At 37.8% G+C, this 72089-nt stretch overlaps 1 protein-coding gene across 1 annotated transcript; it reads right to left on the reverse strand.

The window, feature by feature from the left end:
• Positions 1–13438: 13438 nt before the first annotated feature.
• Positions 13439–38484, reverse strand: LOC122811639 (inhibin beta B chain-like). Its single transcript, XM_044083620.1, has 2 exons — positions 37924–38484; positions 13439–15702 (listed from the first exon to the last, which is right to left on the reverse strand). The coding sequence occupies exons 1-2, from the start codon at positions 38282–38284 to the stop codon at positions 14957–14959; spliced, it is 1107 nt and encodes a 368-aa protein (XP_043939555.1). The 5' UTR covers positions 38285–38484; the 3' UTR covers positions 13439–14956.
• Positions 38485–72089: the final 33605 nt, after the last annotated feature.

A 72089-nucleotide genomic window follows, 5' to 3' on the forward strand; every position in this document is an offset into this window, starting at 1 on the left:
AGTCAGTTAAATTACTGAGAAATTAGTGGCCGTGTTTTTAGGCCCCTTTTTTCTCCTTATCTGTAGTATCATATTTAGTGTGTTAGTATTAAATTACAACCCTTCTTTTTCACAGGGCACATAGTTATCTTCTACTAATATTTAAAATAGAGGTTAGTGGCCATGTTTTAAGGCCTTTTTTGTCTTACCTATACTATTACATTGTGTGTGTGTCTGATATCTGTTGAATTACAGCCCTTCTTTTATTTACAGGGCAGATAGTTTCTCTTAGCTAAAAAGTTATATTAATAGCTAATTTTCTCAGAGGCTTTTTTTTCTCAAGGCTTTACTATTTGTTTGTGTGCATATTACTGTTAGAGCCCTCTTTTTTTACAGGGCATTGTTGCTGTGATTTACTGCAGTTAGTATTTGCCTTTGTACCTTTGAAAGTATGCCTCGGTGGAAGAAGGAAAAGGCCAAGTTTGGCTTCAAAAAATGCCCAAGATGTGGGCAAAAGATGTCTATAACTGATGGACATACTAAATGTGTCTTACTGTTTGGGTGAGGTACACCTACAAGAAAGCTGTGCTATATGCCATTCCTTTGGCTCCAGAGTGTTGCATGAGAGGAAAAGAAAACTCATGGATAAGGGTCTGTTGAAATCCTCTTTCCAAGAGTCACTGGATAAGTCAGACAAGCACTCCAGAAAACCTTAGGAACTGACAAAGAGTGCATCTACTTAGAAATCAGCTTCTAGTAAAGCTTCGGCATTGATTCCAAGGCCTTCAGAACTGACTGTCATTATGGTTAGGAGCTGGTCCTCGACCTTGGAGCCGGTATCTCCTACATTAAAGTCTCCCATATTACAATTGGTGGCTTTGTCACATTCTTCACGGGCCTCAAGTAGACTGTCTGATTTGGATGTGGACATGTGGACTGCGTGGTGAAGAAGCTTCTACAGATACTGGCGCTGGCAAAAATTTTATCGGCACTGAACCTGGGGGCTTCAGAGTCTACCTTAGTTCCTCCAACATCTTCTGTTCCTCCTCTGATCTGCATGGAAGATTTGGAGCCAGAGAGCACGGAACTGATGATCATGGATCCCTCGTGACAGACACCTACTCTAGGTTTTTCGGCCCCAACTGCCCTGATGTCTTCAGCACCGACCGAGGGATGTCTGGGCTGACATTCACCAGTTGGGCCTGGGGAGGATAGTAGGACCGACTTGTCGGTGCTGAATTTATCTCGGGGCTTGGGCTCAAGTGAGTTCATCCCCGACCTTTGGTCATTGGAGTCAGCGCAGACAGTTTCCATTGAACCTTCAGATCGGAGGGATTCTTTTCATCAGGACTGAGGGGCCTTTGAGGCTATGAGAAGGGCTTTGTCCACCCCGATGACCACTCCATCAGTTCGAGCAGTTCCTTCCCCAAAAGCACTGGTGTCTGCCTCTTCATCACACACTCCATTGAAGCATAGAGATCCTGAGCCTCAGGAAGCCACATTGGGTGAGCCATGTTCTTCCGAGACCACTCCAGAAGTTCCCACTGAAGAAGTGCCTAGGAAGAGACTTTGCAGGAGGAAGCATCTGGACTCCCCACAGGAGTCGGTCACTTCTGATACTGACTTGGATGAGTCAGAAGGGTCCCCATGGCCCCCCTCAGAAGATATCTCCTTTGCAGATATCTTAGAAATTCTTAAACAGAGGGGTGGCTGGAAATCCCTTAACCCTTCTGATGATGAGTCAGTCCTCCTGAAGGCTTTTGGGTCTCAACCCACCACCTCTTGGGTGTCTCCACCCTTTGATGAGTTGCTTGAATTACTCACTCAAAGGGTATGGGAGTCCCCAGACACCACAGAGCCTGTCCCCAGGAGGCCTAACAAATGTATAACTAGCCCTCAAGATAGACTGTATCTTATTAAAGGAGTACCTGTTGATGCTATGGTGGTGGCAGCAGCCACCAAGAAGGAATTATCAGAGACTTCTTCATCGGTTCATCCTCCTAATAGAGAATCCAGGATTATGGACAGATACAGGAAGTGTATATTTAGTTCAGCGGCCTTTGTCCTTCGACTGCTGAACTACCTGACACATTTTACTAGATTACAAAGGGATCTCCTGAAGGAGCTAGGAGACACCCTGCAGGGTTCAGTAGCTGTGGATGTTTCGGACAAGGTAACTTCCCAGCTCTCCACTCTTAATTCGATAGTGAACTCGTCCATGTGTCTGTTATCATATGCAGCTGATGGTATGAGCAGAGCAGTGGGTAAAGGAATCGCTCTCAGGAGACATTCCTGGATGCGCTTATGTTCCTTTGTGGAACCCATTAAGTCTTCCTTCATTAACACCCCCTTTGATGGTTCGTCCCTTTTCGGACCAAAGGTAAAGGAAACACTTACCAGGTGTGAAAAAGATGGAAAGATCTTGTCTGCTGGCGGAGTATGTTTTTTTACCCCGATTAGACCTTTCCCAAAGGGAGGGGAGGTGGAAAGATATGGTTCCGTAAATCTCAAGGATGTTTCCAGAACACTCATGGTGAAACTCCCTCTAGAGGCAGAGGAAGGGGTAATAATGGACGACGTCACCCACGTGGCAGAGGGGGTCCACAGAACCAGGGTGACAGAGATCAGTTCTTTGGCAAGCCCTATCAGTGCTCCTGAAAGGAGGCCCATCTGTTCATCTCTGGAGGCAGTTAGGGAACACCTATCTTTGTACCTAGATGCCTGGCTAAAAATAACAAAAGACAGCTGGGTACAAAGCATAATATCCAGAGGATACTCAATTCCCTTTGCCACTCCACCCCCTCTAGTACAGAAAATCCCAGACGTCCCACCCAGTCACAGGGACCAAGCAGCTTTAGAGGTCCAAAGGTCGCTGGAGAAAAGAGTCATCCAGCCAGTCCCAGCAGACCAGAGAGGATCCAGAACTTACTCAAGGTTCTTTTTAGTTCCAAAGAAAACAGGGGACTAGAAACCTATTCTGGACCTAAGCAGACTAAACAAGTCAGTAAAAAAGACGAAGCTCTGGATGGTCACACTTCAGTCAATACTCCCCTTTCTGGGGAAAGATAATTGGATGTGCTCTATAGATCTTCAGGATGCATACTACCACATAAAGATGGACAGGCTATCCAGGGATCATCTACGCTTCCAGCTGGGAGCCAGCCATTATCAATTTCACGCAATGCCCTTTGGTCTCACTACAGCCCCCAGAGTGTTCACCAAATGTATGGCAGTAGTCACTGCTCACCTGAGCTGTTTGGGATTCCAGGTATTTCCTTATCTAGACAACTGGCTCCTCACTGCCACCACCAAGCATCAATTTATTCAGGCAAGGGACACAAACTTAAATCTCTGCAATCAATTGGGGATTACCATCAACTCAGAAAAATCTGCCTTTTCACCATCGCAACAGACTGTCTTTATGGGAGCAGAACTAGGCACAGTTTCAGTGACATTAAGTCTGCCTCTAGAATGAGTTTGTCTCTTACGAAAACAAATATTAGACCTGCTTCCAAGGAAAAAAGTCCCAGTCTCAATGGTACTCAAATTGCTAGGATCGATGGCGGCAGCGATCATTGCCATTCCCCTTGCTCGACTGCACATGCAAGTTCTACAATGGCTCCTATTCTCTCAATGGTCCTTTCAGGAACTTCCAATGTCACATCAAATCATCATAACTAATACATGCAAGAAGGACCTTCAATGGTGGCTGGCATCTCAACAGGTAACTCGGGGCCATCCATTCGTTCTACCCAGTCCCATAGCCACAGTGACCACACACGCTTCCTTAATAAGGTGGGGGAGCATTATCAGGGGAAGAACAGCCCAAAGCACATGGAAGAAACATGAGGCTCATCTGCATATAAATGCTCTGGAGATGAGAGTGGTACTTGTAGTGTTGCAGTCTTTTCAAGACTGTCTACCTCCGGGAGCAATTGCAATTCAGACAGACAACATGTCAGTGGTCTGGTATGTAAACAAACAAAGAGGAACCAAGTCTTACCCCCTGTGTCGAGAGGCCATGAGAGTATGGCAGTGGGCAATGTCCACCCAGCCCTTTGTGATAGCAACACACACCTTGGGGAAATCCAGTGTGATAGCAGGCAAGCTAAGGGCAGTTCTTCTGCCTCATGAGTGGTCCCTAAAAAAACAAGTAGCGGAACAGATATTCTGCAGGTGGGGCCAGCCTTGCTGCAATCTCTTTGCCACCTCAACAAACATGAAATGCAGCAGCTACTTTGCCCTGATTTCCCCGCTGGGGGATGCCCCAAGGTAGGCACTGGTGCACAATTGACCCTGGGTCTCCTTTATGCCTTCCCCCCTTCTCTCTGATCCCCAAAGTGTTACAGAAAGCAAAATATCTGGGAAGGACCATGATCTTAATAGCCCCTTAGTGGCCTCTGCAAATTTAGTTTCCCTTCCTTCAGCCTCATCTCTTGGAAGAACCCTGGATCCTGGACCCATTTCCGGATCTGTTGACCCATTCATCAGGGGCTCTTCATCCTTCTCTTCATACCTTCAAACTGACAGCTTGGCTGCTCCAATTTCCACAATAGCCAGGATTTACAACCTCTCAGCTAAGTCCAACATATAACATCCTCTCATAAATCATCCACCAGAAAGTTATATCTTAGCAAGTGGAAGAGATTTTCTTTATGGACATCTCAGAATGATGTTGATACTTATCTAGCCCTGATCCCATCTATATTGAAATTTCTGACTAAACTTTTCAACGAAGGAGCTGCTGTAGCAACCACCAGAGTTCAATTAGCAGCAATCACAAACTTTCATCTTGGCTTCCAAGGCTCCAGTGTCATGTCACATCAACTTGCTAAAGCCTTTCTTAAAGGTACCATTCATTTAAGGCCACCAATCAGAGCGCCATCCATGCCATGGAATCTAAATTTTGTTCTCTCCAGAATTATGTTACCTCCTTTCGAACCAGCCTTGTCCTATCTTTTGAAATTCCTTTCATGGATGATTATATTTTTGATAGCCATTACTTCTGCTCAGAGGATTTCTGAGTTACAGGCCTTAGCCTTCAAACCTCCTTATCTGATTTTCCATAATGACAGAGTTTCGCTCAGAATTAATCCATCCTTTTTACCTAAAGTTTGATCAGAGACAAATCTTAACCAAGCCATTGAGTTGCCCATTTTCTTTCCTAAATACACAAATAGGATGGAACACATGCTTCACAAACTTGATGTTCATAGACAAATCTGATTTTATCTAGCTAGAAAGAAACAATTCAGATCAATGGATCAGCTCTTTGTTTCTTTTTCGGAGTCAAAAAAGGGTGCCTCAGTCACAAAAGTAACCTTGTCAAGATGGCTATCAGATTGCATTTCCTTCATTTATAGTTCAGAGAATGCTCCCTTACATCAGAAAATAAAGGCCCACTTTACTAGAGCTGTTTCAACCTCATTAGCCTTTTCTGCAAGATTACCATTAGATTCTATTTGTGCAGCAGCTACCTGGTCAAGACCTCATACCTTTATCACTCAGTACAAAGTAGACAAGGCCTCCAGATGGGACCTCCTTTGGTTCCACAGTTCTGAGGAATATTCTCCCGTGAGCCACCTGAGAAAGATGGTGCTTGGGACGCTACCCATCAGTAAGAATGAATGTCGAGATAGAACAACTTCACATAAAGAAGTTATGTGCTCACCGTGATGTTCCATGTGAGTTGTTCCTCTTACCTTCATTCTTACATCCCACCCTCCAAGCCCCATCCAGTCTACTTGAGGTCCATCACCTTTCTTATATAGTGCATTGTCTCTTATCCAGCTCTCAGAGTGGCGTTTTAATACTACTAGGTAGTCAGGTGGCAGCAAACAAGATCTGAGGGAAGATCAAGGTGCATCATGGGATATGGAGTTGGCCTCGAGCTAGTTGAAGACCTCGAGCTTTTGCAGTTAGCCGAGTCAGAGCCAAGGATCGGCTCCGAACCCATCAGTAAGAATGAAGGAGAGATGAACAATTCACATGGAACGTTATGGTAAGTACATAACTTCTTTTTTTCTTCTATTGCATAAGTCAGTATTCATTGTTTACAGTGTGTGTGTATGACCATGTTGATACTTCTTCCAGGACTATGGCCACTGCTGCTATTTTGAGGAGGTTCGTGTGGCTATTCTCAGAACCTCCCAGATGATAATAAAAAGGAAATTTTAAATGCTGTTTAGGACAGGTATTTAATGTTTGGCCCTTCTGCTGCAGATTTGTTTGCCTGAATTTATTGAGACTGTTTATTCTATTTTTGCCAAAATTGAATGAGGAGATAGAAAATCTTCTAGACAATTTGGAAAAAGAGATCTGAAAAAATCTTAGCTTTTCTTTGAATAAGTTTGTCCCTTTCATCACACTTTTGATTACCCTGAGTCAGACCTAGTGAACTACTCCTTTCTGAAGAAATTTTAGGATGAGTAGATAACATGCTTAGTTTTCTGTTTATTTTTGACAGGAAAAGCATGTTCAGCAAAGGTAGCAGCTGCTTCCTGAGGGATGGACATAGCATTCTGACACAATAGAGAGTCCTTCCCTGTCACCTATCTCGGGATCGACAAGAGTAGTTTTCCCTTTCCTACTGAGGGGACTCCAACAGCCACTGAGGCCATGGCTAACTCCTGGTCCATAGTAGCTGTAGGTGCTACACCTGAGGAATCTGGTGGTCTGAGGTACAACAAATGGCCACAGCTGAGGTAAATTGCTAGTCTGCTCTGGTGGCAAAGGCTGTTTGATCAACTTATTCTTTTTGTGTATGGAAGAATGACCAACCGTGTGACCGGTAATCTGATCGGTGGCCAAGCCGAAAATTATGCCTCTTTCCCAGGGAAGATATGCAAGAATTGTCAGTAAAACTACCAGTTCACAAAATTTATTTTTTAAAGAAAAATCACAGTAAAAAGTACACTGTTGCACTGTCAGCCCCACAAAGGAAAAATAACAAAATTTCTCCACAGAAAATAAGTTTTCATTTAGTGTACATTACTTTTAAAGTGACAGGTAGTTCCCGCGCGCATCATGGGATATAGGTTGCCCGAGGCTGGTAAAGGTTTTTAAATGGAGCACTTTTTTTCTGTGTTACCATTTTAAGAAAGTCCATTAAAACACAACACTCTTAGTTTTAAAATAACTTTCCAAAAGAGGAAAGTAATAAAACATCAATAAAACAAAGGAAACTTATCTGCGCAGCAAAGGAAAGCACAAGCCGGCCATTGTGCCTCAAAAGCCTCAGAAGAGCGTACTCTTCAGCAGCAGTAAAGCCCTGAAGGACTTCATGCCCAGACTTGTTTTTTAGCCAGCTTAGCTCAGGCTGCTTGACAGTTTGGGCACATGGCAAGGTATAACCCATACTGCAGCAGGGATCAATATGTTAAACATGCTTGATTCCTTCCCTAGGTCTAGATCAAGCATTGCTAGGACCATTCTCCAGTGGACTCTGGACTTTTTTTTATTTTTTTCTTCCATCTCCCAAATGTAATTAACTAAGGTAATTTACCCATATAGTTAAGATTACTGTAGCAGTAATCAGTATGATGAACAGTACAGTTGTGCAAGTAAAAATAACCATAAAAGCAAATATTTGAATGATCATTGCTGCAAGAGCTGCTGTCTCTCTTCATCCTCGTTTTTTGGTTTTTTTTATGCCAAGGTGTAGACCTTTATTTTTTGTTGTTCCTAGCATTGTCCTTTCATAGCTAAGTCTCCCTCTCTATTCTGGCAAGAAAGCTCTGAAGGGCTTTGTGCCCAAACTTGTATTTTAGTCAGCTGAGCTCAAGCTGCTTGAAAGTTTGGGTGCATAGAAGGTGCCCTGAAGCTTTGGAAGCTGGCCAGCTATTATATCCTTGGTGAGATATAAGCAATATAGCTAAGGCTACTACAGTAGTTATCATTCAAATATCTGCTGTTATGGTAAGGTTTATTTACACAACTGTACTTTTCTCTTGGGTAGCAAACTTTTCCAGGTGTTGTCTCCTTCAGGGGCTAAGCCAGTATATTTACGCATGATGGGAAAGCATGTTAGCGAGTATAATGCCCATACCTGTGGTCACAGCCTCTCCCACTTATGCATTTGTTTCTAGCTGCAGTTATTTTTATGCAGAGCCCCTGCTTCCATTTCTGTACTGTAGCCATGGCCACAGCCCCACCTTTATGCACCTGTTTATCCGCTGCAGTTACTACTATGCATAGCAGCCTCTCTGCATTGACATACTGTAGCCAGGCTTGAACATATGACCAAAAAAAAACATATGCCTGGTGGAATGTTGTTTACAAAGTCCCCATTGTACATGGTTGTTTCTCAAAAAGTCTGAGGCAGATAGTGCAGTGCCATGGGTTTCCAGTTAACCATACACTACTTCTGCCATCCTGTTACTGGGGTTTGTTCTTGTTGAGGTACTTCACTAGATAGGACTCCTCCTTTAACTCTGTGAAGCTCCAAGTCTACAGAATCTTTAATAAAATTCCTATATTGCACAGCTATACTGTAATGAGTGGTGTGCAAAGTAGCACCAGTGCCTTATATCATGCTAACAAGAGCCTATTAGCATGAAAGTTATGATGCTACTTAGTACCACTGTCTGTGAATCCCTGCTGTAGTGCACAGTGTTGCCCAAAAACCCAGCTGTGCATGTCACAATGACCATAAAGCATGTGACTAGTGTGGTTGTGCATTCAACTTATGTACACCTATAACACCATGTTACAGCACTATAGTCATTCTCAACATTAAGGTGCAATACTAGTGACATATAGTTTTGGCAATGTGAAGTACTACATTGCATGACACATGATCAACAGACATGCATCCATGTGTATGTAGGTTTACCATTGTGCTTCTCAAGGAGGTATGAGTGACTTGCTATAGCTGTTTCAGTCACTGTGGAAAGCAGAGATGTAGCACTGTGTGCTGTGGAGAGGCGAACTTTCCTGTTCATACTGCACATGAACTTTAAGGAGTACCAGCAGAGTCAGTAAGATGACCCATTGCAGAAAGTTGATGCCTGACATGAACTAGTCGGAATGGTGAGTCTCCAGTGGCTTTCAGGTCTGACTTCAACAGAGGAATGATGGTCAGTAAACAAGGGTAGTAGAATGATCCATAAGGGCTGATTTTAGCCATACCCAGTAGATGCAAAAAAACTTGAAAGTTATAGAGACAAATCAAAGAACATTAGGGTAAATTTAACCCACACAGTATGTTTTGCAACTATCATACTGTGCTGACTTTAGAGACAATCATTTACAATCCAAGAAAATCAGTTTAGTCATACAGATTTAAAAGAGAGAGATTATTCCTTAAAATCAAAATCAGACATTCTCTTAAATCTTACACCACCAGGAGAACGGGCAACTGGGGATCATTTACATATAAGGATGAGGTAGAAGGGGAAAGTCAGTGAGCCAGAGATTTGAGCCTGAGAAAACTGTGAAAAAAATAAAGATAAAGACTAAAAGGAGGACTGTATGACTGCAGGTGTCTTGAAGCAATGAGAGGCAGCTCTCTTTCTAAGGTAGGCAGTTTATGCTAGGGTTCACTGTGTGTGTGTGAGGTACAGATGTCTTCTGAGAGTCAGCCCCATAGCGTAGGTCCAAGAAAGGAGAAGGCATGGTGTAGATGAGAGTATTACATTACTAGCATAGAAATGAAGACTGTATGGAGTGCTCTTAACTGCTATTCTGTGCCGGGGAGGAAGGTGTCTTTGATAAGTGGCTAGTATATTAAAGAGTGAAGGCGAAGATCAGTGCATTTTGGCAACCATTTTGGCATATATATAGTGATCTACATCAGTCTTCTGTTTTAGGTAATAGGAAGATGAAATTGCAAATTTAGTTAGACGTTGATTGTAGGTCTTTTAGGTTTTTACAGGATGTATATGTGAGTGCAGGTAGAATGTTTTATAACTGGGGTCATAAAATAGGGTCTATATTAGAACATCGAAGTTTCACAACTTCGAATGTCCTAATATCGACCCCTATTCAGCGAACGCTGAAAATAGCGAAGCTACAGAACACCAAATTTCTTCCTAGGGAAGGAATTCAGTTGGCCGTTCCTGTGGCTTTGCTATTTTCAGCACTGTGGTGGAAAGTTACGGGTCAGGATAAGGTAAGTGTGCGGTTGTGTGGAAGTGAGAGTTACAGCGGGGGTTAGGTGAGTTAGGGTTAAGGCGCGGGTGAGGTGAGTGTGTGATAGTGACGGACCTTAGGGTTAGGGTTTGGGTTAAGGTAAGTGGATAGCTAATGGTGTATGTACAGTTTAGTGTAGGGTTAGATGTAGCATTTTAGGTGTATGTGTGTGGATTGTTGTTTGTTTGGTGTGCTTGTGTTGTGTGTGTGTGTGTGTGTGTGTGTGTGTGTGTGTGTGTGTGTGTGTGTGTGTGTGTGTGTGTGTGTGTGTGTGTCAGAACAGCAAATTTTTTTCCCTGGGAAAAAATTTGCTGTTCCGCATGTTTGATATTGTCAGTGTTCACTGAATAGGGGGTCGATATTAGAACATTCGACATTTTAAAAATTCGATGTTCTAATATAGACCCCATAAAATAATATTTTGCCTCTGCTAGTGGGGTACTGTAATATTCTGCTTAATGCTTTTGATGTGCAAGGATGCATTTATGCACACACGTACTCACCCACACATTCTCACACATGAACATACATACATGCACTTTCAGTAATGGCTACTGTGATACTCTGCTTAATGTTGCTGATGAACATGGATAAGCGTGACACACACAAATGCTCTTATACAGATGCATATATATATATATACATGTACATGTTTGTGTATGTGTGTGTCTGTGTATTGCCTAGTGGCAGAGGAGAGATTGCCTACTGTGGGACCATGGTAATTACTAGTATTTTTGGGACACCTCTTGTGAACCCAAGGGACTATTCACTCTAAATATAAATGTACATGTAAGATGCATACTGTACTCAATACTTGTTGCTGTCTTTAGGCCCAACATATTGTCTTTCTTTCTTCTTGCTGCTCTGCACAGAAACTGCCTTCTTTCATGCCTTCCCACCTACCGAAAGCACTGCCTCACATCTTTAAATGAATGCTTTACTACAACACAGCTTGTTGGGGTAGAAAGACTTTCCCCAGCATTCTTGAGCATGGAATAATTTTAGTAGTGGTATTATCACACAACCCTTTTGCTTGGCATCTTATCATTACTCCCCTGTACAGCTCTAGTGAGAAACAGGATAAGTTTTATTGCTGCATTTTTCTGTGGAGGCACCCTTTTAATTGCCTTGGTTCATATGTGATGCTGTTGCAGTGTTCATGCTCTCATTTTCTGCCTTGACTCTTATTTTTCCCATTCAGGAGATTGTTCTCCTTCCACCATCTGTTTGGACAATGGTATGAATAGTTTATCTCTAGATCATACCCTACTGTTGTATTCAGTTAAACATTCATCTTGGCAGCATGGTCTTGATTTTAGCATTTGATCAGAGAGATTTGCACATAAAAAGTATCACTCAGATGGGTGAGAACACAGATACAAAATACCTACACAGTTTATTCATACAGTGTTGTGTGCCTGTACTGTAAAGCACAGTACCATATCAGACTGTTCTGTAGAGAACCATGGTCAACAAATTCATTTATAAAAAAACACTATTGTACAGAGTGAAGAATTGCAATAGCAGCCCTTCTTTGAAGCTGCCCAGATTTTATTTCAATGGTGGTAATACTTTTAAAGCATGAAATAACAGTTGTAATTTTCAAAACCGTAATTCTCAAATTATTCACGGCTGCATGCCCTTGTCTCTCAGTACACTGCTACTTTAAGAAATGTTTTGGAATGGTAGTTTTTGTATTACACTTTGTAATTGGGATGCTTGCCTCTGTTAACCTCCATTTGCTTCTATTTAGTGGATAGAAAAGGGAAACTTAGGTGACATTAGTGATCTTGTATGAAAGGTAAGAGAAAAGTCAAAAGTAAATAAAATTTGTTATCAGTATGAATCCAACAGCAGTAAAAACAGAATCTTCACATGCATGCAGACTCTTTAAGACAATGGTGTGCATTCAGAAGGGAGGCACACATCTGTATCTCTGATATTATTTGACTATTTCAAAAAAGAAAAAACAATGTGCAATTCACATGAGATAAAAAAATATATACTCAAATGCCAGGTTTAAACGAACATATAAATATTAAATGTTTTTTGATGGCACAAAGGTTATAACAACATGTTATAGCAATATTTAAAATGTTCATTCAATGAATTTTTGTAATTTAGAAAAAGTGCACTGCAGTTTTAAATGGTTGATGTACAAGTTCAATGAGCTATGTAATAAAGTCATGTGACTTTTTTTAGTTTATAAATTAAGTAATGTCGGAGAGTGATTTTATTCTGAAGAAGTTCTGTGAAATAAAAGGAATGAAAGTGCTAAAAATCCTCAATCTTTATCTTATCAGAAGTGGCCATTTACTTTGATCATGTGGATAGCAGCATGTTTATTCTTTTGGCTATTTCATAAAATAGTAATTGTTTACAATGATAATCCATGAAGAATTATATGAAAAAGGTCTACTTTTCTGTTAGACAATTTTTATTTGTATGAAGTAGTCCTTGTTACAGCTGAGAGGTCAGCGAGCACTATACCAGACTCTTGTGATGCTGTTATAGGTTATATAGGAGCAGATGCGTTAATATCCCAAAATAATGTAGCTGCAGTGAATATGAACATGTCAGTGTCTTTCTGATACAGATTAAAATTTTTAATATCTTCTGATTCTGAAATGCTGGTGTGATCGCTTGAACAATGTGATTTAAACTGTAGTACATGGTGCTTACTGTCCTTTGATATATATCTGAGAACTAGATAAGCTAAGAGAGAGAGAGAGAGTTTGAGATAACAAGTATTTGGTTTCATTAGACACTAGCAGTGCCATTAGGGGCTACTTCACATGAAATATGCGCAAATTATAAATTACTTTATTTTATTTGTGTTTGTTTAATGGGGTAGTGCACTGATCTCAGTAGGCCAGTTACAAGCTCAATTCATTTGGAATGGCCTTAATTATCCATATAGGGCAGTCATGAATTCTTCAAAGCCTGTATAATGCATAGACTGTACTGTTTGGAGTACCTAAGCTTACAGCCTTATACTTGTACATTATTTCATATGGGGAGTAAGATTAGCATGGCCTCTTCTTGAGTTACTCTGAAACTCACAGAGGATTCTGTTAACAAGGTACAAAACTAACTTTTAGTTGACATGTTTCCAGAAAAGTCCAAGTACATATTGCATGCACTTCTTAACATGCAACTTAGAAACTAAAAGTCACAGGCTGAACCGCAATCACATTCCAGTGCTGTCTATGACCTCCAGCCATTTATTTTATCTCTGGTATGCTCCAGGTTAATTTAATACAAAACAATGCAATAAACAAGATTTGAAGTGGACAGGGAAAAAAGACAGTTACCTCAAATATGTGTAAATAAAATTATAAAACCCCAGAAGTGATAGATCTTTATCATAGTTAGCTTTGTATCTAAGTTATATGCAGATGTCATTTCATGTAGCCTTTGGACAAGTAGTAATGCCACAGTTAAAGGGAAATTATATTGTAAAACCAAGCTTTCATGAAAAGACATATTTAGCCATTTCAGTTTTAGGGAACAGCTGCTACTTTTAAAAATACTAAGCTGGATTTGGCATGGCTACTTCTTGACTGTGAACTACTGCAGTTAAGATAATCATCATATTTACTTAGTTATTTATGTATAGCTATGTTACATTAATATTCCTGAAGAAAAAGTATTGTCTTTATTTATGTAGACCCTGAAGGAGAAAAATGCTTTTAACAGAATATAGATATGGTTCAAACTGTGACAAGACCAAGTTGAATTCATATGTATCTACATTGATAACTCATAAAATAAATTATGAACTTGTTAGCAATTCATATACATTCAAAAAAAAAAAAAACGGTTGCTAAAAGCAAACTCAGTCCCACAGGGGATGTTCCTCCAGATGTACCATTTACCAGTATTATGTAGGATCATTAAGTAATGTAAATACAATTATTTCTAATAAAGTCTAGAATGTGCTGAATACCAAAGGGGACAACTGAAACAGCAGTAGGCAAGTTAAGAAATAATGGATTGAAAATGCATGGCAAAGACAGATTAAATTGTGCTCCATTTCTTATAACTTACTTGGTCTAAATGTGCACATACTACATTTGTCTTCAGTCTCTTGTTTTTGTTTACAGAGCAGCACTATTTGCAAAGCTGTATTTGGCTAAAAGAAATTTAGATAGTCTGACTAGTTTAGCCTGCCCCCTTCTGGCATGTTATAGTGTCAACATTAAGGTGGGTTTTGCAGACTAGTCCAAACCGTCAAGACATACCTCGCATTCAGTTTAGTTCAATCAGAGCACTTTCAAGAGCTTCATAAAAAAGAAAACAGGCTTCTTAGCACAAAGAGACATGAACAGCACATAAGGCTCAGTTTCAGTAACCTGAAATGCAGTCTTATGTTAGAATGTCAGCAGGCCATAGTGAAGAATGCTGGAGTACTTCTATTAGAAGCAGGGGATTTCAAAACCTTGTTTTACATTTGGTGGAAGGCATTTTGCTATTTGGATTGTATTTTTTATTTTATTTATGTAAGTGGACTAGTAAGGGATCTTTACCAGCCAAAGTGTTTTTTGTCTGTGAACATACTTGAACTGTATATTTATTTGTGCTGTGGCTATTCTTTCTTCCAGTGCTTCCAGAATGTTACCCAGTCAGTATCCTCCTATATCTATGATCCATAGTGTTGTAGATGTCTGTGAAATGAAGGAGAGTAAAACTGCCTGAGACTGTGGATAGCAGCATGAAGTAATCCCTGAAGCAGACACATTTCTGCCACTGATTTTACATGTGACAGGGTCTTAATTTCGACCCAGGTTGTTTTTTATGTCTCTTAATTTCCCAAAACTGGCACATGCTATTTCTTCACTGATTTTTAGGTGCACCCACATGACTCCACAATCATGTCTGGGATATCAGTTTTAACTATGTTACTCTGCTTATCAAAGTACAGCATGGAGAGAGAGCGACTAACAGTAGGGACACAACAGGAGTTTCCACCTGCTTGGAGTCTGTTTGCTTTAATAAGATTGCGTACTGCACTGTGGAAGGATGAGGCTACTCCAGGTGCTGCTGCCAGATGCACAGGACAAAGGCCTGTGCAGTAGTTCATATGGTAGCCCTCAGGTTTAATGATCCAGTCATTCCAGCCAATGTCTTTGAAGTTCACATAGAAGTCCCTCTTGCAGCACAAATTGGAGTTTGGATCACACTCAGTGTTTCTCTTGTGGATTTTATGTCTTCTATCACTGATGTGAGCATAGGCAACTAGAAAAGGCTGATTAGATTCATTGTCTCTGAAGAGCATCTGAAGATTTTGACAGCCATCACATTCCATTTGCATTGTGAGATTCTTACCCCTCATTTTGAAAAAATCTTGTACCACATTTGTCATAGGAAAGGTATGCCAGCCATCCAAATGGATGATGAAATGCTTTTCACCAATTAGAGTCTGGTTAGACTGGCCATGAAATGGTAGGAATACCTTGATATTGATCCTACAGTGTCTGTTTTCTGGACATTTGAAATAATACCAAAGGACTGCCTGTTGAATATGGACATTCTGTCCTTCTTCTTTGGTAAACTGGAAATGAAGGTCAGCTTTGGAGGAGTCTACATCTCCTGTAGAGGAAATAAAACAGAAGTTAGTCATTTCAGAATTGATTTAAATGGACACATTTTAAATGCAAGCTGAATTACAATTGGTATATATTTAAACTTAGGACTTATAATAGTGACTATGTCCATAGAGTACTTTCTCTCTGGTAGTGCTGATGCTTCTTGGATATAAGCTTACCATACCTGCCTCATATTTTTATCAGGATTTGTTCTCTGCATCCTGTTTCAAATAACAATTTGCTATAATAGCCACAGTTGTTTAGTTCCTTGTATTCTTGTATGGAGAAAAAACATTTGACTTCCTTTAGCCTTACCTTTCCGTTAGTGGTATCCTGGCTATAATATAAGCAACAAAACAACGTGGCTGGATCTGTAGCACGGATAATGGCCTTTTGTGGACAGGCTGGAACATGTAGTACAATCAAGTACTACAGTTCAGAAGAACTGGTAGTCCTAGCAGTCTCTACAGGATCTTATTGTTGGTTAAAAGAATGTCTGTTCAGTATAGACATTTCGTGAAATAGAGAAAGTGATTGCAGGTAAAGGCTTCTAGATGCATTCACTCTGCTTGTTTTTCCTACTAAATGAAAAAGCTACAGACATAGTTTAAAATGTTTTCAGCAGCACTGACATATTTTGAGGAAACCTTAGACCACCACCACAGAGTATGGCTTAGGTTGCTATAATGAAACTTAGATTCAATAACAGTTCAGAATCCATGAGTAGTAAGCAGTGAGAAACACTGCTGTGATCTGTATATTCCTCAGTGGTAGTAGCCATGAGTGATGCTGTCTAATACAAAGGGGCAGCATATTTTAAGGGGAATAATCAACATTTTACTGTTTAGCTACAACTAAGGTGGAGGAAAATATGATATATACACGCAACATGCCAGAATTTCACAGGAGGCATACCTCCAGAGTTTTGTTTTCGATATCAGATACATATATATATATATGTATATATGTGTGTGTGTGTGTGTGTGTGTGTATAGATATATATATATATATATATATATATATATATATATCTAGCTATATATATATATATATATATATATATATCTATATATCTAGCTATATATATCTATATATCTAGCTATATATATATATCTAGCTATATATATATATATATATATATATATATCTATATATATAGCTATATATATATATATATATATATATATATATATATATATATATATATATATATATATATATATATATATATATTTGGGTTTACCATCACTTTGACGAAGTGCAGGATATTGAGATGCACATATTTGAATTGCAGTTTGCAAATGTACATAAAACCGAATCAAAAACGATAGACTCCAGAACCATGAATGCTAGTGTGCATTTGCTGTTGTGAAGTCTGTGTTTTGCATGGAGATTGCACGACAGTGGGGATCTGGAAATGTACCCATTTCCTCACTATAGTGCAATCTTGGAGTTTGTATATTTAATTAGCAGGGGGGTTTCCCCCCTGCAAAACATTAATTGGGCATGTCTGGCTGGTAAGGTACGCTGGGTGATGTTGACTGTGTCGAAAATGGACTTGTCGACATTACTGGTTTCATCTTTTTGCCTTTCCAATGTTTGTAATTTCAAGTTTATTTGTCAATTAAGTCATTACTCGATGGAATGCCTTTCAAGGTTTTGATAGTAAACCATATATTTGTGGGTGCAGATTACAGCAAGCTAATATGGAATCTTGGCTCACTAAGATTCAGCATAACTAAAGACATTAGTTGTAAAAGGTGAGAGCATGAGAAAAATGTCAGTAGCTTCACAAAAGCAAGGGCATGCTATGCAACATTTCTTCACTGGGGTCCATTACATGCTGTATTAGACCATTTAATCAAGCTCTACTTCTGTTTAAATGCAACAGAATTCAGATGATGACTGTTTTCTGTGATGTAGAAAAAAAATGATTGCACACTTCCCTAGCAGAGTTATGTCTTCCATATGTCTTTCACATATATAAGTAATTCCCTAGTTGTTGCAACTTGGGGAAAATAGAATTTCATAGCCAAAATCAGTGTGCAGCTAACCATTTACAGCCATGTAATGTAAGTTATTAAAATGTTTAGAGTACAGGTATATTCTTTGGAATTATACTGCTGTAGAGTTCCATGATGTTGATGTATATCAGGCTGCCCATGGTTTGAATCTAAGGCCTATAATGTATTTCTGTATTTTTTTTTTTGTTTTTTTTGTTCTTAAACAGCAATAATACCTACAGTCTGAGTTGTACTCCCATCTCTGCTTCATCCTGTTTCCTGCAATAAAGTGATTATTTAGGTTAAAAAAAAGATGTGAAGCCAGTGCTTCTCATCTCAAGCACTTCCTGTAACATGTCTATCTCCACAGCAATATTCTTTCACCTCTGGAGCCCTTATCTACTATGCCTTTAGGCATTTCTAGAAATGAGTTCATTAATTTTCTTAACTCAGACTCCTCCTGTAACATCTTTATCTCCACAGCAATATTCTGTCATCTCTGGAGCCCTTCTCTATGTGTGGCTTGAGCAGTTCTAGAAATGACTTTATTAACTCCCTATATTGGTGCCACCTTAACTAATTAAAAGTATTTAAACAAGACAGGTTCAATCTATTTTGGTATCCCCCCAAAAATCCCACCAAGATCAGTGATAATTAGTCTACTGATTGGTTGTATCTCAATGCACATAAGTTGTTGTTCTCGTCTTTTTCTCTGATATACATTTCAATAAAAATTCTTCTTAGACTTTTTACAAAGACATCTTGAAAAAAAATATTTCTTATATCTGATTTGTCTGTTATATTTCGGGTCTATATTATAAACTCAAAGGTATAGAATCTCGACTACCCTATCATCGACACATATGTGTCGAAAGTCCAATTGAGCGAACGGCCACATCATCAGTTTATTTCCAAGGGAAAGAAATCGTTAGGCCAACTATGCATGACACAATATAACAAACACTATGAAGTGGGGTCTTCGTCCCCCCACACCCCCCTAACTAAATATACTAACTCCGAGATCGCACAACAGTGGGGAAAAGGGCAGATTTAAATCAACGATCAACCGGTTTCTTTCCTATTAATGAAATCGATGATGTGGCCATTCATTCAAGTCCACATTCGACACATATGTGTCGATGATAGGGTAGTCGAGAATCTGTACCTTTGAGTTTATAATATAGACCCTTATATTTGATGGTGCTGCAATTCACAGCTTACAGTCTGGATACCGCCTTAAATGCTTTTTGTTATTTTAGTTACATAGACCCCCACCAGTGCATCCTTTACTCATCAGTAATGCTCTACGACTATTTTTTGACATCTCATTAACCCTTTTATCCGTATGTTCTAATTAGGTTGCCTTCATTGCTGCAGTATTTCCATTGTGTCAGTCATTCATATTCATAACTAAGCTCACTCAGCCGAATTACTTTTAGACTTTCACTACAACAACCTTACAATGATGCCCCATGACCAGCATTCATATATATCACTTTTTCTTTCTAAAAACATATCTTCTTTTCTTCATCTTTCTTTCTTTTCCATCAATATTCACATTTCCAAATGTATTATTTAGTCTTCTTATTGAAAATATATCATTTTCAGTTTTCTTTTTTTCTTAAGGAAACCCTGGGAAAGTGTTTCATTAATATGTATATGTATAGGGATATAAAAATTGAACATCAAGCCAGTGATGTATGGATTCACCATATTAGTCAACTTTTCGTCTTTCTGACAGGCATTTTGCCAGCCACAAATGATCGAGAAAATACTTGATCAACTTACCAGTATTAGATTGTTGCTGTAGGAGGGAAGAGATTTGCTCTTTCCTGACTGTTGTGCAATATCAGAGGTGTTATATATAAGTAGAAGGGGGTGTGGGGGGCACAGCACCTCCTCATTGTTGGTCTGGATGGGGGGGGCACATTATCCCCCTGCAAAAATGAGTCTGTCATACTTTGGTATTTAAGGATTATGTCCCAGAGTATGCACAGTGTCCTGTTGATCTTTTAAGATCAGTGAGTTTTTGTTATTGATATAAGTCAATCCCATGATCGTTAAATCAACTTATTTATACTAATATATAATGCTAGTTTCTCCAGCTGCTGTGCCATATGGGAGTTTACCTAATTTGAGTTGTCATTATTATTCTTGAGAGATCATTTCTAGATTTGATTATTAGTTTAAACCTCAGAGCTAGATCTTATTGAAAGCTTGTAATTTTAAATAATTTCCCTGTTAATAATGGGAAGCCAGTAAACTTTTTATAATAAATTACAATGGTATGTTCTTACATTGGCAAGTAAGGCAAATTTATGTTAAAAAGAAAAAATACACACAGACACACACACACACACACACACACACACACACACACACACACACACACACACACACACACACACACACACACACACACACACACAAACTCATGTTTGGAAAATTATTTACCAGGTGTATGTATTAATAAGTTTATGTTCATGTGAAACATATTCACTTATAGTGGACAGCAAAAGAGCGTGGAACCTTGCATGCAGTGTTGCATATAAAGTAATCATCAAAAAGAACTACTAACGTTGCCATCATTTTTGATGCCCAAAGTAGGACATTTTTAATGAAAACATGAAATTGTACAGGAAAAAAATGTCCATAACTTGTGCAATAGACTGTTCTTCACTTTTTTTGCTAAAAATTAAAGCTCACTTTTAGAGAATTTGAGTTATTGCTGTTTCTTATCATGCTAAGATGTCTCGGACACACAAAAAAATTATTTAATGCAACTGTTAGAGAAAATTTCAAAATACATTTTCCTCTCAAATATGAGGAAATTTGTCATTTTTCATGTTTTCTGGATGCACTTTTTCTAACCCTAACCCTGTCCTTGCCACTGACCCTCTCCCAACACTTTACCCTATAAAAACATTTCCATAGCATAACCACCTAGATAAGACACTCAAACACATACACTGCAATAAATCTATCACCTTACCTAGCCATTACCCTAAACCTAACCCATAACACTCTCATAGATATTTACCTTTCAGATAAACACAGAGCAAACTTTAATCCCCCATCTTAGCCCTTACTCTACCATAACCTCAAAATAATTGCACATGTACTTGCTTCCTACATTAAACCCAAAAATGTACCTCCTCAATTGTATTTCCTCTTTTAAACATGACAAACACAATTAAACATCCACTTGATGTAATGCATGTACACTGCACTCTGTTGAGAAAATGACTAGTTGAAAGAATGTCAGCAATTAATATATGTACACGTGTATGTGTTTATTTTTCCCCTATTTCTATGGGGCCAAGGTGTAATGTCAACTGTTGCCATATCTTTTGATTCACAGACACTCTTCTACCTTCTTTGACAGTCATGCCTGACTATTACAGGTTTTTTCTGACACAATCCACCCATTTGCTGCACATCTTTCTGTCCTGTTTCCTTCTTCTATCTCCCAAATTATATTTGCCAAATTATCTTTTGTTTTCCTGCACATGTGACCAAACCATTGTAATCTGCCCTTCTACACCTTTTCTGCAACTGTAGTTACTTTGGCTTCTATTGTAATGTTCTTATTTTTGTGTCTGTCCCATAATTTGCAACCCGTTACTTAACTCAGGCACTTTATCCTCATCACTTCATGCTTCCTCAACTGCTGTGTTTTCATTGCCCTGGCTTCTGTGCAATGCAGAAGCACTGGTCGCACATTGTATTGTACACTTCACTCTTGCTTCTTTGGTATTCTTCTGTCATACACTACCTCTGACACTTTGCACCAGCTGGTTGCACAAAACCAAAATTAAAACAGAATTATAGTACAATATAGTGAAATAAAATGACTGTACAGTGACAGTTTCAGCTGAAGAGAGGTCATTATGACGTGGTTACACAAATACAATTATATAAGAAAGAATAAAATGGTAAATTTCAAGGTTCAGTAAAATGAAACATATTCATATTTACATATATACAGAGTTTATCACTGCAGTGGTTAGCCATTTTCAACTATGAGTTCAAGCAAAGTGATACTGTGGTAATCTCCGTCATCGTCTTTGAAATATGTGTATTTATTCTGTTTGAGTATGTATGCATTTAGCTTTTCTTTGAATTCAAAGAATACAAAACTACTCCAAGGCTCTTTGTCAGGGAATACTGGAAAAAAACAAACTCCAGGAAAATAGCATCACAAAACTGATTAAGTCCTTTACAGATGCAAGCGGATAATAAATATATATATGGGTCTACTTCATTTGCCCTAACTTCCAATTGACCGACACCCATTTGCCAGACACCAAATGACAGAAATTTCATTTGACCGACACTTCATTTGACCGACAAGTATTATTGGCAAGTAAATGGGATATGCCCCCTTCCCCACTGTAGTGCGACCCTGGAGTTAGAATATATAGTTGGGGGTGTGGGGGTGAAGCCCCCCACTTAATTTCATATTATATTGTTTAGTTTTGCTTTAATATTCCTTAGTAAAACAAAAGTAAGTGGGGGGGCTTCGTCTCCCACACCCCCCCAACTATATATTCTAACTCTACGGTCGCACTACAGTGGGGAAGGGGGCATATTTGAAATGCTTGGGCCTGCTTTGTCAGATCACTAAAGTAATTTTTATATTCAGAAGGAAAATATGTATTTGTTGCTAAGTTAGATGACCTATTTATACAGAAAAGCTGATTTAGGAAAAATGAGATGGTTAAATTAGGATTTGTTTCTGCAAAAAGAGTCCCAGATGATGCTGTTTAGTAGGCTATAAAGTTCCAGTGTTAAACCTGAGATCACCATTGCAGTAGTTTAAGCTATTTGGGTTATATCCTGCCATGCAAATGACTGACCAACCATGCTTATGGATCTGCTACTGTACATCTCCAGATAAATGGGACTGGTATCTTTAGTTTGCCATATCGTCAAACCATTTTTCAGAATCTTATGCCCCACAAACCATTCTTCACCAATATTTGAAGAGTTTTATAAGCATCTCCCAGCTATATATATTGTTTTGTGACACTGCTCACCCCTACCTCTATACTTCTAATTAAACCCTCATGATAACCATATATATAATTGTCTCTGAACCTGCTTTATAGTCCGTCCACCTCTTAACCTCAGTATCAACATTTTCTGCCTTACCTCATCCCTCCCTTCATCTCCATTTCTTTGAATTTCTAAGCACTAATCACATTATCTTTTATCTAACAAACCCAGTAATACTCCTCTTGAAATGCTCAGTGTGCATAAGTACCTTTTCTACTCTAAAAGTTGCATCTCTCGAGAATTGTTAGAATGCAATCTAATTAGCAAATGTATGTGCAATTTTTTATGTTTATTACTGAATGTCTGTTTAAAAATGCTTGTAATAAGTTGGAGCTTCTCGCCCTGGACCTCCGCTGTTGGACAAACCAAGTAACTGAAGGAAAAACAAAATAAATAAATAAATAAAATTATCAAAGCTAAAGGGTACCTTCCACTTGCTCTAACTGCCAGGAGCTTGTGACGAGCCCCATATAAAAGCAGAGTCCATATGCATCAGAACTTTCTTAATGTTGAAGTCCAATCCTTCTGTGCACTTCATGAAACTAACAGCCAGCTATTAGCCTTTTTGCTGGACAGATAAGTCCTTATCAGAGGAAAACCTCCCACTATTTTATTTTACTGAGGAAAACTGGTGTATTTTTTCTGTGGAATTAGGACTGTCATTCTGTAACAGGGGATTTTATTACTGTGAATGCTTGTGGAAAAATGTTTAAATCCATTCTTTGGACTTTTTCTAATACTATGGTATAGAATTTGTTTAAAGGACAGGACTTGCTATTTTTTAACCTCAAAACCACATTTTTTCTGGCACTGAATTTACCAACTCTTACAGGCTCCACTAGCTGTCTTTGAGGCTTCTGTTGCTGGACCTATGGAGCATTTACTGGTCCCCTCGGTTCTTTCGTTCCCCATCCACAGGAAGAAGAAGAGGGAAGATGTCAGGGAGTCTTTAGGTGTCAGGTCAGCTCCAGTTTTCTCTCTGCCACTGATGGGTGATTGTTGTGGCCGTATTTGGTTCCTTGGACCACTCATCGTATTACCTGAATTCCTTTGGCACAGTACCTACAGCCACTAAAGACCAGGGGATTGACGTATCCTCTGTGGCTTTAGGGTTGCTGTCCATCTTACCCTCTTTTCAGACTTACTGTGATAGACTTGGGGTTAGCAACGCATCTCATTTTGAATCTGCAAGCTTCATATGTTCCATCAGATCAAATCATAGAAGCAGACAAGCTAAACAGGACCAGGGCAGATCCTCATGAATGAAAACAAGGTCTTTAAGGACTTTCCAGTTGTGGGGAATACTTCAAGCAGACCTGTTTGTCTTCTGTCAAAACAGACAGTTAAATAAATTCTGCTCCTGGATTCCTTGTAAACAGGCCTGGGAGATAGATGCTTTCTCATGCCCATGGATAGCAATGTTCCTTTATGCTTTTGTATTCTTTCCACCAATATCCATCATTCTTCTAGAGGTTCAGAAGGACTTCCCAAAGATAGTGACAATGACACTTTTTGGTCCAGGCAGCAGTGGTTCTCCCTCCTTTTGAAAATGGCCAAAGCAACTACCTCAAGCTTTCCCATAGACTAGATTTACACATAAAAAAGGGTTTGTTTGATATACCCCAACCTGAAAACTCTGCAGTTGACTACCTGGATGATAGAATTTTAATATCTTTTAGGCACCTTTTTTCCTGAGGAAGTACAGCAAGTACTGAAGGAGGCAAAAATGTTATTAAAAATAGTATATGTCTATATGGAAATATGTTCTAGTTAGTGTCATTCCAAAGACCAGGACCCTTTTAATGCCTATCTGTCCCTGGTGCTTGATTATTTATGTGAGTTATTGCCCTCTGGCCTTTCTTTCTCTTGTATCAAGATCCATCTGTCTGCAATTTCTGCTTGTCTACACTTGAATCCCCCTGTCTTCCTATTCCCAAGTCAAGCAGTTTTTAAAAGAGGTTTTACATATCCGTCCACCTAAAACAAATAGGTGGATTCTCCTTGGGATGTGAATTTTATGCTTGAGAAGCTCACTCTTTTTCCATTTGAAACCGTGAATCAGGCTAATTTGAAGTTCTTAACATGGAAGACTGTTTTACTCATTGCTCTAACTTTTGCTTTAAGAGCATCAGAGTTAATAGCTCTTATGATGAATCATCCTTACCTTATTTTCCACAATGATTGTGTTTAAGATCTAATGCTTTTTTATGTCTAAAGTGGTTACCTTCAGTCAGTCTTTTATTCTCTCTGTATTTTTTCCATACCCAAAAATCAAGAGAGATAAAAACATATATTCAGCTACTACCTAGACAAAACTCATTCCTTCAGGAAAGCCAATCAGCTGTTTTGTCTTCTGTGAAGGTAAGGGAAAAGTGCAATCAGTGTCAAAGCAGACTGTTTCAAGATGCTTGTCTCATGCTGTTTTCTTTTTGCTATTCTTGCTTTAACAAGCTACTTCCAGGCAGGATTAGGGCCCAATACACCAGGGTTTTGGTTTCTTCTGTAGCTTTCTGGGCAGGGGTGGACTCTAGAAATATTCTAAAGGGAGCAACTTTGGCCTCTATATGTATCTTTACACAGCACTATACATTTGATTCCCTTTCCAGGTCTGGAACAGGCTTTGCTACAGCAATTCTTCAGGGTTTTCTGGATTCTTAGTTGACCCCCTCCTCCCTTTTTAGTTTCTAAGCTCTGGTAATCTGCCTGAACAGTTTAGGATACTGCAGCAGTGTCCTAATTTACTCTGGTTTTTATGTTTCCTAACATTTCCTAATATTTTTCCTTTCAGGACTATTGCTTCACTTCTTGGGACAAGCAAGCTCTGAAGCTTTTGGTGATGTTTTTTTTTTTTTTTTTAAGATGGAGCTCTGCTTGAGCTTCTGGCCTTTAGAGCATGTGGTAGGTTCCCTTAATCTTTGATAAGCTGCCCAGTCGATCATATCTTTGGCAGGATATAACCTGAATAGCTTAGACTACTGCAACAGTGATCTATTAAATCTGTGCTTACACAGCTGAAGTTTTCCTTGGATTCTGGTATATGTCTGCCTAGAACTATTTTTTTTTACTGGGGGGGGGGTGTCCAGTGTGATACCACAGGATATTGGCCTCTTAGAGAGCTAGTCAAGGTAATGATAGTGAGATAACTTTGTAGTGTGAGATAGATGATGCAATCAATAACTGAGTTATTTGACCAGAAATCTGACCTAGCTGCATTTTTACTATCTGCTCAAACCCCATTAACTGGAAGTTGATGAATTAGCTGCATAGTTAAAAATCCAATGGGATCAGTATTTAAGTCTCCTAAAATTATGATTTATTGGTTCATTCTATGTGTGGAGTCTGCATGTCCTCCCCGCGGTCGAGTGATGTCTAAGGACATGCAGGTAGGTGCATGCATGAATAGGTGTGCCTTCTTTAAAGGTTGAGCGTCGGGCTGGCATCTCGGCACCGTAAAAATCCACTGCCAGTCATTAGTGGATCGGAGTTCCACTATGGTGAACCCTAACTGGGAAAAGTTGGGGAAAAAAAGAACTATCAGAGTGCATGTTATTATTAATTTCTCTAGTCACATGTGGAAATGGGTGACAGAATATGACTTGTGCCTATATGAATATTGCTGTGATTGTTTATGGTAGTTTAGCTGTCGTCCATTTCTGGCCATTACTATGTGAGTTGCTTGCTTTAGCTATTAGTTTGATATCTAGCCTAATGTCATTTTAAAGATCAGAAATACCCCTCCTCCGACCTATTCTTATTTCCAGGCTTTTATCAGTATAGCACTGTCTTTTATAGTTACATGAAAAAAGTTGTCAATACACCAAATTTCACTAATTGGTGGTATGTTTGAGTGGTGATAGATCAGCCATGTTTCTCATATGGCACACAACATGGATCTGTTTTCTAAAGCAGTGCTTTTGAATTCTTGTATATGGGAGATTGGTCACTTTGTTTTACCATAGCAACCCCCACCCCCATAACTTTACTCTGAAACTTTTGACTTGTGTAGACTATGCTGCATGGCATTCACAATACAGCCTATCTTTGTACTTGATTATTTTTAGGAAACTTTATTGTGCACTTTGTGTAACACTTATTCCATGGGGGTGCACAAATGACAGAGTTAAAGGGAGTATATGTAGTTAAGCATTGTTGACATGTAACTTATTTACAAGATACCACACAACAGTCCAATGAACTGCCTTTTTTAGCTGTTTCATATCCAGTAACTACATTGAACTAATGGTTGTTCAGTGCCATCAGTAAGTCACTAATCAGTTATTCTTCCAGTGTTGGTGAGGCGTAGCTGCATAACTGGTGATGTCTTCCACAAACTTCTGATGTTCTGTGATTCACTAAAAGTGGGATAACTTTAGTAAAACATTTCACCAAGTCTTCCTAAAGTAGCAAAACTCAGCAGTAAAAGGGTCAGTTGAAAATTTGCAGTTTCTCAAAGCAGCTGCATCTGTAGAGTAGATTGTCATCAGAATGCAGTTCATTGATTGTTTGTTCTTCTTTCGGCTTTTCCCGGTTAGACATTGCCACAGTGGAACTCCGGTCCGCTAATGATTGGCAGTAGATTTTGTACGGGTGCCAGCTCGACGCCCAACCTTCAACGAAGGTACACCAATTCTACGCATGTCTTTAGAATGCCACTCGACCATGGGGAGGACATGCAGACTCCACACAGAAGGCGCTCCAGCCGAGAATTGAATGGGAGAACCTCTTGCTGTGGGGCAACAACGCTAACACTGCACAACCACAACTTAATACCACAAATTAGCACCTATTAAAATGCACATCTTGGTCTTTTAAAGCTAAAAGAGACAGAGGTAGTAAACTCACAGAAAAAGTGAGAAAAATAGCCTAAATCTGCAAGATATTGTTGAGTTCACAGAGATTTCTTAGTATGTATAGAGCACTTAGTGCAATCTTTTTACTTAGCTTGGTTTCATTTGTTAGAAGGAGATGATGTGTGTCCCTGTCTGTTCCATTGCTGAACTTGCCGTGGCTGTGCATGTCCATGCTAATATAGTACGTAATCTGAGCCTACTGTTTAGAAACAACATGCTACCACTATACTTCAATCACCTGTTCATAAAAGGAGTATTTCTATTGTTAAGCAGGCACCTGCTTATATAGGCACTGCTGCCATTATACAGGCATGTTGTGTGGCTGCAGCAATGGTGAACCTGCGTATATAAACAATGCTGCTACTCTTGTACATGTTAAGCATATTACTACTGCATTACAGAACCTGCATGTGCAGGCAGTGCTTCTGTTGCTGTGCAAGCATGGAATGCTGTCATTGCAGTAGATGTCTGCTCATGCAACCACTGATCTTCCTGTTGCCCTTCTACAGCACACTACTGCTGCTCTACCGAGATCTAGTTTTAAAGGCAGAGTGCACTACTGCGACACTTGCTCATGCATTACAGACGTATGCTCATGTAGGTAATACTGCTGATAATGTCCAGACATAACTTGCTGTTGTTGTGCTGGAGACACATGCTTATGCAGATATGGTGCTTTATTTGTCCAGACACAATTTATTGGTCTTGCACTACAGATAGCTGCTCATACATGCAAGTCAGCAAGCAAAGGAGAGTAGCATTGCTGGAACTGAGTTCATCCTCAAGTCTTCATCACCTTCATCAGGTGGACCCTGTTTTTTCACAAAATCTCACCAAGATGACACTGATATATAGACTCTATTTTATATCGTATGTCATGGGCAGAAGTAGGTAAAAAAATAAAAAAAAGATAGCTGGGAGCACAAGACCCAAGATAAAAAAGTGCTCAATCCTGGTAGGTATACTGCTGCCAGGACTGGAAAAAATGACAGTGTAGAATCCTTAAGACACAGAAACATTCCTACAATGGGGCTAGGCCAGGCCCAGTGGGAGGATGCCCCCCTGTTATAGAAGGAAGTAGCACTCGACAAAAATCACAAAAACTGATGGGTCCAAAAAAAAAAAAAAGCCATAAAGACAATAGAGTGGACTATTCTGGATAAGAAAGAAAGTAAATATCGTTACTATTATGCAAGAAGCCCAGAATTTCCAGACAGAGGATATACAAACAGATTGAGAGAAATTAGAGGAAAGAAAAATACTTCTGCAAGAAAAATTGTCAGAAGCTTCAAATAAAAATTTGTGTTCATTAATATAGCATATTTATGAAAAACATTATATAGACCAAGAAACCTTGGGCCATTGGAAGTGGAAGAATATAAAGAACAAAATCTAGAGACTTTTGAAAGTTATAAAAAGAAATATGAACATGAGAAAGAAAAATCTAATATGGTGCAATATTTATGAAAAGGAGAAACTAAATTAATCAACACAAAAAAGGCAGCCCCAAAGATATTCAAAGAGAAATACAGGCAAAGGCATTGAGATATGGAAAAATTCACAATAAAAAAAGATCACAAAGAGGAGCACAGAACAGAAGATCAGTAAAGTTTTTGTTTGTTTCTTTCGGCTTTTCCCGGTTAGGGGTTGCCACAGCGGAACTCCGGTCCGTTAATGATTGGCAGTAGATTTTGACGTGCTAGCTTGCCAGGCCTAACGCACAACCTTTAACGAAGGAACGGCCATTCATGCATGTCGCCACACAGAAGACGTTCTAACTGAGAATCGAATGGGAAACATCTGTGAGGTGACAACGCTACCGCAGCACCACCACCACAGTACAACAGAAGATCAGTAAAGTAGAAGTTAAAAAAATACATGATGACATTATGGAATATTTGCACAGAAAAGTCTAACATAGGTTACATCACAGCATGATGTAATGAGTCCCAAAGTAAGGAGAAAAGGGAGGAGCAGGAGACATCTGAAGAAGAAATATGGACATGGGAAAGAAAAAGAGATTTAATATGGTGCAATATTTATGCAAAGGAGAAAGCAAATCTAATCAATACAAAAAGAGTAGCACCAAAGATATTTGAAGAGAAATACAGGCAGAGGCATCCAGACATGGAAAATTTTACAATACAAAAAGTATGTAAACAAACAGGACAAGTAGAAAAGAGGATTAGTAAAGGAGAAGTTAATAAAATAGTTATGGATTACCTACAAAGTGAAGGATTTAGTGCAGAAAATCTAACTTAGATAACATCGCAGCAGGCTAGAGCAATGGATCCCCAAATTAAGGAAAAACAGTGGAGCGGTAAATATCTGATCAGTTGCCATATGAAGATACTTTAGAGCCTTTCGTAGGAAACCAGTACAAATGCTCAGTTGGAGTTGCACAGCAAGAGAAGGAAGAGAAACTGTGGCAACTCTGACACAGTCAATCTTGTGGAATGATAGGCTAGTGAACTCCCATATGAAAGCGAAATGGATGAGATGGCACAGGATGAAACTGAAGAGAGTGTGGCACAGGAAAATGCCCTGGAACTTTCTATAGAATGTTCGCAGGAAATTGAGAACAAAGAATGTGCTGTCAGTTTAGAAGAAAATGATCTTAAGAGAAGAGTTACTTGATTTAATAGAAATGGACAGACATATTAAGATCAGTGAAAGAAATAGGCTACAGAAAGTCAATAAAACCCAAAAAGTTAAAAGTTTGATAAAACAAATGAACACAATAATTAAGACTGTCTGTAGAGATTCATGTGATATAACAGAAGTAAATAGGATATATTACTGTGCCGCTGAATTAATAACAGATAAATTCTTGCTACAAAACCAGAGGGTAGTATGGGAAAAGAAGGGAAGAAATCGAATGCCATCATGGAAGTATTGAATAGCGAAAACTATAAAGCAATTAAGACAAGAATTGTCACTGTTAGAAGAGTATAGAAGAGGAAACTGATCAACAGAAATAGGCTCTAAAATGCACAGTATCAGAACAGATCAGGATCTATTGTGCACTATTGAAAATAATAAACTAAAAATATCAGCACAGGCAGAAAACTTGGAAGATATGCAGATAAATATAAAGGAAAAGTACAAAATAAGCAATTTACTGATGACTCAAAAAAGTTTTATAGAGAATTTGGAAACAAGGCAAAAGGAATTGAAACACCGCCAAAAAAAGAAGAACTAGATACATTTTGGAGAAATATCAATGAAGATCCTGTGGAACATAAAAATGCTAAATGGAAAGAAGAAGTAAAAGAAAGAATAAGAAGTTCAAATGTACAATATATTAAAAGAAATTAAGTAATGGCCAGAGAGACTGAAACGAAGTTAAGCAAAGCTCCTAAATGGAAAACCCCAGGCCCAGATGTAGTACGTAACTTCTAGCTAAAATATGTACACCCTGACCAGACACCATAGGTAGGTACTAGGCTATTGGCCCTAGGGCCTATACAAGCCAAGCCAAAAAGGTACCCTGGCTTTTGCCACCCAAGAAAATTATTTCCTGTGCCCCTGTCAAGCAAAACCACAGAAGTGATCCCCGGGGTGAATTTCCTATTACCCATCCAATCATCAAGATTTTTCTTGGAGTGCTAATGAGGAGCTCTGTTTGACATAGATAGGTAGTCTGTTCCAGAGTATGAGAAGTCTCTGGGACAGGAATCTATCCCTCCAGCATGTTCTGTTTATTGTGGTGACAAGGTTTAGGTCCCTAGAGCATGTAGCTCAGAGGGATTGGGATTTCTTTAAGTGGAGCATGTCCAACAGCTCTGGATTTGACTTAGCTTTGTATGTTAGGCAGAGATCACCTCTGAGTAGGCGATATGTGACGGAGTAAAGCTGGAGTTTTTTGAGTCGGTCTGCATAAGGCATCTGTTTGAGGCCAGTAATCCTCTTTGTGAGGTCTTTTTGTGGCTTTTCCAGTTGTAGATGTCTTGTGAGGTACATACCAAAAGGGGCATTGTACTCTATAATGGGTCTAATGAGTGATGAGTAGACGGGAACAATGACCTGTTTTTTTCTGGATGAGAAAACTTTTGTGATGAGGTGTGCCACATAGAAGGATTTCCTGACCACTGTGGTGATGTGATTATCAAAGGAGAGACTACTGTCCCAAGGTCTCTTATCACACTTTTGGTGTTAAGTAGACTACCGGCTGACCAGGCTGGCTAACAATAGGAAAATCAATACTCCTACTTGACTGAACCTGTAAGCTATCCTAAAAAGTATTGACCAATAACTTGCCTTCCAACGACGTATAAACTATACACTGGAATTAGTGCCGACAGAGTTTATAGTCATTTAGAAGAAAACGCAATTATGGAAATAGAGCAAAAGGGTAATAAAAGACAGTCATATGGAACAAAACATCATTTGTTGTTAAATAAAATTGTAATGGAGAACTGTAAAAACTACTCCAACCCTACTCCAACCCTATCACACCACCAGACCACTAAGATCCAGCAACAAAAATCACTTGCAGATCACTAAAGCCAATAACTCTGCTGGTGAAGCACTATTCTCTTGCGCCATAGCCAAATTATGGAACTCACTCCCACCCACAATTACCTCCATGCCATCATGCACCTACTTCAAAACTTTACTAAAAGTGCACCTAAAAACATGCTGGCTATGCCCTTGCAACTTCCACTCTAATATCATCCACCCCATCCAACCACTACCTTTCTTTCCACTCCACTAACTACCTTGATTATAGCAAGCTCAGATGCTCATAAGCTTAGTGCTTATTATACAGCAGGAACTTCTCATTGTAACATTTGTTAATGTCTGTTATGCACTTCACAGATAAAGATTCTAGTTGTCTACTGATGTACTATGTTCTTCATCTGTAAATATGTAGTAAGTAATTGCTATGTTAAATTGTTAATCACTATGTAATCCAATGTATCTACTGTCTGTTTATTTTAACTGTGGAGCTTTTCTCCCCGGGCCTCCGCTGAAAATGGACCGACGTCCAGTTGGACACTCCCGGTCAACAAATTTAAATAAATAAATAAATAAATAAAAAGGGGAAGAATCTAAGTATGGCATGGATAGACTGTAAAAAAAGCATTTGACAGTATACTAGATTCACCGCTAACAGAGTGCTTAAAAATGTATAAAGATTCACCCTACACTGATTGATTACATTGCAGCAAACATGAAATAGTGGCAAACCACTGTGCAGTTAAGCCACGATAAAAGACAAGTTATTATTCCAGGGATAACATTTCAAAGGGGGTATTCCAGGGTGACCTCTGTCACCGCTGCTATTTTGTCTTGCCCTTAACCCATTAAGTTGTGTACTTAACAGATTAGTTCATGGCTACAATTTGGCTCCCATTAAACAATAACAAACAAAGTAAAAACCATTAAACAATAAAATGTCTTTTTGTAGATGATTTAAAACTGTATAGTTCATCAGATGAGGAAATGAAAGCACAGTTGCAAGTGGTCAAAACTTTTTCAGATGATATAAGAATGTTTGGTCTTGATAAATGTGCAAAAGGAATCTTTAAAGCAGGAAAGCTGTAGCACCAAGAATACATCAGTTCGAGACGTGAATGTGATATAAAAGAACTTGAACAAGAAGGATTGTATAAATATTTGGGAATTGATGAAAGATCAACAATAAAACATGCACAAATGCGAATAAACCTTAGGAATATTTTAGAAGACTTAAATTAATAGTGAGAACAGTGTTGACATCTAGGAATAAAGTCCAAGCTACAAAACAGTTTGCTGTTCCTGTTCTAGCTTACAGTTTTGGAGTGATTGACTGGCCCCAAAAGGTGTTGGGTTGGACAGGAAAACAAGAAGGATGCTTCATGCTCATCAAACGATTTATAAAAATCAGTACATACCTAGATTATATATTCCCCATTCTGAAGAAGGGATGGGCCTCCTCAAAATTGATTACGTGTGTAGATCTGCAGTCATGGGATTGCATACATATTTGCTGACCTCACAAGACCCAAACATAGTGACAGTTTTGCAACATGAGGAGAAGTAGTCTAAGATGACTTCCCTGCTTTGTTTAGCAGAAGCATATCATTGTCAAGCAGGAATGGAAATCAAACCAGAAGTAGATAAAAATCAGGCAGCAGCTAAATGTGCCAAAAAACAAAAGAAAGTATATAAGATGAAAAAATCAGATGAGAAGGCAAGAAATGTGGAAAATGCATAAATATAGTTGCAAGTATAGAAAACTCTTAGAACAACCTCATGTTGACCAGGATCAAACACAGGAATGATTAAGGAGAGGTGAATTTAAAACAAAAAACAAAATATTAATATTGGTGGCCCAAGATAGTGGACCACATACATTTTGATTTACAAAGTCCATTAAACATGTGGGAGAAACAGACAAATGCAGGGTTTGTAAAACAGAATTGGAAACAGTTGTATACCTTGTTGCTGGTTGTGATACACTAGTGGCAGAAGGATTGTATACAGAAAGGCATAATAATGTAGCAAGACTGTTGCATTGGGGATTGTGTAAACATTATAATACTGAAGTAACTGAAAAACACTGGAAACATGAGCCACAAACCATTATAGAAACTGATGAAGTTTATATCACATGGGATTATCCATTGCCAACAGTTGAAAAAAGAGATGCGAGAAAACCAGATATAGTAGTCCATGAAAAGAAGACAGAAGTAGCATTCATCACTAAAATTGCTACACCCAGTTACTGCAGCGTCTTACGTACAGAGAGAGACAAAGTCATAAAAATACCAGGATTTGCAGGCAGAAATGAAGGCAATGTGGAAGAAAGATACCCAGACAGTTCCAGTAGTAGTAGGAGCAACAGGTCTTATAAAAAATAATTTACAATCGTATTTAAATGTGTCACCATTACATGTAACTCCATACAAATTGCAGGAGTCAATACTGGGCATGTTGAGGGTGCTGCGAAGAGCACTTCTGGCTAACATCAAAGACTGAAACAATAAAAGACTGAAACAATACTAATTTCATGAACTTTAATCATACTTTGACTTGGGAATGGGGTCCATTCCAATCATAGTATTAGAAACCAAAGACTCAAAAATTAAAAAAGCAGTGTTGCTGTTTGTCTAGGCTTGGCTTTCTACTGTTGCTTTACAGACATGTACTCCAAAGCATCATTGCTGCTCTTGGGAAGATGCAATGTGCTACTGCAGCACTGTAGATATCTACTCATGCAGACAGTGGTACAGATCTTGTGCATGCAGTGCATGTTATTGCTATGTTATAAACATTTACTAATGTAGGCAAAGTCACTGAAATGCATTACTGCTGCACTACAGACCGTTGCTCTTGCAAGCAGTGCTGCTGTTGTCATGAGACTGACACTGATGTGTGTGCCTGTTATGCTAAATTTTGAGTCAAGCCCACTAATTGTCTTATTTTCAATTGCCTTGTTTTAAATTTTTTTTTTTGTTAATTACAACACCGTTATGCTCTTGCAGTAACTCCACTGCTATACCTTTCCAGAATTGATATGACTTATTTTCAATTGTGTGAACTTTTGAAAGAACAGTATCCCATGTGTGATTATTTACAGTCAGCTGTCCTCTTTCTTTATATACTTACTATTTTTCTTGACATCATGTATCCACTTTCTATATCACTTCCAAACTACTGGATTACAGTTTAAATTACAGTGCTGAAATTTCAGCATTCTAGTTTCTGTAAAAATCAAAGATGAGACAGTATTGTAAAATTTCAGAATACCTTTCACTTGGATTGGATGTGCTGCTGGGAAGGTGGCTGCCAGCATTATTACTTTACTGAAACTTCATTTACATAAAATAACTTATAAGATACCTTGACCTGCCCAGTGTGCAAAACAACCCCAAGTAGATGTTGGGTAATTGGTGTATTATGTTTATTATAGAGGCAGACAGTGGAATATTGTGACATATTTTCAATTTTGTGACCTTTGGCATAGAATTTGGCTCAAATATTTATTTATTTCACTTCACCTTCAGCCTACTTTCACTGTATGATATTAGGGAACATTATTCTTGTGCGCTTTTAGAATTTAAATGACTTTATCACACAGTTCGCTTTCTCTTAACCTATCATGGTATGGAGATAAAATTTCTCTCTTTTTTAATGTGTTTTAGGCCACAATACTTCCCTTTATGGAAAGTAAGTGACTACTCTAGTGTTTGCTTTACCAATAAGAAAGTACAAGCTGTGCTTAAATGCTAAATTTGAGACTGCTTCCTTTTTGCATTTTGTAAAAAAAAAAAAAAAAACAGCTTAAGCCTATTGTTTTCTGCAGCATAACTAACTGTAAAAGCCTTTGTTTATACCACAACAGTGTGCTGTGTCTCTTCTCTTGCTGAAAATAGATCAGTGCTGCAAGAGTAGATGAATCTGCAAAACTTTGTGCCAACACAGTCCAGTTATTTTGCTCCTTGGTCTGGCTACACTCCTGAACAAACTTGTATTGATCCACGTGGAACCACAGGACAATAAACATATGTACAAATGTACAGTGCCTTTAAAAGAAAATGTTACCCCCCCCTCATGTATGAATCTTATATAATTTAATTTATAAAAGCAACTACTGATCACCTGAAAAACACTGTAGTATTGTTTGGTCCTACTAAAATAATTACCTCCAAGAACTTAATTGTCATGCATTGTAATGATTTCTTTCAGCCTGAAGGTACAGTTATTTATATTTTTCTGTTTGCTTGGACTATTTTTGCAAATGTTGTGAAGTATCATATACAAAATGTATGTAGCAGTCAAAAGCCACCTACCAAGTACACTTTCATATATAAGGACTACTGGTCTCTGATGTACCGAGTTCCACGTTCCTGACACTCTTGTTGGGTTTCATTCTGCCTGAATGATTCCAGTGTAGTCCAAGCTGTGTTATACCATTGTACTAAATCATTAATCTTAAAAAAAAATAATCATAAAACCACAGTTGTACTTTACAGTTTAATATTAAATTAGGTTTGTGTTGTAGGTGTGCTGGTCATTTCAATTTTGGCACTCTTAACTGATCATTTTTACCCTTGAAAAAAATCCAGCCAAATAATATATGTTCCAGTAGTTTGGAAAAAAATGCTTTGGGGCAAAATGTCAGTCAAAATGCAGACACCAATATAAATGTCTAAACCTTAGTTATCAACCTAGTTAGCATTTTTTTTAAATAAACATACTGTTTCAGACTGTCTAATTAATACAAGTTTATTCCATATACATAGCATAGAGTCTGATTGAGACTTTGCTCTAGCAACAGTTCTACATCTTAGTTTTAAATGAATAATTACACTCCTTATTAATTTGAATGGAATCTGTAAGCTCAGTGTTTAGTTATAATCAGAGCTCCTCATTCCTTAATGCTCAATAAGCTAGATACAACATTCCTTGTATAAACCTATAACTTATTGGAAAAAAATATATATGCGTGTGTATGTGTAGCTCTCTCTCTATACATATACATATACATATATATATATATATATAGACATATTTACGCACTTGTGTGGGTGTGTGGATATGTCTGTATACATGTGTGTGTATTTTAAATATACCTGATAATCAGGTCATATTTTGTGTTGTATGACCATTCACTGTCATGGGCCATAGTAGCTGAACTGGATCTTCCACTCCCTAGAGGCTAGCACCTATGCACTTGTTTTCATCCAGAAGAGAAAACATCAAATTAAATTCAAACACATGTCATTTAATAGTGTTTCTATACACTGTAAATTATTAGAAGCTTTTTATTCGTGCTGTAATCTGTCACCTCAAAGTTCTAGTACTCACCAACCAGTCTCTTGAGCCTTGCTATTAAAATCAAAAACTCAGAAACAATCAGAAATGTGCGTGCACACACACACACACACACACACACACACACACACACACACACACACACACACACTCAAGCAGAGCTGCCCAACTGAATTGTCTCTTTTTTGAATACCTTAATATTTTTAAGTTCTTCAATAAAATGCAGCTAAGCTGTGTAATTTGTTGTTGCATTTTTGCATGGTTTATACATGAGAGAGTCACTTGTGATGACTGGAAACATTTTCTTCTTTTGTCAATGCTTACTGAAACAATAAAAATAATTTCAACCTGGACACAAACTGCATTCATTAGCTTCTTTGTGTATGAATGCTAAGATTCTGTTACAGCAGTAAATAACATGTGCATTGTGTTGTCCCCCCTGTCCCATAACTGAATAACTACACTGCCATTTTACCCACTATCTAAACAAACTCTCTAAAGGGCTGAAGTGAAATTTAAAGAACAACTCATGCAAATAATTGTACATACCTGACTCTGCAAAACTGACAATCTGAAAAGTTTGTTCCTCTGCCCTTAGGCTTTCATGCTCATTGGATGCACTAAGCATTCCATCATTCCTTACTCTGCCAAGGTGCAGCTGTTGCAAGGCTGTAACCAGGGCTACTCTGGGCAAAGGGTGTGTGATGTTAGGTCTCTCCTTCAAATGAAGTTTGTCTAGAATCTGCTGCTTCATTGCTTCAACCAATAAAACCTTCTCACTATGGTATTCAGAGCCTGTCATTCCACAGTAGGGGCATCCTAGTCCTCTCAATGCCCAAGTCAGTGTGACAAGACCAACAGCCCAGATCAGCAAAGTTTTCTCTTTTGAAAGCATAGCAAAATTAACCATGGTAGGGTTCAATTTCTTCTGGAGATGAATGCTGTCTGTGCAGGCTGGCAACAGTACATTGGACTCACAGATGTTCTTGCAGATCAAAACAAGAAGTATTCCTTTTACTCCTTTGTGTTAAACAGAAGTAGTATAATCAGGATGGAAAGAAACCTGGTGTGGACAGTGTTAGGCTTCCTTTGTTAGCTCCTGTACCTAAACTCAGATCTTATGCTTTCACTTGCTAAGGTATTAGCTGTCATGTGTCTGGCACTGGGCATAGAGCATTAGTTGTTATGCTTCAGCCAGTAGGTGTCAGCTATCTGCTTTTAAATGGGTCACTGAGGTTGAATAGAAAGCCATCACATTTAAGGTGCACAACGTCTGGAAAGGAATATTATTTTAAGGAGTGGAGAAATAATTCATTTCATGTTACATTATGCAGGTATCAGTCCCAGAGCATCATACTTGACAAGCAGTTACAGAGTGAGCAAGTTAAATGTCAGGGATAAAGCTGTCACTCAGCCTGTATGTAACATATCAAGCAACAGTTTCATAGGACTGTCCATCACCATTCATTGCCCTGCTTCTAAGACTACTGATTGGTCTGTTCACATGTCCATTTTATAATCCTTCTAGTGATGTGCAGTTCTGTCATTCATGGGTGTGTCACTGTAGGAAATGCACAGATTGTCATCTGCCCCTCATCACACTGCTCGAGGCACAGATCAGAGACTATGGGGTCTAAAATACTTCGTGGAAATTGCACCACATCATTCTTTTTTTTTTACTTAAACTGTATGTGCTGCTCAGAGAATGCATGAATACAAAATCCCTCTCAGGACAGCAGACAAAGAGCAACAGTAAAAGCAAATAAACTGACCAAGATAATGCAGAATATGATGTACTTAGTTGTAGAAATCTGACTTTCAAGTGCAGCCAGATTGTTAAAATGCTATTTTTAAGTACTCTTCTGATATTCTACTCAATCTCCAGAAATATCTACAAACTGATGTCATATTTATGTTGTTTAGTATGACATCTCCTTTTATCCACATAAATATTATTCATTTTTCTGAGCAAAGTGGATGTCTCTTCTTTTCCCTTCCCAGCCTTCATGTTTCTTCACTTTACTGATTATGAGAACAGACTCTTGTACCTTCTGCTTGTCCTCAGCTCTGCCCTTTAGTTGTTTCCACATGAATATTTTTTTTCATCTCAGTTGTTTTATAGCATTTATTGTATATTTGCAAACAATTTCTTCCTAATCATAGACCGTATTTGTTTCATTTGTACTTTATAATTCTATCTCTTTATTTTTATGCTTATAATTCACTTCTCATCTCCATGAAAGATAGCTCAAAAAATAATCTGTTGCAACTCAATATCGCTGTGTAAAATAACAAAGAGAAGTTTTGTAAAAATTAATTAACTATGGCTACACATTTTTGGCCAATTGTATATCACTCATTCTGGAAAAATAAGCAGCTGTGGATGTTAATGCCAGACAGCTGTAATATGAGATAGAGAAAAGCAACTAGTGAAACTTTGGTAAAATGCATCCTGATCTCTATTATTTCCTGAATGTCCATTTTAATACATTTTTTAATAGATGTTGCAGAAACATGTAATTCACCTTCAGAGAAAGAAAGAGATAATTGATGAATAAATAACTTGCATCCCTTCAAATAAGCAGATTAAATGAACCAGATTCCAAAAGAGTTGCTCTCTCTTCAAGTCTGCCATGATTCTTGTTCTCAGTGTAAGAGATTTAGTTTGGTGTAAGGCCCATCTATTCCAAAACACCTGCTCCCAGCCTGCTCTCAGTGTAAGTGGTGACACAATGAGAGCAAGTCTTGTGGAATCGGGCCGAAAGTTTGTACAGAAAATTCCAGGTCTGTTACCTGTTTACTTTATTTCATTACTATTCATATATTTGAAACAGGATGTTGGAGCTTATGAAGAATATCAATATGTGAGAGTTAATTAGATATTTGAACTAAAGACTCAAGGATACTATCAGATTAAAAAATAGTAAATTATACTTTTTTTTTCCTTCTTTTTTCAACTCAGAGGCATTTGCTGGGGAAACATTGTTCAATATCGTTTGGTGAAGCAGGTCTGTACTAGTGGTGAGGGTTACCACAGGTTATCCAGTCACACATAGCTCCATCCATTTTCCATACTGTTATTTCCAGTTATGGGTCAATGAGTGGACTCATTACAGCAAGCAGTGACACAAGGTAAGGATCAGTAGATCTTAGATCATACATACATCCACAGTCACACAGACACACACTGTGTTGCATTGCTAGTATGCTTTTGTAAAGGGTGAAGAAACCAGACACCCCAGCAGAAACCCATGCAGATAAAAGGAAGCACAGTAGTCAAAAGTCCCATGTATAGGCACTTTCAGATGTGTATGAGGGATGGCTCAGGTAAGAGTGAAAGATCACACTAGACAGATCCTCCTCATACTGAATGCTGGAAAGCCTCATGGCCAACTCAGCAATTTCCCTAAAATGGATTTAATTTAATCTGACACTCGATCCATCTAAACAAACTTGTTGTAAACATTCACAAAATGCAAATTATACCTCTTTTGGAATTCCATAAAGACATAATAATGTATCCCAATTATTACTAGCTGACAGCCAAAGAACATTGTTTAATATGCGTTTTTATAAATAGCTCATGGTGTGGTTTGACTTTACTTTATCTATCATCATTTTCTGGAAAAGCAGTTTAAAATATTCTTTCACAACTAAAAATTGCTTAAATAGTAATCTCACTTGTAACAACCAAAATTCATGGAGTGAACTGCTAAACCAACTCTATTCCTAAACTGGAGTACATCTTAGTTGCATTATGTTCATCTTATAATACTAAACTCTTGCAAACAACATTAAATTAAGTCTGTTGCTTTGTTACACTTCCCAGCAAAAAGCAACTTCAGGAATACTTGCTATTAGAGCTACATTGCTTCTTCCTGGTATTATTTTTATATTATTATACTGTAGCCACTGCTCCCCCTCCCCCCGCTAGTTATTAAAATCTGTAGCACCATCCACTGCAGTCACATTATTTCTGGAACTCATACTTTAACTAGTTAATAAAGAAACAAATTATTACATTTGTTTATCTGTTTGAAGTACTTTGTTATGAAATGTTCATTTGCTGAATTTCTTAAGCACTGCAGTTAACTCACCTAGTTTCATTATCATAGGGATAATAATTAACATTTATCATTCCCACTGTAGCAGTAGCCTGTAGGCTATATTGTTTTTTTCCTCCGTAAGAAACAACCACCACACAGCTTCAAAAAGCTCTAGCTCCCCCGCACACCTTCACTCTGACTGCTGATTGGCTAATCTTCAAGGGAATTCAGCAGTCAGAGCTTTCTTGCAGTCTCAAGAAGATGCCTTGATTAGGCTTCACAGGAGCAGGAACTGGCTAAAAACTTCCTTTATGACATATAAGCTCCTGTTGAGGAACCCTTCGTCAGAGGAAGTATTCCCCTTTAAGAAGAATAATGTATATTTCATTTTTTAACTAAAAGTGATCTTTCATCTTTAAGAAACCCAGTATTTTTCACAGTATCAGAAATTTCCTGTCAGGGATATCTGTTCTTAGTTGTTAGCGTCTGTCAATCTATTTGAGGCTATCTGTGTGAGATTTTCTGTACTGCTTGTGTAAACATTGATTTTGAAAGTTGACTGTAGGGATGAGAAAGAATGTACATGTCAGTGTAATATGCAATACATGTGCTCACTGCTTGACGACCATCCCACCATATTGCTTTCTGTCAGTGTATTTAAGTGTTTTAACTTGGTACTGACAGGGAATTTTTGTTCTGCGTTTGCTTTTTTGTTGAGAAGGGACTGGGAAAAGTGTTGAGTGTAAGCCACTACTACAGTGGGGAAAAGGGCATATAACTTTTACTTGCCTTACAGTACTTTACACAGTGCCATATATACTAAGTTCAGTTCAGTGAAATGAGATTCAGTGAAATGTCAAACCCAGAGCTGTTGGACATGCTACACTTAAAGAAATCCCAATCCCTCAGAGCCACATGCTCCAGGGATCTAAACCTTGTCATCACAATGAACAAAACATGCTGGAGAGATAGGTTCCTGACCCAGAGACTCCCCATACTCTGGAATAGACTGCCCATACATGTCAAGCAGAGTGCCTCTTTGGCCCTCTTCAAAAGGAACATTGATGATTGGATGGGAGATAGGAAATTCACCCCGTGGATCACGTCACTCGCCCTGCTAGACAGGGATCCAGGGAAGTAAATATTGTGGGAAGAAATAGCCAGGGAATTGTTATGGCTAGGCTTGTATAGGCCCTAGGGCCGATAGCCTAGTACCAACCTATGAACCTATGAGTTTTCAGTAATTTGTGTTTTCAGTGATGTGGTCGGGTGAAATGAAATTCAACAAAGCAAAGTAGACCCATATAAATATATTTCTAAAGTTTTCCACTCACTCTTCAGTCACTTTGAGAGAATACTTCAAGATTTTGGGTCTCATTGCTTCTATGATTCTGAGGATACCCATGGTAGGACTCAACATGAGGAAGATAAAGTGGTATCTGAAGTCTCTCTGGCCTCAGCACCAACACCTTTCATCCTTTCAAATCCCAGTGCTAGGGTTTGTCAGAAGAGAAACCATTTGGTGGAGACAACAGATATCCTTACATCCAGACCTCCCCTCCCCTGTTCTGAAGCAGTCATCACTGACACCTCAGACTTTGCTTGGGAGCAGTTTCAGGAGAGATAAAAGTGCTGGGTGTGTGAGACACCAAAGACAGATGGAAGCATATAAATATCAAGGGAATGCTTGTCCAGATCAACGCACTCAAATCTCTGAATCATCTTTGGTCCCCAGAACCTCTTCAAGTTGTTACAGACAATACCACAGTCATGTGGTAAATCAACAAACAAGGAAGAACCAGGTTGTACCCCCTTTGCAGACTAACTGTCTTAGCTTGGTATATAGCTTCATAGCACAATTTCTATTCTACAGGCATCCTACATTCTGTTAGAGTAAAAACTGTGTGGCAGGCAAGCTCAGCTGTACCAGAGCAGAATGGAAACTAGATCAGGGAGTCTTCCAGGATTTGATCCATCTGTGAGGAGTTCCTCAAGTAGACCTCTTTTCCTCTTTGCTGAAGAATCAACTGGAAAGACTATGTTCTACGACTGCATGCAAGAAGGCCTGGAAGACAAATTCCTTTTCTTTTCCTTGGCCAGGAATGTTCCTGAATGATTTTCTACCCTTTCCACTAATATCAAGGGTCCTTCTAAAGATTCAGAAGGAATTCCCAAAGATCATGGTGGTGAATACCTTCTGGCACTGACAAACATGGTTCTCCATTCTTTTGAAATTGGCCAGGGGCAATTACCACAAGCTTCCTCTGAATCTGGGTCTACTAACACAAGAATAGAGATGTTTGATGCACCCCAACATCAGTCATCTTTAACTGACTGCCTAGATGATAGGATCTTAATTCCTTTTAGTCACCTGTTCATTGAGGATGTGCAGCAGGTACTAATGTAAGCAAGAAAGTTAGCTACTAAAAAATCCTGTATTAGCAAATAGAAAAGTTTTTTTTAGTTGGTGCCAACAACATAACCAGCATGTGTTCAGGGATGGCTGTTCTCTGTTTTTACAATATTCATGTGAGTTACTATCCTATGACCTTTTTCATTCTTCTGCCAAGGTTCATTTATCAGCTATTTCAGCATGTATGTCCATAGACCCTACTCTTTCAATGCAGACTCATGACAGTTTTTTTTTAAAGGGGTTTTGCATAAGAGGCCACCAAGTAAACTGGTGATCCCTCCTTGGGATCTTAATTTTGTGTTAAAAAAGCTAACCTAGCTGACTTGAGGTTCTTGACATGGGAAACAGTTTTACTGATTGCTCTGACCTCTGGAAGAAGAGTATGAGAGTTGCAAGCTCTTACGATGAGTCAACATTATCTCATTTTCTACATGGACAAGATTTTTTAAGACCTAATTGTTCATTTATGCTTAAAGTGGGATCTGAGTTTACTTTAAGCCAAATTATCCATCTCTCTGTTTTCTTTCCTTAACCTAAAATTGAGGGAGAAAAGATAGAGACAACTCATGTACTATATTGACAGTGATAAAGCTTTCAAATTGCTGTCTAAGGCTATTACCTTTTGTTATACTCACCATAGCAAAAATATTCCAGACACGTTCAAGTCCCACTCTACCAGGGCATTGGCTTCATTTGTGGCTTTTTGGAAAGAGATGGATTCAAGAAGTATTCAAGAAGATGCTACTTGGCCCCTGTACATACTTTTATAAAAACAAAGAATAATGCTCACTACACTCTGTTAGCCTGATAATAAACAAGACTTATAAAATACAACAAAAAAACAGGCTTAAATAGTGGGAAGTATACTTGCTGTGTTCAATTCAAGTCAGTCACAAAAGGTAACCAAATGTTCCACAAAAAGAAACGAAGCTGTAACCTACAAACCGCTTTACTTTGCGAACTCTTAATCCAATAAAAAAGAGTCAAAATCACCATAGAGTGTTCATTCGAACCTACTCATCCACTAAGCAATAGCTTGTAGAAAAGACACGCAGCCAGCATGTAAAAATAAATCCAAGCGTCCAGTAGAAACCACGTTTATTAAAATAATTAGAACACAGGGCTAGCGCTTTCAACGAATCTTCATCAGGCCACTAACAAACAAACATACTAGCATCCCTTTTATAGCAAAATGCTAGAGTCAACTACTGATGTCACATCCTGTTTGGACATACTGAAGTCAACTCTGATGTCACATCCTGTTATACATAAAATATTTAAACTGACATCACTTTTGTAGTAAAACGCTACAAACAACTCTGATGCCACATCCTACTAAATGTAAAATCTTATAAAATGTTTTAAATTATTTAAAATATTTAAAATATATATGCAGACATTTTGTAAACAATGTACAATAAAAATGTTCTAAAATAACATTTCACTCTACTTTAACTGCTGCTGCATGTAACATTCAAAATGTTTTAAAATAATTTAAATATCTATGTAACCATCTCATAGACAGTATGCAGCAAATAAGGTGTTTCACAATTACATACTATCTTCCTATAAATACTGCACTTATATGCATACTAGTAACAAAAATGGCACGCATGTTTAGTATTTAATAATAAGCTATATAATCCCATTTGAAATACTTGTATGTATAAATACATGTTTAAAATAGGGATCAAGTTAATAAAGATATTAATATCTACACATGAGCTATTTAGCATAATTATAACTGTACAAAAATAATCATTCAAAAGACTGCATCTAAAATTTGTACAGCGTGTGCTTCTAAATATCATAATATCTGTAACAGCATAAATCATTCAAAACAGATATGTGCACACGCAAAGATGTTGATAACAGCTGATATTATGAACATAAAATATATGAGACTAAATGTGCAAAATCAGGTGAAATATGTGTGCTGGATGAAAGAGGAATACAAGGTATATCAGCATATTTCATAACAATTGGCCCCTAATAAGCCTGCAGAGTAAAATACAGAGACAACAATGGAGACAGAAATGAAAAAATGTGAGGTATGAAAATGTTATAAATATAAAAGTAAAACCAGCCAGAAGTTAATAAAGGGTGGCAAAGGGGTGAAAAGCTTCAATGAAGTTTCCTAGCTTTAAGTATAGGTTTGATGGAGACTCTGTCATTGAGGCCTGGGTACAAATCAGCTCTAAGCCTGATGATCCATTTGGCCTCTATCTGTTCCGTGGTGTTAAAAATATCTCCTCTTCTACGAGATAGAACATTGTTTTGAATTACTTGAAACAAAAGCTATGTTGGGTAGATGTATTAATTACATGCCTAGACAGAGCATTTGAAGAACATCTGACTTTGATTTTATATAAGTGTTCCCTAATTCGGTCTTTAAACTTTCTGTCCATCTTCCCTACATAAAACGCAGGGCAGTGTACACAGGTTGCCAGGTACACCACATGGCAGGTCTCACAAGTGGCAGAGACTGTAAAATGAAATTCTTGTCCTGTAATAGGATGATTGAATTTATCAGTTTCTTTAATGAATTTGCAATAATTGCATTTTTGACATTTTTTAGTCATTTTATGATTACTAGTTGTATTTATGTCAAACCTATTCGGACCACATAGCATTCTGTGTAAATTCAACTTATTTTTATATGTAAATTTTGGTTCTTGGCTCAATATCTCAGAAATAACTGGATCTGTTAGCAAGATGTCCCAATGTTTTCGATATATGCTTTCAATACTATTTACATCTTGTGTAAAATGTATCGGTATTCTGATAACTCCACTGCTAGTTTTGGTGATGCTACTATCATCTCGTTTACTAGAGAAGTAGGGAAAAGCCCTGCCTTCTCTCAATTCACCTATGATACCTAAAGAAGCATCAACTTCTGTTACCGTGTAAGACCTGTCTATAAATTTATTCCTCAAGTCTTCTATGCCTGTTTTAAAGCATGAGTCTTCAGAAAACAGCCTAGATACCCTCATGGCTTGACTTTTGACGATGTTACCAAAGACATGCTTAGGATGCATGCTGCTTGATGGAGAAAGTTATTTCTATAGCAATCCTTTCGAAAAACTCCAGTGTTAAGTATACCATTTGGTAGTTGTTCAACATATCGTCTAAATAGGGTATGACGTCTTTGGAATTAACCATAGAAAATCTTAAAAACTGGTGTCTTGATTTATTTTATCATAGAAAGACCTCAATTGTTCTTCATCACCTTTCCAAATAAGGAAGAGGTCATCTACAAACCTAGTGTAGAAAGAAACATTCTGACAAAATTCCTCCATCTGAAATAGAGAAGAAACTTCCCAGTAAGCCATAACCAGGTTGGCGTAGCTATTGGCACAAGAAGTGCCCATAGCTACGCCATCACTCTGAAGATATACTTGACCATTAAACAAGAAAATATTATTTGTTAATACAATTTCCATCAATTCCGTGATAACTTCTATCCTTCCTTCGGAGAATGTGCCATCTCTAGTAAGAATCCTACTTATGCTATTGAGTCCCTCATGATTAGGAATAACAGTAAAAAGAGAATTGACATCAAGTGTTACAAACAATTTATGCTGGAAACCATCACTCACCGAGGTATTCTCATATAGTTTAATTAGGAATTGTTTAGTATCTTTCAGTATGTGTGTGTACTTGTCCACTATGGGTCTTAATAAGGACTCTAAATAGATGGAAATCGCTCGGTGATCCAGCCCTTCCTGCAACAATTGGCCTCATAGGTGGATCCAAGCCATTTTTGTGAATCTTGGGTATTCCCTGTATAATGGGTATCGTTGGATGTTCCACTACAAGGTATGTGAATAATTCTTGATTAATCTTACCCTCATTCAACATAACATTTAATCTACTAGAAACATCTGATATGATCCTATTCACTCTACTATCATTGATTTTCAAATAAAAGACAGAATCATCCAGCATATTGCACATTTTATCAATATAAAACTTCATATCCATGATAACTACAGGGCCACCTTTGTCGGCTGGTCTTATCATAATGGTCCTATCATCTTTCAGGCCATTAAGTGCTTTCCTTTATACTGGTTTCAGATTGCCAAACCATCTCTTTTTTCTATTATTTCCATCATTTTCATATAATCCTTGCTCAACCAGTTTCGAATAAGCCTCGATAAGTGGGTGGTTGCATGGAGTGTAAGTACTTGGTTTTCTAAACGGATGGGATAAACTAGTGCTATTACGAAAATCAACCTTCATTTGGAGGTTCCGTATAAACATTTTCAAATCAATAATGCTATTTGTGATATCGCTTCTACTAGAGGGAATAAATGTTAGACCCTTCTCCAAGACATACTTTTCTTCTTCCGTTAAAAGCTTACTTGATATGTTCCACACTATTGATTCTTGGTCCCTCGCCAAATCTCTTTTAGTCTAGGACCAGCCTGCACTGGTCCTGCTGGTCTCTTTCTGCCTTCCCTGCTCATAGACCGTTCCTTGCCCCCACCCCCTCTCCATTGATTGGCGATGGGGAAAGGGACTGATTCAGTACTCATACTATTGAATCTAGTTTTGGCGTCCATGCCTAGGCTAATTTTATCTACTGTTTTCAGATTTTTATTCATAATCTTATTAACATTATCGTCCTCATTCTCTATATGCTCACATATATCTATCCTTGTATTGGCATCTTCAAATACAGATATATTGTGAACATTACCAGCGGGGGAAGAGCATGTATCATTAGTACCATCCTGGTGTATTATTGCTGTGGTAACAATGGTATTTTTCTTACCCCCTGTCTGTTTATCTATGACAATAACATTAGAACCATCAGCATTGGTGTCTGGCCCATCTCTGGCCAGACCAATATTGGTATTGTCTTTCATTTAATTTTGAAGGCGTGTGTTCTTCCATCCCTTGGCTCCATTCTCCACTCTGGGCCAAGTAAAGACATGGCCTTTTTTAAAATCGTCTATGTCCCTTCTAAGTTTATCACGTTTTTGCTGTAACAGTTTTTTCTCATAAATGAAAACGCTGTCTAACATTTTGTCAATAGATGCTTCTACCACTGGTCTAGGGTACATGGTAGATAAGCTCTGCTGTTGCCTCTGTAGTTTCTCCCTCAATGATGTTTCATGAGGTAAGAAGTAATTGTTCATTAGCTCCATGTACTTCAGGCTAGTATCTAAGTTTAACTGTTGCCATGGATATAACAAATCTTTATACACAGTACCTGTAGTTGGCATCTTCAGGATCCTTAAACCCCTTGGAACGATTTTGCGAGTAATGCATGCTTCGAAGTGTTGCCTCTGCAACTGGAGGCATTTCAGTTTAAGGAAATCTCCTTCCATTTCTTGTACTAGAGTTACAAGCCCTCGATAATCTTCTTTGCAACTCTGTTCATCATATGTCTCAGCCAATGGACTGAAAGATAACAGTGGATTAATGTCACTAGTAACAGCATCTTCAAATCTGCTCTTAATATTAGATGTACCTGACTTGGTACTTCTAAGCATATCAGGATTGTAGGGTAGTTCAACTGTTGAATTTTGACTGCTTCCCTCAGCCATGAGTGCGTGAGCAAAAATAAGTCACGTAGTTTAAAACAAAGAATAATGCTCACTACACTCTGTTAGCCTGATAATAAAAAAGACTTATAAAATACAACAAAAAAACAGGCTTAAATAGTGGGAAGTATACTTGCTGTGTTCAATTCAAGTCAGTCACAAAGGTAACCAAATGTTCCACAAAAAGCGAAGCTGTAACCTACAAACCGCTTTACTTTGCGAACTCTTAATCCAATAAAAGAGTCAAAATCACCATCGAGTGTTCATTGAACCTACTCATCCACTGGGCAATAGCTTGTAGAAAGACACGCAGCCAGCATGTAAAAATAAATCCAAGCGTCCAGTAGAAACCACGTTTATTAAAATAATTAGAACACAGGGCTAGCGCTTTCAACGAATCTTCATCAGGCCACTAACAAACAAACATACTAGCATCCCTTTTATAGCAAAATGCTAGAGTCAACTACTGATGTCACATCCTGTTTGGACATACTGAAGTCAACTCTGATGTCACATCCTGTTATACATAAAATATTTAAACTGACATCACTTTTGTAGTAAAACGCTACAAACAACTCTGATGCCACATCCTACTAAATGTAAAATCTTATAAAATATTTTAAATTATTTAAAATATTTAAAATATTTAAAATATATATGCAGACATTTTGTAAACAATGTACAATAAAAATGTTCTAAAATAACATTTCACCCTACTTTAACTGCTGCTGCATGTAACATTCAAAATGTTTTAAAATAATTTAAATATCTATGTAACCATCTCATAGACAGTATGCAGCAAATAAGGTGTTTCACAATTACATACTATCTTCCTATAAATACTGCACTTATATGCATACTAGTAACAAAAATGGCACATGTTTAGTATTTAATAATAAGCTATATAATCCCATTTGAAATACTTGTATGTATAAATACATGTTTAAAATAGGGATCAAGTTAATAAAGATATTAATATCTACACATGAGCTATTTAGCATAATTATAACTGTACAAAATAATCATTCAAAGACTGCATCTAAAATTTGTACAGCGTGTGCTTCTAAATATCATAATATCTGTAACAGCATAAATCATTCAAAACAGATATGTGCACATAAAGATGTTGATGACAGCTGATATTATGAACATAAAAATATATGAGACTAAATGTGCAAAATCAGGTGAAATATGTGTGCTGGATGAAAGAGGAATACAAGGTATATCAGCATATTTCATAACAATTGGCCCTAATAAGCCTGCAGAGTAAAATACAGAGACAACAATGGAGACAGAAATGAAAAAATGTGAGGTATGAAAATGTTATAAATATAAAAGTAAAACCAGCCAGAAGTTAATAAAGGGTGGCAAAGGGGTGAAAAGCTTCAATGAAGTTTCCTAGCTTTAAGTATAGGTTTGATGGAGACTCTGTCATTGAGGCCTGGGTACAAATCAGCTCTAAGCCTGATGATCCATTTGGCCTCTATCTGTTCCGTGGTGTTAAAATATCTCCTCTTCTACGAGATAGAACATTGTTTTGAATTACTTGAAACAAAAGCTATGTTGGGTAGATGTATTAATTACATGCCTAGACAGAGCATTTGAAGAACATCTGACTTTGATTTTATATAAGTGTTCCCTAATTGGTCTTTAAACTTTCTGTCCGTCTTCCCTACATAAAAGGGCAGTGTACACAGGTTGCCAGGTACACCACATGGCAGGTCTCACAAGTGGCAGAGACTGTAAAATGAAATTCTTGTCCTGTAATAGGATGATTGAATTTATCAGTTTCTTTAATGAATTTGCAATAATTGCATTTTTGACATTTTTAGTCATTTTATGATTACTAGTTGTATTTATGTCAAACCTATTCGGACCACATAGCATTCTGTGTAAATTCAACTTATTTTTATATGTAAATTTTGGTTCTTGGCTCAATATCTCAGAAATAACTGGATCTGTTAGCAAGATGTCCCAATGTTTTCGATATATGCTTTCAATACTATTTACATCTTGTGTAAAATGTATCGGTATTCTGATAACTCCACTGCTAGTTTTGGTGATGCTACTATCATCGTTTACTAGAGAAGTAGGGAAAAGCCCTGCCTTCTCTCAATTCACCTATGATACCTAAAGAAGCATCAACTTCTGTTACCGTGTAAGACCTGTCTATAAATTTATTCCTCAAGTCTTCTATGCCTGTTTTAAAGCATGAGTCTTCAGAAAACAGCCTAGATACCCTCATGGCTTGACTTTTGACGATGTTACCAAAGACATGCTTAGGATGCATGCTGCTTGATGGAGAAAGTTATTTCTATAGCAATCCTTTGAAAAACTCCAGTGTTAAGTATACCATTTGGTAGTTGTTCAACATATCGTCTAAATAGGGTATGGCGTCTTTGGAATTAACCATAGAAAATCTTAAAAACTGGTGTCTTGATTTATTTTATCATAGAAAGACCTCAATTGTTCTTCATCACCTTTCCAAATAAGGAAGAGGTCATCTACAAACCTAGTGTAGAAAGAAACATTCTGACAAAATTCCTCCATCTGAAATAGAGAAGAAACTTCCCAGTAAGCCATAACCAGGTTGGTGTAGCTATTGGCACAAGAAGTGCCCATAGCTACGCCATCCCTCTGAAGATATACTTGACCATTAAACAAGAAAATATTATTTGTTAATACAATTTCCATCAATTCCGTGATAACTTCTATCCTTCCTTCGGAGAATGTGCCATCTCTAGTAAGAATCCTACTTATGCTATTGAGTCCCTCATGATTAGGAATAACAGTAAAAAGAGAATTGACATCAAGTGTTACAAACAATTTATGCTGGAAACCATCACTCACCGAGGTATTCTCATATAGTTTAATTAGGAATTGTTTAGTATCTTTCAGTATGTGTGTGTACTTGTCCACTATGGGTCTTAATAAGGACTCTAAATAGATGGAAATCGGCTCGGTGATCCAGCCCTTCCCTGCAACAATTGGCCTCATAGGTGGATCCAAGCCATTTTTGTGAATCTTGGGTATTCCCTGTATAGTGGGTATTGTTGGATGTTCCACTACAAGGTATGTGAATAATTCTTGATTAATCTTGTTGGAGAAGGGTCTAACATTTATTTCCTCTAGTAGAAGCGATATCACAAATAGCATTATTGATTTGAAAATGTTTATACGGAACCTCCAAATGAGGTTGATTTTCGTAATAGCACTAGTTTACCCCATCCGTTTAGAAAACCAAGTACTTACACTCCATGAAACCACCCACTTATCGAGGCTTATTCGAAACTGGACGAGCAAGGATTATATGAAAATGATGCAAATAATAGGAAAAAGAGATGGTTTGGCAATCTGAAACCAGTACAAAGGAAAGCACTTAATGGCCTGAAAGATGATAGGACCATTATGATAAGACCAGCCGACAAAGGTGGCCCTGTAGTTATCATGGATATGAAGTTTTATATTGATAAAATGTGCAATATGCTGGATGATTCTGTCTTTTATTTGAAAATCAATGATAGTAGAGTGAATAGGATCATATCAGATGTTTCTAGTAGATTAAATGTTATGTTGAATGAGGGTAAGATTAATCAAGAATTATTCACATACCTTGTAGTGGAACATCCAACGATACCCATTATACAGGGAATACCCAAGATTCACAAAAATGGCTTGGATCCACCTATGAGGCCAATTGTTGCAGGGAAGGGCTGGATCACCGAGCCGATTTCCATCTATTTAGAGTCCTTATTAAGACCCATAGTGGACAAGTACACACACATACTGAAAGATACTAAACAATTCCTAATTAAACTATATGAGAATACCTCGGTGAGTGATGGTTTCCAGCATAAATTGTTTGTAACACTTGATGTCAATTCTCTTTTTACTGTTATTCCTAATCATGAGGGACTCAATAGCATAAGTAGGATTCTTACTAGAGATGGCACATTCTCCGAAGGAAGGATAGATGTTTTTCACGGAATTGATGGAAATTGTATTAACAAATAATATTTTCTTGTTTAATGGTCAAGTATATCTTCAGAGGGGTGGCGTAGCTATGGGCACTTCTTGTGCCAATAGCTACGCCAACCTGGTTATGGCTTACTGGGAAGTTTCTTCTCTATTTCAGATGGAGGAATTTTGTCAGAATGTTTCTTTCTACACTAGGTTTGTAGATGACCTCTTCCTTATTTGGAAAGGTGATGAAGAACAATTGAGGTCTTTCTATGATAAAATAAATCAAGACACCAGTTTTTTAAGATTTTCTATGGTTAATTCCAAAGACGTCATACCCTATTTAGACGATATGTTGAACAACTACCAAATGGTATACTTAACACTGGAGTTTTTGAAAGGATTGCTATAGAAATAACTTTCTCCATCGGCAGCATGCATCCTAAGCATGTCTTTGGTAACATCAAAAGTCAAGCCATGAGGGTATCTAGGCTGTTTTCTGAAGACTCATGCTTTAAAACAGGCATAGAAGACTTGAGGAATAAATTTATAGACAGGTCTTACACGGTAACAGAAGTTGATGCTTCTTTAGGTATCATAGGTGAATTGAGAGAAGGCAGGGCTTTTCCTACTTCTCTAGTAAACAGATGATAGTAGCATCACCAAAACTAGCAGTGGAGTTATCAGAATACCGATACATTTTACACAAGATGTAAATAGTATTGAAAGCATATATCGAAAACATTGGGACATCTTGCTAACAGATCCAGTTATTTCTGAGATATTGAGCCAAGAACCAAAATTTACATATAAAAAGTTGAATTTACACAGAATGCTATGTGGTCCAATAGGTTTGACATAAATACAACTAGTAATCATAAAATGACTAAAAATGTCAAAAATGCAATTATTGCAAATTCATTAAAGAAACTGATAAATTCAATCATCCTATTACAGGACAAGAATTTCATTTTACAGTCTGCCACTTGTGAGACCTGCCATGTGGTGTACCTGGCAACCTGTGTACACTGCCCTGCTTTATGTAGGGAAGACGGACAGAAAGTTTAAAGACAATTAGGGAACACTTATATAAAATCAAAGTCAGATGTTCTTCAAATGCTCTGTCTAGGCATGTAATTAATACATCTACCCAACATAGCTTTTGTTTCAAGTAATTCAAAACAATGTTCTATCTCGTAGAAGAGGAGATATTTTAACACCACGGAACAGATAGAGGCCAAATGGATCATCAGGCTTAGAGCTGATTTGTACCCAGGCCTCAATGACAGAGTCTCCATCAAACCTATACTTAAAGCTAGGAAACTTCATTGAAGCTTTTCACCCTTTGCCACCCTTTATTAACTTCTGGCTGGTTTTACTTTTATATTTATAACATTTTCATACCTCACATTTTTTCATTTCTGTCTCCATTGTTGTCTCTGTATTTTACTCTGCAGGCTTATTAGGGGCCAATTGTTATGAAAGATGCTGATATACCTTGTATTCCTCTTTCATCCAGCACACATATTTCACCTGATTTTGCACATTTAGTCTCATATATTTTTATGTTCATAATATCAGCTGTTATCAACATCTTTGCGTGTGCACATATCTGTTTTGAATGATTTATGCTGTTACAGATATTATGATATTTAGAAGCACACGCTGTACAAATTTTAGATGCAGTCTTTTGAATGATTATTTTTGTACAGTTATAATTATGCTAAATAGCTCATGTGTAGATATTAATATCTTTATTAACTTGATCCCTATTTTAAACATGTATTTATACATACAAGTATTTCAAATGGGATTATATAGCTTATTATTAAATACTAAACATGCGTGCCATTTTTGTTACTAGTATGCATATAAGTGCAGTATTTATAGGAAGATAGTATGTAATTGTGAAACACCTTATTTGCTGCATACTGTCTATGAGATGGTTACATAGATATTTAAATTATTTTAAAACATTTTGAATGTTACATGCAGCAGCAGTTAAAGTAGGGTGAAATGTTATTTTAGCACATTTTTATTGTACATTGTTTACAAAATGTCTGCATATATATTTTAAATATTTTAAATATTTTAAATAATTTAAAACATTTTATAAGATTTTACATTTAGTAGGATGTGGCATCAGAGTTGTTTGTAGCGTTTTACTACAAAAGTGATGTCAGTTTAAATATTTTATGTATAACAGGATGTGACATCAGAGTTGACTTCAGTATGTCCAAACAGGATGTGACATCAGTAGTTGACTCTAGCATTTTGCTATAAAAGGGATGCTAGTATGTTTGTTTGTTAGTGGCCTGATGAAGATTAGCTGAAAGCGCTAGCCCTGTGTTCTAATTATTTTAATAAACGTGGTTTCTACTGGACGCTTGGATTTATTTTTACATGCTGGCTGCGTGTCTTTTCTACAAGCTATTGCCCAGTGGATGAGTAGGTTCGAATGAACACTCTATGGTGATTTTGACTCTTTTTTATTGGATTAAGAGTTCGCAAAGTAAAGCGGTTTGTAGGTTACAGCTTCGTTTCTTTTTGTGGAACATTTGGTTACCTTTGTGACTGACTTGAATTGAACACAGCAAGTATACTTCCCACTATTTAAGCCTGTTTTTTTGTTGTATTTTATAAGTCTTGTTTATTATCAGGCTAACAGAGTGTAGTGAGCATTATTCTTTGTTTTTAAACTACGTGACTTATTTTTGCTCACGCACTCATGGCTGAGGGAAGCAGTCAAAATTCAACAGTTGAACTACCCTACAATCCTGATATGCTTAGAAGTACCAAGTCAGGTACATCTAATATTAAGAGCAGATTTGAAGATGCTGTTACTAGTGACATTAATCCACTGTTATCTTTCAGTCCATTGGCTGAGACATGTGATGAACAGAGTTGCAAAGAAGATTATCGAGGGCTTGAAACTCTAGTACAAGAAATGGAAGGAGATTTCCTTAAACTGAAACGCCTCCAGTTGCAGAGGCAACACTTCGAAGCATGCATTACTCGCAAAATCGTTCCAAGTGGTTTAAGGATCCTGAAGATGCCAACTACAGGTACTGTGTATAAAGATTTGTTATATTCATGGCAACAGTTAAACTCAGATACTAGCCTGAAGTACATGGAGCTAATGAACAATTACTTCACCTCATGAAACATCATTGAGGGAGAAACTACAGAAGCAACAGCAGAGCTTATCTACCATGTACCCTAGACCAGTGGTAGAAGCATCTATTGACAAAATGTTAGACAGCGTTTTCATTTATGAGAAAAAACTGTTACAGCAAAACGTGATAAACTTAGAAGGGACATAGACGATTTTAAAAGCCCATGTCTTTACTTGGCCCAGAGTGGAGAATGGAGCCAAGGGATGGAAGAACACACGCCTTCAAAATGAAATGAAAGACAATACCAATATTGGTCTGGGCAGAGATGGGCCAGACACCAATGCTGATGGTTCTAATGTTATTGTCATAGATAAACAGACAGGGGGTAAGAAAAATACCATTGTTACCACAGCAATAATACACCAGGATGGTACTAATGATACATGCTCTTCCCCCGTTGGTAATGTTCACAATATATCTGTATTTGAAGATGCCAATACAAGGATAGATATATGTGAGCATATAGAGAATGAGGACGATAATGTTAATAAGATTATGAATAAAAATCTGAAAACAGTAGATAAAATTAGCCTAGGCATGGACGCCAAAACTAGATTCAATAGTATGAGTACTGAATCAGTCCCTTTCCCCATCGCCAATTAATGGAGAGGGGGTGGGGGGGCAAGGGAAGCATGAGCAGGGGAAGGCAGAAAAAGAGACCAGCAGGACCAGTACAGGCTGGTCCTACACTAAAAAAGATTTGGCAAGGGACCAAGAATCAATAGTGTGGAACATATCAAGTAAGCTTTTAACGGAAGAAGAAAAGTATGTCTTGGAGAAGGGTCTAACATTTATTCCCTCTAGTAGAAGCGATATCACAAATAGCATTATTGATTTGAAAATGTTTATACGGAACCTCCAAATGAAGGTTGATTTTCGTAATAGCACTAGTTTACCCCATCCGTTTAGAAAACCAAGTACTTACACTCCATGCAACCACCCACTTATCGAGGCTTATTCGAAACTGGTTGAGCAAGGATTATATGAAAATGATGCAAATAATAGAAAAAAGAGATGGTTTGGCAATCTGAAACCAGTACAAAGGAAAGCACTTAATGGCCTGAAAGATGATAGGACCATTATGATAAGACCAGCCGACAAAGGTGGCCCTGTAGTTATCATGGATATGAAGTTTTATATTGGTAAAATGTGCAATATGCTGGATGATTCTGTCTTTTATTTGAAAATCAATTATAGTAGAGTGAATAGGATCATATCAGATGTTTCTAGTAGATTAAATGTTATGTTGAATGAGGGTAAGATTAATCAAGAATTATTCACATACCTTGTAGTGGAACATCCAACGATACCCATTATACAGGGAAAATACCCAAGATTCACAAAAATGGCTTGGATCCACCTATGAGGCCAATTGTTGCAGGGAAGGGCTGGATCACCGAGCCGATTTCCATCTATTTAGAGTCCTTATTAAGACCCATAGTGGACAAGTACACACACATACTGAAAGATACTAAACAATTCCTAATTAAACTATATGAGAATACCTCGGTGAGTGACGGTTTCCAGCATAAATTGTTTGTAACACTTGATGTCAATTCTCTTTTTACTGTTATTCCTAATCATGAGGGACTCAATAGCATAAGTAGGATTCTTACTAGAGATGGCACATTCTCCGAAGGAAGGATAGAAGTTATCACGGAATTGATGGAAATTGTATTAACAAATAATATTTTCTTGTTTAATGGTCAAGTATATCTTCAGAGGGATGGCGTAGCTATGGGCACTTCTTGTGCCAATAGCTACGCCAACCTGGTTATGGCTTACTGGGAAGTTTCTTCTCTATTTCAGATGGAGGAATTTTGTCAGAATGTTTCTTTCTACACTAGGTTTGTAGATGACCTCTTCCTTATTTGGAAAGGTGATGAAGAACAATTGAGGTCTTTCTATGATAAAATAAATCAAGACGCCAGTTTTAAGATTTTCTATGGTTAATTCCAAAGACGTCATACCCTATTTAGACGATATGTTGAACAACTACCAAATGGTATACTTAACACTGGAGTTTTTCGAAAGGATTGCTATAGAAATAACTTTCTCCATCAAGCAGCATGCATCCTAAGCATGTCTTTGGTAACATCGTCAAAAGTCAAGCCATGAGGGTATCTAGGCTGTTTTCTGAAGACTCATGCTTTAAAACAGGCATAGAAGACTTGAGGAATAAATTTATAGACAGGTCTTACACGGTAACAGAAGTTGATGCTTCTTTAGGTATCATAGGTGAATTGAGAGCAGGCCGGGCTTTTCCTACTTCTCTAGTAAGCGAGATGATAGTAGCATCACCAAAACTAGCAGTGGAGTTATCAGAATACCGATACATTTTACACAAGATGTAAATAGTATTGAAAGCATATATCGAAAACATTGGGACATCTTGCTAACAGATCCAGTTATTTCTGAGATATTGAGCCAAGAACCAAAATTTACATATAAAAATAAGTTGAATTTACACAGAATGCTATGTGGTCCGAATAGGTTTGACATAAATACAACTAGTAATCATAAAATGACTAAAAAATGTCAAAAATGCAATTATTGCAAATTCATTATAGAAACTGATAAATTCAATCATCCTATTACAGGACAAGAATTTCATTTTACAGTCTCTGCCACTTGTGAGACCTGCCATGTGGTGTACCTGGCAACGTGTGTACACTGCCCTGCGTTTTATGTAGGGAAGACGGACAGAAAGTTTAAAGACCGAATTAGGGAACACTTATATAAAATCAAAGTCAGATGTTCTTCAAATGCTCTGTCTAGGCATGTAATTAATACATCTACCCAACATAGCTTTTTGTTTCAAGTAATTCTAAACAATGTTCTATCTCGTAGAAGAGGAGATATTTTTAACACCACGGAACAGATAGAGGCCAAATGGATCATCAGGCTTAGAGCTGATTTGTACCCAGGCCTCAATGACAGAGTCTCCATCAAACCTATACTTAAAGCTAGGAAACTTCATTGAAGCTTTTCACCCCTTTGCCACCCTTTATTAACTTCTGGCTGGTTTTACTTTTATATTTATAACATTTTCATACCTCGCATTTTTTCATTTCTGTCTCCATTGTTGTCTCTGTATTTTACTCTGCAGGCTTATTAGGGGCCAATTGTTATGAAAGATGCTGATATACCTTGTATTCCTCTTTCATCCAGCACACATATTTCACCTGATTTTGCACATTTAGTCTCATATATTTTTATGTTCATAATATCAGCTGTTATCAACATCTTTGCGTGTGCACATATCTGTTTTGAATGATTTATGCTGTTACAGATATTATGATATTTAGAAGCACACGCTGTACAAATTTTAGATGCAGTCTTTTGAATGATTATTTTTGTACAGTTATAATTATGCTAAATAGCTCATGTGTAGATATTAATATCTTTATTAACTTGATCCCTATTTTAAACATGTATTTATTCATACAAGTATTTCAAATGGGATTATATAACTTATTATTAAATACTAAACATGCGTGCCATTTTTGTTACTAGTATGCATATAAGTGCAGTATTTATAGGAAGATAGTATGTAATTGTGAAACACCTTATTTGCTGCATACTGTCTATGAGATGGTTACATAGATATTTAAATTATTTTAAAACATTTTGAATGTTACATGCAGCAGCAGTTAAAGTAGGGTGAAATGTTATTTTAGAACATTTTTATTGTACATTGTTTACAAAATGTCTGCATATATATTTTAAATATTTTAAATATTTTAAATAATTTAAAACATTTTACAAGATTTTACATTTAGTAGGATGTGGCATCAGAGTTGTTTGTAGCGTTTTACTACAAAAGTGATGTCAGTTTAAATATTTTATGTATAACAGGATGTGACATCAGAGTTGACTTCAGTATGTCCAAACAGGATGTGACATCAGTAGTTGACTCTAGCATTTTGCTATAAAAGGGATGCTAGTATGTTTGTTTGTTAGTGGCCTGATGAAGATTCGTTGAAAGCGCTAGCCCTGTGTTCTAATTATTTTAATAAACGTGGTTTCTACTGGACGCTTGGATTTATTTTTACATGCTGGCTGCGTGTCTTTTCTACAAGCTATTGCCCAGTGGATGTGTAGGTTCGAATGAACACTCTATGGTGATTTTGACTCTTTTTATTGGATTAAGAGTTCGCAAAGTAAAGCGGTTTGTAGGTTACAGCTTCGTTTCTTTTTGTGGAACATTTGGTTACCTTTTGTGACTGACTTGAATTGAACACAGCAAGTATACTTCCCACTATTTAAGCCTGGTTGTTTTTGTTATACTTTTATAAAGCACTATAAGCTTGACTCCTTCTCTAGGTCCATGTCAAGCTTTGCTAGGACCTCCTGGGGCTCCTGGATTCTTCTCCTCCTCCTTCACAAATGTTGCAAGCTAGAGTAAACTACCATATAGCTAAAGCTGCTGCAGCTGTGATCATTTTGATGAATAATACAGTTGTGTAAGTAAACTTATCATAACCGTAGATGTTCGAATGATCACTACTGCTGTAGCTGCTCTCTCTGTCACCCTTGTTTTCTGGTATGCTTTTTATGCCAGGGTGTGGACATCCATTTTTTGTTTTTCTTAGAATTTTCCTTTCATGACTCAGCCTCCCTCTGTCTGCTGACAGGAAAAGCTCTGAAGGACTTCATGTTCAAACTCTGTCAGCTCAGCTCAAGCTGCCTGACCTCTGATTAGCTTCATGCTCAAACTTTTAGTCAGCTCAGCTCAAGCTGCCTGACACTTTGAGCACATGGAAGGTGTTCTGAAGCTTTGGCTGGTTTTTGTATTCTTGGCAGAATATAACCCATGTATCTAAGGCTACTGCAGCAGTGATCATTCCAGCATCTACTGTTATGGTAAGTTGACTTACACAACTGCACTGCCTCCCTTCTTATGCAATAGACCAAGCGCACTTAACACAAGCTTCCTCACAGACTGGATCTACTCACTCAAGGCAGGGGAGTTTGATAAATTCCAGTCTCAATTAACTTAAACTGACTGCATAATTCAGTTCTAATAGCTTTAGGCACTTATTTTATGATGACTTGAAACAAATAAAGAAGGCAAGAAAGCTGACTACTAGGAAATCCTATACTGGTAAGTGGAAGCAATTTTCTAGTTTGCGCCTAGCCAATAAGCAGGGTACTAGGGGGATTTTTTTTGCCACTGGTGCTCAAATATTTGTGAGTAACTTACCTCTGTCTTCTCTTATTCCTCTATAAAGGATCATCTTGTGGCCATTTCAGTATGTCTGCCATGGATCCTCCTATGTCTTCTGTGTTTGTGGTAAAACAGATGTTCATCATTCACATTGTCTCAGTGGCATATAGGTTCTATGCCTGCATGGCCAGCCCACACTGGCAGTTTTCTAGAGCTCAGAATCCCCTCCTGTGACTGTCAGTGATAGGGGATTGGATAAGCTCCTCCCATCAGGTGAAGCCTAACCCCTGTGTCAGAAAGTCAGTTATTCAATCTTTAGTGCTAGAAGTATGACTAACACAATAGAATCTCCTCAGCAGCCTATATTGGTGGATTACAGCTTCTAGTCTTGGATAATATCCCTTTTGGGATACTCCCTTCATCTGTATTTATTTATTTATTATTTTTATTTATTTTACATTTGTTGACCGGGCTAGTCTAACTGGATACATGTCCATTTTCAGTAGAGGCCCAGGGAGAAAAGCTCCAAGCATAAGAATAACAATATAACAAAAAGCAAACAAGTGAAATAAAGTAATAAAACAACAGTACCATAGTAACATAGGTAAAATGAGAAAAGCAAATGGGACTAACAAACAGTGACTACAAAACATTTAGGCAAAAGCCAGACCAGACATAAACAAGCAAATGCACTAGACAGCACCAAGGCAATTGCAGAAAGAACAAAGTTCACAAATCCTATCAAATTACTAAGAATAAAGCAAGAGGAGAGAAATAAGTTTTGGAGGCAAGAGGGAGGGGTAGGGTTGAAATAGGAGTGAAATACAAGTTTCAGTCTGGGTTTGCACAAGGACAAAGCCACTTAGTTTTTAGATGTTCTTTTATTTGTTTTTTGAATTGAGAAGCAGATGCTAGGGTAGATAGTTCAAGAGGGAGCTGATTCCATTTTTTTCCTATAGTGTTTGAGGAAAGAGAGTCACCAGCTTTGTTGTTTGATTTAGTTAAGGAGACAAGTAGTTTATTTGCAGAACGTAGTGTAGCCAGATTTTTATATGGAGAGATCAGATTAGAGAGGATGGGTGTATCGTTGGGGTGGTATAGGATCTTTTGTGTCATAAGTAACTGTTGACAGTGTATATGGTTCTGTATTTCTAACCATCCTAGTTGTTTAAGGTTAAGGCAGTGGTGGGTATTAAAGGGAGAGCATGTGATGAATCTAGCAATACTATTATAGCAGGTAGAAAGTTTGGAGATGTTGTTTTTTTATAGGTTGGTATATATAGCAGAGGCATAGAAAAGGGTAGAAATGAGGTGAGTTTGTGCGATAGTTTGCCTGGCTGAGGGTGTAAGGAAGGGTTTGATTCTGTAGAGGGTACCAAGTTTTCTGTTGACAGTCTTTATGGTGGAGTTAATATGGTCATCAAAGTTAAGATGATTGTCGATTGTGACACCTAGTAGGTGGGTGGTAGTATCTGCTGCTATATTAGTAGCATTATTGGAGGTTATAGAGAAGAATGGAGTGGGTGACTTATGAGTTGGTGTAAAAAGTAGCAGTTTTGTTTTTTTTGGATTCAGGAGAAGACAATGTTGCATGAACCAGTTTTCTACTTTTTGGAATACAGTTTGGGTTAGGGATTGGAGTGAGGGTATATTATTGGTAGTACAGATTAAGGTAGAGTCATCTGCATATTGGATGCAAGTGGCGTGGGGTATGTTCAAGTGGAGATCATTAATAAATATGGAAAAAAGAAGTGGACCTAAGATAGAGCCTTGAGGGACTCCAATATTAACAGGAAGTAAGAAAGACAAATTGTTATCCCAGAGTACAGCTTGCTGTCTATTTTGAAGATAACATCTGAACCATTGTAATGCTTGTAGGTTGAGAGAAAGGTGCTTTCGTTTTTCAAGAAGTAGGGTATGATTAACCATATCAAAGGCTTTTGACAGGTCTAAAAATAGTGCAGAGGAAAAGGAGTTATTATTGCGGTTTTTGTTTATAGTGTCAGTGAAGGAGAGAAGAGCAGTAGTAGTACTATGGAATGGTCTAAAACCATGTTGGCAGTTGGCTAGTAGGTTGTTTTGTAGAAGGTGGTTAAGTATTTGTTTGTGAATACATTTTTCCATTATTTTGGCTAATGGGGAGAGTCAGGCATTGACCTAATAGTAGTTAGAGAGGTCAATAGAAGTTCCACCTTTGTGTAGAGGGATAATATGTGATATTTTCCATATGGTAGGGATTTTGCCTTCAGTGATGGTTCTGTTAATCAGGATAGATATGGGGTAGTCAATGGCTTCTGCAGCAATTTGTAGGTATTCAGATGGGAGACGGTCAGCGGATGGGGTACAAGGTTTTAGTTTAGTAAGTAGTTTGTAAATAAGAGATGTTGGAACAGGGTGTATATGAAAGGTTGGGGAAGAAGTATTAGAGGTATTCAATTGTGAAGCAGGTAAAGGTGGTAGAGAGTTAGCTAGAGATTGAATGGCTTCTGTAAAGTATTTATTAAAGGCATCAGGGATCAGGTTGGAATTATTTTGGTTGAAACCTGCAGGGGTGGGAGTAGTAGTGTTTCCTGGCTGAAGAAGTTTATTAATTCCTGACCAAAATTTTTTTGGTGTATGTTGTGAAGTTTGTTGGAGGTTTAGGTAGAAGTCTTTTTTATCCCTAAGGGTATCTCTCTTGGTAGCATTTCTTAATTGTTTGAAGAGAAGGTGATCAGATGGGCATTTGGTAGTTCTCCATTTAGCCCAAATTTTGTTTCTAAGTAGCATTTTTTGCCTAGTTTGTTTAGTTAGCCAAGGGGCAGATTTGGTTCTTATTCTAATGGAGCGGTATGGTGAATGGCGATTTAGTATTTGAATAAAGTTAGTATTAAATAAATAGTATTTATTTATTTATTTATTTATATTTGATTATTTCATATGTTTTTGCTTTCACACTCTTTTATTTAAACATTGTATATGGGTATTATCTTTTTATTTTAACTTACTTGCTGTTTACTTCTGTTAATTCCTGAAGGAATTCTTATTGTTTTGTTATTTATATGCTTAATACTACTTTTATGCAGTTATGAGGCTTTCTGAAGTGTTTTATGACTTGTACTGGGAAAAAAAGTATTGTGGTGTCAGTTGAAGAATAGAAACTGTCTGTTGATAAGGTGTCCAAAAGTCTATTGTTTATCTGCTTCATTTTTAAATTCTTAAAGGAAAATATTGCATTTTTTCACTTCTTTAATTTTTATGATATTTACTATTGGTTTAACAATACTATAGCCATTTTTATTGTTAACTCTTACTGCAGATTAATTTATTTGCATTTTCTGTGGAGATTTTTCATTTTTGACAAGGGATTCTATAAGTAAATGCTTATTTATGTGGTTTTAAAAGTTTTCCTTCTTATTTAAGGGCATATATTTGATTTTTTTTCTCACTATGTGGATAAGATTTAACACAATTTAAAGTGTTTATGCTGTACTGTATGCAGTTTAGACTTGTTTGCTTTGTGAGAACAAACTTTATATTCTGTATTATCGCTGTCCTTAGTCAACCCTTAATAGTGTCCGTGTATTTTTCTTGCTGGTATTTTTTCCCCTGACTTGATGGATCCTGATACAGCTGCACCTAAAATGAAAAAAAAATCATCAAAAACATGCCTCAGCCACGGTTTATGAATGTGTTGTTGCCTTAAGCTGACCAGCAGACTTTTTACCTTTTCCCCCATCACCCTCCAGTGTGAGCCTTCAGCCACCTTTAGTAATGGAGTCAGACACATTCTGTGGGATTGTTCTGGTACCTGATTCAGGTGCGGGTGAACCAAACCCTTTAGCTGCAATAGAGCTCTTGCCTAAGAAACCCTTTACCAGACATAATACTCTGTTCCTAGATATTTTGTCCTCTAGTGTGGTGTGATTCATAGTAAGAGGAAATAGAAATTTCTCCACATGACAGACAATCAGGTTATTACTATGTATATGACTGATGTGGTTTCCCTTAGCTGAATGTGTTTTACTTTCAGCTAATCTGGGAAGATAGGCTGCTGTTCAGAATGACTATAGATTTACCTTCTCTAGAGATCTTTCTACACCACAGGTTTTGATGGGGACTTTAATACAGACATCCAGTCTAATTTTTCATAAAGTGAACAGGATCAAAACCCCAAGTGGGTGTTCACCTTTCAACAGCTGCTCACTAGGTTTAGATATTTATTTGACTGGAAGCAGTCTGGAAATGTTTGACTGTTCCTCCCTTGTTACCTGCCATAGAAGTTTATAAAACTGCATATAAAACCCCTGTTGCTAGTGAACCAGTTCCTAAAAAGGCTATGAGGAAATACATACAATATGTCCTTTGGCAGCTGATCCAACTGTAGTTTCTCCAGCTACCAAATGTAACAGGAGAGCCCTGGCTTCTTTTATCCCTATACCAGACAAAACTGGCAAGTGGTTAGAATCTGAGGGAGAAAAGTTGGCTCAGTCCAGTAATTTAGTCTTGAAAATTTTAAATTATCAAGATTTCATGTGGAATTTTATTTTGCATTGTGCTTACAGTTTAGATGACTTTGCTGTATCTTTGACTGCTGAACAGAAATGTTATACGAATGAGATTGTTTCTAATATGACTCAGGTTTCAAAATCTTGTTTTGAGGAGTGTCTTGTAAGGTGAGGGTACTATTTCTAGAAATGCAGCCACTTCTGTTGTATTGAGAAGGATGTCTTGGTTACATAGCTAGAATTATTCTGAGGATTTAAAAAAATGAGATTTTTGAATGTTCGTTTACATTCTAAATTTGTGTTTGGTCTTGCTGCTATCGAGATTGTCAAACAATGGGATGATTGAGGTAAATTGATACACAGAGTATCTGGAAGTTTCATATTTCCAGGTGCTTCTTTAGCAAGGCATCTGACTTCAAAGGGCAGAACACACAAACAAAAATGTCAGCCTAGCAAGAGTCAGGGTACCAAGAGGAAATGGCAGGAGGATAATGCTTCCAAACCTAATAAAATGGGTTCCTTTTCCAAAAAAGACCATTCCCCTTGTCCATCCTCCCATTTCACCTTCCCCCAGGCTTTCGCTCAACCCAGCTGCTTGGCTAAGACAAGTGGATACTGAGAATAATTCAGGGAGGATAATCCTGGCAATAGGCAGAAAATACTCTTCCTTTAGGAAATCACCCTTCATCCTCCAAACCAGACATGCCTATTCTCTCCAGTACTCCTTTACAAGTTGCAGACAGGGGTTATAGAACTGGTTCATGCACAACAAAAAGATAAATTATTTTAAACCAGAATCTTTTTGGTAACCAAAAGGAACTATCATCAAAGCTACTGTTATATTTGGCATACCTAAATGCCTTTCTGAAAGCACACAAATTCAAAATACATACCTGCAAATGGTCCTACCCCTTCTTCTGGACCTCTGTTTCATGATGATTTTAAATCTGAAGGATACTTGTGATTACATGCAATTTGCTCTCAACTTCAAGTTGAACACCCACACAAATAATTGTCTTCCTGAGGTGTATGATGGACAACAAAAAAAGTATGTCCTTTCTACCAGAGTACATAATCCAGATTGATCAGAGCATTTTCATGGATTTCTGTCTTCAATAAGCTGCCTCCACAAGAGAGTTTCAAAAATTTTAGACCTTATGGCATCAACTGATAACATCACAGGAAAGGCTCCTCTTGAGAAAGATTCATTGATACTTTAAAAATTGTTGGACTTGGCACCTGCATCCCTTGGAGGTCCATGTACAACTGCTGGATTTTGCTAAGAGATCAGATGTCTATCAACCAGACCCACCCTTTTCCTTCCAGACCCCAGTTCAGTCAGTGCAGATGGACTTGTCAGGTTTTTGCACGACGAATACTTTACAAGAGAGTTCAAGTGCAAGGAGAATGGGATCCTTCAGAAGCTTTAATGTACATAAACAACAAAGAAATGTTAGCAGTAATTTAGACCCTAACATTATTCACCACTTATGGTCTCCAGCTCCCCTTTTATTGGTCACAGACAGCACTGCAGTCATGTGGTACCTGAACAAACAAGGGGTGCAAGGTCATACCCTCCTTGCCGATTGTAATAGCCTGGGAGCTAATCTTACAGCATTCCATGATGCTTCAGCCCTCATACATCCCATTAGAGCAAAACACAGTGACAGATCCCAGACAGTCCTTCACTTGTGAAACTTGGAACAGAGGTCTGCCTGGATTTGGTCCAGATGTGGAGAACACTTCAAATAGATCTTTCCACATCTTTTCAAAACAGATAGCTGGAAAAAAAAATTTGCGACAGCTTTGCAGCTATGTGTGGAGATCAGTAGCATTCTCTTTCCCGTAGATGGGATTGTTCTTTTATGCATTTACACCCTTTCCACTGATTACCAAGGTACTTCTGAAGATTCAGAAAGAATTGCTAGATAGCATTGTGGTGTCTCCTTTTTAGGTCAGGCAAGGTCAGTGCTCCTTTTTAACAGAATTTACCAAGGACGGTTACCATAAGCTTCCTCAAACTTTGGATCTGCTCACGTAATATCAATTGCGACTGGTGCACACAAACATAGAGCAGTTGCTACAGACAGCTTGGATGATTCGGTTTTGATACCTTTTAGACACTTATTCCATGAGGATATGCAGCAGGTGGTGAAGGAGGCAAGAAAGAATGCTACTAAAAAATCTTATGTTTACCAGTGGAAGAGGTTTTTTAGTTGGTGCCTAACCAATATCAGAGAGTTCTTTATAGTATCTAACAGTATGGTTTTGAGATATTTGTGTAAGCTACTCAAAGATGGCTTATTTTATACACAAACCAAATTATATCTTGTGGATATCTCAGTTTGTTTGCACATGGATCCCCCTGTTTTGTCTCTTTTTGTGGTCAAACAGTTTATGAAAGAAGTGTTGCAATTGAGACCCCCTCGAAAGCAAATTTTTCCTCCATGGGACCTCAACTTTGTTCTTGAAGAATTGACCTTATCTCCTTTTGAACCTGTTTTTCAGGCTGATTTGAGGGTCATCACTTGGAAAACTGCTTTACTTATTGCTCTGACATCTACAAGGTGAGTCACTGAGCTGCAGGCTCTCATGGTGGACCACCCTTATTTGATTTTGCACAAGGACAGGGATTTTCTAAGCACCGAGCCTTCAAGTCAAAAGTTTTCTGAATTTATCCTGACTCAAGCCATTGGTCTCCTAATTTTCTTTCTGGAACCTAAAAACAAGGGACAAAACATTCTGCATACCCTGGATGTACACAGACAGCTTTAGTAGTACCTTGACAGAACTAAGCCCTTCAGGAAAGTTGAACAGCTGCTATTTCCTATTCTGAGGATAAGAAGGGTCAGCCTGTCTCTAAGCAAATGATTGCTTGTTGGCTGTCCTCTGATGTTTTTTACTCCCACTATTGTACATCTGTTTCCAGGCAAGGTTAAAGCACATTCTACCAGACCCTTATCCTCTTTGGTGGCATACTGGAAAGGAGTGGATTCTAGAAGCATTCTAGAGGCAGCAGCTTGGTCCTTTGTTCTTATCTTTACAAAACTCTACAAACTTAATTATTTTTCAAGTTCCAGAGCAGGCTTTTCTACTGCTAGTGAATCCTTATCCTTCCTCTTTCCAAGGAGGGTAGGCTTTGGAAATCTACCAATAGCCACTGAGGCAGTGTGAATGATGAAACAGAACAGCTGCATAAGTCCTACTTATCTGTAAAAGTAGTAGTACAAATTTCACACTGCCTCAGTGGCAGTGCCTACCCAACATGCCCCATGTTTTGTAATTAGGTCTATGGTATCTAACCTTGTTGTATTACTGGTTAACTTTTGTTATTTGTGTTGGTGTTTTAAGGGTATGACTTGGTTGGTTTCAGTTAATTATTGCTTCTAGTCCTTCTTGGTTCATCCTATCTAACACTAAAAGCCTGTATAACTGACTTTCTGTGACAGGGGTGTGCTTCTCTTGGTGGGAGGAGCTTAGAAAAATTCCCTATCACAGAGAGTTAGAGGTGAGGATATTGAGCTATGGAAAGCTGCCACCTTGAGTTGGCTATGCAGACACAGAACCCATATGTCACTGAGGCAGTGTGAAATTCCAACATGTACTATTACAGCTAAGTAGGAGTTAAGCAACTGTACTTTCTGAAAGGAGTTCTACTCCTGAAAACTCCTTGTAAACACATTGCATCTCCTTGGAATCTCAACATTTTGAACCTGCTCATCAACCTTATTAATGGTTCTTGACTTGGAAAACTGTACTCATCATTACACTGACAACTGCAAGAAGGGTATCTGAGTTATAAGCTGTCATGGAAGGGGGAGCCCTTTCTCATTTCCCACAGTGATAAGGTCTCTATAAACAACCCCTCCCATAATTCATGCACAAAGTGGTTTCAGAGTTTAGTTTGATTCAAGCCATCAGTCTCGCAGTTTTCTACCCAGAATCTAAATATGAGGGAGAAAGTATTCTTCATATTCTGGATGTGCATAGGCAGTTCAGGTACTCTCTTGACAGAACCAGACTCTTTTGAAAATCTGATTAGCTATTTATTTCTTATCAAGGTACAAAAGGGGGACATCTTGTGTCTAAACAGACAATATCCAGATGGTTGTCCTAAGCTTTTGCTTTTTGTTATTCCAACCATGACAGATCCATTAGAGACAGTATCATAGCACATTCTGCTAGAGGCTTGTCTTCTTTGACTGCATACTGAAGAGGGGTGGACTCTAGAGATATCCTTGAGGAAGCTACATGGTCCTTTATACATACTTTTGCAAAGTATTACAAACTGGATCCCTTTTCAAGGTCCATGTCCAGCTTTACTAGGACCATTCTCCAGGGTGTCCTGGATCTGTATACTTTCTCCTCCCAGGTTTTATAGGCTTCAGTAATCAACTCATTTAGCCTAAAGACTACTGCAGCAGCGGGAATGACGACCATAGTACAGTTGTGTAAGTTGGACTCACCCATAATACTAGATATTTGAATTCTTCACTGCTGCAGTATCTTCACCCAAGTAGGGTTTTGTTTATTTATACTTTGTTATTAGATGTTTGGTTGTTCTGTCCTTGTTTGGGCAGGAATGTCTTGAAGAAATCTCTCTGATTGCTGATTTCCCTTGTTGGGATTAGACAATCAGCAGTCAGAGTGATGGTGTTGGGGGAGCTGGAGCTTTTTGAAGCTGGATGATGGTTGTTTCAATAGCAGGAAACAACCCATATAGTGCAAAGGCTGCTGCAGCAGTGAAGAATTTGAAGACCGAGGCAGTATAGATGAGAGCTGGCAGTAAAAAAGTAAAGGCTATATGTTTCCTGACTAAGTCACCGCGGTAGATTTTTACTCTGCATAATGTACCTAGTTCTTGATGAATTTTTTTAACCATATGTGATAAACGACTGTTGAATTTCTGCTGTTCGTCAGTGATGACATCCAGTAATTTTTATTGTTTACTCGTTATACTATAGTGTTGTTGGCAGAAATGATAATGAATAGCATTCTTTGGTAGAGATGTGTTTTATGGTAAAGAACAGTAATTTAATTTTTTTTTTAGGGTTTAGCTGTAGTTGTGAATTATTTAGCTATGTTTAGTTGATAAGAAGGATTGTGTAAAGCCTTGGAGTTGAGTGAGAGAAATTTGATGGAGCAGATTAGGACTGAGTCGTCAGCATAGTGACGTAGCAGTCTTTTGTAACAGGGTAGAAGTAATTGATGATTGTGTTGAAATGTATGGAGCCTATTATGGATCCTCGCAGTATATGGATAGTTACTGGCAGGAAGGTGGAGAAATTATTTTTCAATTTCTTTGTTTGAGAAGTATGAAACATTGCATTGAAAAGTTGGTGAGCCCTAAGGGTAGGAGACACTATCAAAAGCTTTTGATAAGTCCATGAACATGGAAAAGACTAGGCTTCTTACATTTCTATGGGTATTTGACAGTATTAACAGAATTCAGCAAATCAGTAGTTGTGCTGTGACGAGGACAGAAGCAATGTCGAGTTGAAGACAGAATCTTGTTATCCATTAGATAGTTGAGAAGTTGCGTACGAATGCATTTTTTAATGTTCCTGTTAGAGGGGATAAAATGGCAATTGGCCTGTAGTTTAAAAGATATGTATTGATTTCAGCCTTGTGCAGTAGACTAATGAATGTTTTTTTACCAATAGCAAGGGGACTTTTTTTTGGATATGGACTGAACAGAAATGAGATATGCAGAAGCCTCGGCTGCTATTTTAAGATATTCTTCTGGTGGATTGCCAGGGGCATTTGTAGTAAGCTTTAATTTTTTTACGTATCTTTTGATGGTATCAGTGGGAACTAGTTGGCAGGAGAAATGTTAAAGGAGGTTATTTGATTGAGTAGGAAGATCAAGAGCTTGATTAGTCACCTAAAGTCGGTATTGAGTTTCATTTCA

This window comes from Protopterus annectens, chromosome 9.part0 (assembly GCF_019279795.1).
Source record: "Protopterus annectens isolate FY-2018-M chromosome 9.part0, PAN1.0, whole genome shotgun sequence".
NCBI classification, from domain to species: domain Eukaryota; kingdom Metazoa; phylum Chordata; order Ceratodontiformes; family Protopteridae; genus Protopterus; species Protopterus annectens.

Excerpts from the sequence above, each read along its gene's own strand:
- LOC122811639 (XM_044083620.1), bottom strand. The coding sequence starts at position 38,284 with ATGGTTAATTTTGCTATGCTTTCAAAAGAGAAAACTTTGCTGATCTGG. Across the intron at positions 15,703-37,923 it reads TGTCAGTTTTGCAGAGTCAG|GAGATGTAGACTCCTCCAAA; the intron begins GTATGTACAATT and ends TTTCCTCTACAG.